The sequence below is a fragment of the Simochromis diagramma genome, unplaced genomic scaffold, assembly GCF_900408965.1.
Source record: "Simochromis diagramma unplaced genomic scaffold, fSimDia1.1 OVJJ01000150.1, whole genome shotgun sequence".
NCBI classification, from domain to species: Eukaryota; Metazoa; Chordata; class Actinopteri; order Cichliformes; family Cichlidae; genus Simochromis; species Simochromis diagramma.
The window spans coordinates 703603-764550 of record NW_024387083.1 but is presented as its reverse complement, the minus strand read 5'-3'; the positions used below and the strand labels follow the sequence as shown (position 1 = coordinate 764550).

General features: G+C 40.8%; 7 protein-coding genes, 1 long non-coding RNA gene and 1 other non-coding gene across 13 annotated transcripts in view; 8 read left to right on the top strand and 1 right to left on the bottom strand.

The window, feature by feature from the left end:
- Nucleotides 1–10132: 10132 nt before the first annotated feature.
- LOC120742567 (matrix Gla protein) lies at nucleotides 10133–12912 on the top strand. 2 transcript variants are annotated; one of them, XM_040045963.1, is made up of 5 exons: nucleotides 10133–10255; nucleotides 11555–11639; nucleotides 11772–11801; nucleotides 11992–12097; nucleotides 12383–12912. In XM_040045963.1, exons 2-5 carry the CDS (start codon nucleotides 11579–11581, stop codon nucleotides 12537–12539), a joined length of 354 nt encoding a protein of 117 aa, XP_039901897.1. In that variant the 5' UTR covers nucleotides 10133–10255; nucleotides 11555–11578; the 3' UTR covers nucleotides 12540–12912. The 2 variants fall into 2 exon arrangements, with proteins under 2 accessions (XP_039901897.1, XP_039901895.1); XM_040045961.1 differs by having other exon boundaries at nucleotides 10134–10255; nucleotides 11552–11639.
- A 1872-nt stretch (nucleotides 12913–14784) lies between these two features.
- LOC120742569 (osteocalcin-like) lies at nucleotides 14785–17524 on the top strand. 2 transcript variants are annotated; one of them, XM_040045964.1, is made up of 8 exons: nucleotides 14785–14812; nucleotides 14884–14981; nucleotides 15240–15433; nucleotides 16028–16088; nucleotides 16399–16541; nucleotides 16650–16698; nucleotides 16953–17039; nucleotides 17188–17524. In XM_040045964.1, the coding sequence occupies exons 5-8, from the start codon at nucleotides 16484–16486 to the stop codon at nucleotides 17288–17290; spliced, it is 297 nt and encodes a 98-aa protein (XP_039901898.1). In that variant the 5' UTR covers nucleotides 14785–14812; nucleotides 14884–14981; nucleotides 15240–15433; nucleotides 16028–16088; nucleotides 16399–16483; the 3' UTR covers nucleotides 17291–17524. The 2 variants fall into 2 exon arrangements, with proteins under 2 accessions (XP_039901898.1, XP_039901899.1); XM_040045965.1 differs by having other exon boundaries at nucleotides 14796–14812; nucleotides 16406–16541; nucleotides 16650–16697; nucleotides 16955–17039.
- Nucleotides 17525–21351: 3827 nt separating this feature from the next.
- Nucleotides 21352–22531, top strand: LOC120742583 (pleckstrin homology domain-containing family F member 2-like). Its single transcript, XM_040045980.1, has 2 exons — nucleotides 21352–21658; nucleotides 21928–22531. Exons 1-2 carry the CDS (start codon nucleotides 21412–21414, stop codon nucleotides 22518–22520), a joined length of 840 nt encoding a protein of 279 aa, XP_039901914.1. The 5' UTR covers nucleotides 21352–21411; the 3' UTR covers nucleotides 22521–22531.
- A 7344-nt stretch (nucleotides 22532–29875) lies between these two features.
- Nucleotides 29876–29977, bottom strand: LOC120742611. The gene has a single exon (XR_005697901.1). It is a non-coding gene; the product is annotated as a U6 spliceosomal RNA (small nuclear RNA).
- A 1081-nt stretch (nucleotides 29978–31058) lies between these two features.
- On the top strand, nucleotides 31059–31288 carry LOC120742539. The gene is made up of 2 exons (XR_005697883.1): nucleotides 31059–31127; nucleotides 31237–31288. It is a non-coding gene; the product is annotated as an uncharacterized LOC120742539 (long non-coding RNA).
- Nucleotides 31289–36976: 5688 nt separating this feature from the next.
- On the top strand, nucleotides 36977–38493 carry LOC120742536 (pleckstrin homology domain-containing family F member 2-like). 2 transcript variants are annotated; one of them, XM_040045904.1, is made up of 3 exons: nucleotides 36977–37294; nucleotides 37563–38177; nucleotides 38279–38493. In XM_040045904.1, the coding sequence occupies exons 1-2, from the start codon at nucleotides 37048–37050 to the stop codon at nucleotides 38153–38155; spliced, it is 840 nt and encodes a 279-aa protein (XP_039901838.1). In that variant the 5' UTR covers nucleotides 36977–37047; the 3' UTR covers nucleotides 38156–38177; nucleotides 38279–38493. The 2 variants fall into 2 exon arrangements, with proteins under 2 accessions (XP_039901838.1, XP_039901837.1); XM_040045903.1 differs by having other exon boundaries at nucleotides 36978–37294; nucleotides 37563–38493.
- Nucleotides 38494–46756: 8263 nt separating this feature from the next.
- Nucleotides 46757–51784, top strand: LOC120742534 (WW domain-binding protein 11). The gene is made up of 12 exons (XM_040045901.1): nucleotides 46757–46993; nucleotides 47527–47613; nucleotides 47724–47755; nucleotides 47861–47954; nucleotides 48215–48411; nucleotides 48721–48854; nucleotides 48964–49121; nucleotides 49217–49450; nucleotides 49582–49707; nucleotides 49813–50094; nucleotides 50245–50430; nucleotides 50525–51784. The coding sequence occupies exons 2-12, from the start codon at nucleotides 47550–47552 to the stop codon at nucleotides 51211–51213; spliced, it is 2196 nt and encodes a 731-aa protein (XP_039901835.1). The 5' UTR covers nucleotides 46757–46993; nucleotides 47527–47549; the 3' UTR covers nucleotides 51214–51784.
- A 116-nt stretch (nucleotides 51785–51900) lies between these two features.
- ddx47 (DEAD (Asp-Glu-Ala-Asp) box polypeptide 47) lies at nucleotides 51901–57434 on the top strand. The gene is made up of 12 exons (XM_040045902.1): nucleotides 51901–52081; nucleotides 52294–52387; nucleotides 53246–53434; nucleotides 53515–53586; nucleotides 53756–53874; nucleotides 54345–54416; nucleotides 54569–54685; nucleotides 54793–54939; nucleotides 55533–55670; nucleotides 55770–55840; nucleotides 56020–56149; nucleotides 57065–57434. The coding sequence occupies exons 1-12, from the start codon at nucleotides 51956–51958 to the stop codon at nucleotides 57239–57241; spliced, it is 1452 nt and encodes a 483-aa protein (XP_039901836.1). The 5' UTR covers nucleotides 51901–51955; the 3' UTR covers nucleotides 57242–57434.
- Nucleotides 57435–57542: 108 nt separating this feature from the next.
- LOC120742538 (myosin-10) overlaps nucleotides 57543–60948 on the top strand; it is a 10771-nt gene continuing 7365 nt past the window's right edge. Inside the window, exons 1-2 of one of the 2 annotated variants that reach the window (XM_040045905.1) lie at nucleotides 57543–58200; nucleotides 59862–60239. In XM_040045905.1, coding sequence (XP_039901839.1) covers nucleotides 59895–60239 — 345 coding nt within the window. In that variant the 5' untranslated portion in view covers nucleotides 57543–58200; nucleotides 59862–59894. The other variant, XM_040045906.1, reaches the window with a different exon arrangement.

Here is a 60948-nt window from a genome sequence, read left to right as displayed (position 1 = left end):
CTGTGACTGTGTTAACAGACTTGTCAGTTGCAGCTCTTTTGTTAGGACATGAAGCAAATGGATCTGCTATGATCTGCATGTTAAATGAACAAGTTATGTTGTTTGATGTGAATAACGTCACTTTTGTCTTATTCTTTCAGCTGCAGCCTCTTAGATGGTGAGAAAGGAAAGAGAAAGATTTGCTGTTTTAACTTAATGTCTCTATTAAAGATTTTTTTTAATTAAAACTTGCTTGCACCAAAGCTCCTCCTACAAATCTCTATTATGGTCCCTCAGTCTTGGATTCAGAGATTTGAGAGTTTATTATACCTTTTGGGGTTTTGGGAAGTAGTTTATGTTCATGGTTTTCCCTTAATGTTGTTTGGATTTCCTTGTGCTCACGATTGGTTGTCTTTCTCTCTTTCCATGTTAAATTTGTCTGTTAAGTCTTTGTTTTGGTGCAGTTGATTAGTAGTTTTATTTTGGCGGTCTCTTGTGGTTTGCATTTTATTTAACTTCCCCTTGTTTTGTTATCCCTGATTTGTTCCTGCTGTGTCTCCCACCTGTTTTCCCCATAGCCTCATTATCTTGTGTATAAACTGTCTCTGTGTCGTGTTGTCCCCCAGTGCTGTGTGCTCACCTGCTCCAGGTTCCCTGGTTTTTGTTTTCAGGTTGTGTTTTGGACTTTGTTTATTTTCTCATCTGACAGCTATAAAGTTGCATTTTGAGTTTATGCTGTGACCCCCACAGCCCTACTTCTACTAACTCAGGGGTGGGCAACTCCAGGCCTCGAGGGCTGGTGTCCTGCAGGTTTTCGATGTGTCCTTGATCCAACACAGCTGATTTAAGACATGTTGAGGAGGTAATTTAGCCATTTAAAGTTCTCCAGAGGCTTTCACTACTTTCATAATGCTGAAAGTTCAGGGTCATACCTGAAGTTACCTTGCCAAGCCCCTATTCTTGCTTCATATTTCAGACCTCTAACCCTGCTTGAAGGTAATTTTCTAATGCTAGACATCCTGACTCCTGATACAACCAAGGCTCTTCCATGGTGAATATTTGTACGTTAAGCTTTGATGGTGGAAGTAAAGCTTTTAGAGGCTTTTTTTGTTAACAGTTTATTAGAACAAATTACTTCCCCCCCCCCTTATCCTATCCCAGACAGAAAAATGACGAGCTTGTGGGTTTGGCACTGCTTGCTAGAACAATCTCTCTCTGGATTACTTTAGATTACTAGCTCATGTTTACCAGATTAGTTCACTGTGATTGTGAGCACACTAACCTTTGCCAGATGGCACCAAACTCAGACATCTGTGGCTCATTGTGATGTCATGATTTTAGAATTTATTTCAATTAAAAATACTAATAATTTTAAAAAAATCCCAAGGCTTTATTTAAGTGCTTCACAGGAAGCTGCCCTCTAACAATGTAAAAGTCCAAAGTACACACTCTGCAATTTGCTTACTTTGGTGAATGAGAACATTTTGAAGCGCAGCAAGTTAAATCGGCAGACGTTTGAAGCTGTACACTTTTCCTCACTGAGCGTGTCCATGTAAAATAAGACAACAGCTAGAGGAATGTACATCTGAAAGAGCTCACAGAGGTTGTTAGGTCCAGCTATGGATCCTCGACCCTTTGTGCCAGTAGCTGCATGCGTGTCACAAGTCCTTTGCAGACGAAGTACCGGTTTACTGCTTGGCCTGTTGTGTTAGTGGCTGCATGCATGTGATTACAGTAACCGAGCCTTGCTGCCACGAAGGGAAAGAGAAAAGATAGAAAGCTGGGGTGAAAAGGACAGATAAAGAGAGCAGACACAAAGTTACTGGCGAGGAGAATGAGAGAGCATGCCTAACAAAATCAGGCGATTAAATGAAGCTGAAATATCAGAGGGTGAATAAAAGAAAAAGTACAGCAACAGAAGGAAGCAAGATAACAAATTGCTATGGTAGTATGGTGCCGTCACATGAACACTGGCAACAGCAATTAATTATAGAGATTAGACCTGCGATCACCTAAAAAGCATGTTAGTCCCAGTAACGCAGGTCTAGAGACCAGTCTGTAACCATTACCTTGGCAAGTGGTTATGGGATGTTGCTTGCCAATTCTATGCAAATTGGTTGCATACATCGTGCTGTACCAAAAACCTAATTGCAACTGCTTTGGTGAGTAGCAGATCGCCACCATCATAATTTACATGGAAGATACCAACATGTCTGCAAACACGAAGCAAAAATTCACTTAGCTGTAGTAAAACTGTGAAGAGCGTGATGTAAACCAGAACCCGAGACGTTTACTTTCAGAGTAAAAGTTGTATGTTTTGAAACAAATTGGTTTCAAGACAAAGAGGATGTAAAAGATGGCTGCAACTACTTTGAAACCATCCACTGGTTTCTGAAGCTCTGTCTGAGCGTTTCTGCAATAGCCAACTTAGTTCGAAAAATACATTAAATAGTCTAGTTCTATGTGGTGCATTAAAATGAATAAATATCTGCAGCGACAAAAGCAACTGCACCTTTTTGTGACTGTTTTCACCCTGAGACAGCGAGCAATCACTCACCAACCAAGTCAGGAATCCCATTTTTCCCTAACAACGGGAGGTTGTCCTGTCACCAATAGGTCTCTAGGCCAACAAACATTCCCAAACATTTCATATGAATGTTTCTGCATAGTTATATACTTTGATTGATGGGGGACAGCTTGAAGGTCATGTGTAAAGTTCTATTTCAGAACCCCCATGTACCAATGTACAGTCCAAGAATTCAGCTTTGGATAATTAGCAGGAACACAGAGCCAAGAGGGGAGGATGCAGAGCAACAGTGGCAACTGGGACCATTTGACATTTTTCTAAAAAAAATGGCAGACAACCTGATAAGAAAAGTGTGTAAGAGAAGTGGAATGTGTGGCCGCAAGAAAGGCAGGTAGAAGCAGGAGGAAAGAGGCAGAAAGATGAGACAAGAGAAGTTGCTTGTTACTTAAGAGATGCCGAGCAGATTGTTGCATTTAGGGCGTTCGTGGTCATGCATAACAATCACTGTCTCATCTTGGTTGAGAAAATTCCTCCATGGGCTTAGGGCAAAATGCTCATGGCATTCTCTCACATTGCTTACAGAGCCACAGTCTGCGATCGCTTTGTGGTGTCTGTCGTTCGGTGGATTTACGTGTGAACTTCTTCGCAGGCTGGGTGGATGCTGGTCACAAACCCCGCAGGTCTGTTTGTTGGACTTGGCTCCACGGCAGAGTGTGTGTCTCTGGTGGAGTGGGATACTAAAGTAAACAGCGCATAAAAGGGAAAAAGCTGGATGGTGCTCTTATGAGAACTAGACCCAGACGATGCACAGTTCTGCAGAAACAGAAACATGCGCTCCCACACAGTTAGATGCACAGAAGCATGCATAAGCAAGTTTCCTTATTTGACCCCCTTTATTAACAAGACATATTTCAACAATTTAGCCTGTGTGCAATAAATGTAACACCAAAGCTAACATATAGCCTTTTTTCCCAAGTGTTTTTTTTTCCAAGGTACACAAATAAAAACCTGTTATGCAACTATCTGTGAAACCGACCCCTCACCAGAGATTAAAGCCCCAAATTATGCAGGACTCAACCTGATGCTATGCTCTGGTATCAAGGTAAACTATTTCCTAATTGGAGTTGTGTGTACTTATGTGATCTCCCTGCAATAAGAGAGATTACAGGAGATGAAGAGCAAGAGCTAAGACACCAGGATTCCCCATGCTGTCTCTCATTTCTCCACCTTTTAGCTTGAAGCAGGAAACATGATTTTTGTTTTGGAGTTCAACTGTGATTCCAGTGTTTGAGAGAAGGACATCCTGATTATGAGAGCATAAATATAATGCCTCATTTGCAGTTTGCAACCCTGAAGCCCACCTTAAATACTGATTTAGACAGAGAAATGCATCATACATCTTCGATTACACTGTCTTCATCATTAGCACTGGTTGGCATCATAGATATAGGCAGGTGCAGGAAAGGAAAGTCAGAACCTATGATTAGCTTTTTAGCTCATGTGTAATTTTTAGAGATACAAAGGTGAAATTCAAAGACATTTAGGGGAATATGCTCATTTGGTTCTTTGTTAAGCATTAATATGAGAAAAACAGCAGTCTACTGTAAATATCCCATGAAGCACGCTGACAGAGGTTCAAGAAAGCAGCTGGTGTATATAGTTTTTCTACTTCAGGTTTCAGGAGCGGAGCAGGGCTGTTGCATGGAGGGTAAGGGCTAATCAGCCAGTCACATGGCAACAACTCAGGGCAGATGAGCTACAGCAGCAGAAGACCACACTGGGTGATGCTCCTGCCACCTAAGAACAGCAAACTGAGGCTATAATTCAAAAAGGCTCACCAAAATTGGACAATAAGCACGTTGTAACCTGCCTGGTATGATGAACATTCGGATGGAGTCATTTTGCACAAACGACATGAAAGCATGGATCCAGCCTGCCTTGTGGTTCAGCCTGAGGAGAATGTTTACTTGTCACACTTTGAACCCCATAGTGCCATCACCACAGCTCCCCTCAGGTTTGTTATGTCCATCCCTTTATAATCACAGCTGTCTGATTGAAGCCAAAGTGGGTCCAAACTCTACCTGCAAAGTGTACCTAATGAAGTGTCCACTGAATATATAGTAATGGAAAGGCAGGAGTAAGTCCTTTAAAACAAACACTTCACACACACCCCACCCCCCCACCCCCTCCATAACCTGCTACTTTCTCCTGCTTCAGATCCATACAGACATTCAGATGCACCAAAACCAGCCAGCACTATGCAGTCCTATGACTTTAAGAAGTCAGCTTTCTCCACCAGTGCCTTATTTTTCAGTATTTTTTTTATTGCTTTGGGATTCCCCTATTTTTTTATGACAGCAATGTACTAAACCTAAATTCAAGTCAGTGCTGCAAGGAAAATATTATATTAATGACTTCTTTTTCTTCTTCTTTTTTTGCTGCATATAGAGGCAGGGCATGCTGGTGGATCAAGATCTCTGAGGCTGGGTCAGGATCCTGAACAGTATATGTGCACTGTACTTTGTAAATATGTTGTGATTCTGATATATATATATCTATATCTATATCTATCTATCTATATATATATATATATATATATATATATATATATATATATATCATCAGTAAAAACTGACACACCTGAAGATGTGTGTGCCCTGCTGGATGTCGGTATTATGCAACATCAATAAATCCGTAGAAAGTTTTGTTGACGTTCACATGGCAAAATTCACAGCCATCAGAGGAGGAGAGCCCTGACTAATGTCTGTCCTTCATCCAGTCTGGCCGGATCCCTCGGCCATCCCACGGGTAGGGCCGGGGAATGAGCTTACATCACATGATGTTTTCATTGACTCAGTGTGAGTCACTCACTCCTTAATGTGTCTACTGTTTTCAAACAGAATGTAAAGTGAATCACAGCAATGCCCGTTAAGGAAGGAAAGGGTAAAAATAGCAGGAACAAAAATATGGAGTGAGTGTTTGCCTGCGCTCTGCCCGCTCTGACCGAGCGAGCCGCAGAGCAGCCTGAGGTTCACCTGCTCGCCCACTGAGGGAAATGCAACCCTGCCCAATTAGGTTACAATATGTGTTTATGCAGACACGACTTGGTTAGCGTACACATTTGTGGCCTTCTCTTAATTATGAACTCCACGCTCATTCTTTCATTTAATCTATTTATTTTTTTCCTTTCAATTTCCTTTGGCCGAGCGTTCATTCTTTCCTCCTTCCTCCCACCAGTTTCCTGCACGCCTTGCACGGACATGTCTCTTGCTATCATATGTTCAGAATCAACTGAGTCTGATGCAGAAATTTTCCTCCCTCAAGCTTGTTCTGTGTCTCCCTCCTACTCGATTTCATTAAAACCACATTTAATTCAAACTATCGCCAGTTCAAGCACAGATGTGCCATACAGGTGAACCGTATTACTCACAGCAGTCATGCACCAGTCCCACCAGTTGACTCCCATCCTGTTTTTCCAGTTTTTGTGCGTCTGGGACTCTGGCACACTTCGCTGCTTACAAAAACATGATTCTGGCTCTCCTAACGTGCAATTTAAATATTTCTCTGGAGATAGATAGTGTGTGTTTTGTTGTTGATGTTGTTGTGCCCTGGTGTGACCAAGGAGGTGACAGGTCAGGACAGGAACTTGCAGAAAAGAGAGTGAGATAAGAAGAGGGAAAAGTACCACAAGATTATCAAAGGATTATCAATTGTCAGAGAGAAAACACTGGGGTAGCATGACTGGAACAAAACAGAGAACATCTGACAGCTTTTTTCCTCTCCGCCTCATCTCAATCACCCATCTGATCCCCTTTTGCCCGTCTCCAAATTTAAGAGCAAATTTAGAGCTGTTAACTAGCAAACCTCCAAAATCTCCAAATCCCCCCCTTAACATGCAAACAACTAAAAATATGGAGACTAAAGACAAATCCCTCTCATTCACTTTTATTCCCCTCGTTTTTGTCGTGTGGAAAGAGATCGGAGCTGCAGCTCAGCGGTTCCACAGTTAACAGCCTAATATGACCACATCACTGAATGTGTCTGCAGACGAAGTGCCAAAAACATCCAACCACAGCAACATGTGCTTTCTCTGTCCCTGCACCATCTGACTCAGTTTCTCTCTTTCTGCTTTTTTGAACCCAAGCACCCCTCTTCTTCTTATCTCTATTGTTATGTCTGTCTTAATGTTTATCTGTCTGTCTGAGCCGCACTGGTTCCTGGCATAGGCTGACCTCCTGTTTGGATTTGTTTATCATTGGTGAAGGCGGATTCTACCTCAGCTATTCACAGAGAGCTCTGGCTGAGTCAAATGTGATGGTGGTGTTACATAACTCTCAGATAGGCACTATAGGGGTATTGTGTAACTGCAATGTTAACTTTAATGTAGGTGCCTTTGGAGAGCTGTCTGATGAAGTGCGACTTATGCACGAATGCTTCGGTAGATATGATCTGTTCTTAATAGATTGGCCAGCCCACTATATATCAATTTAAATCCTGCTCCTGCTTTAAATACACCTGAGGTGAACTTGAGCAGGTGTTAACTATATGATTATAGGATCATACACTATATAAAAGATGCAATGTGATGCCACAGTGAAGTCACCCATTAGCTAGTGGTCTCCATTGGCCCTTGGTGTCTTTTTGGAGCCAGACAAAAAGGCTGGTTAGAAGCGGCACTGCGAGCTGTACAGGTACATCAAATTAACAAAGATACCTACTGATTAGCTTGGTGTGTTCAAACAAACTGCTATAAAATACTTAAATACTAAATTTTCACCCACTGAAACTGAAGCAACAGCTTTTCGGATGGGCTGCTAGTGTAATTATCCTCACAGTAGGCCACATTCTTTACCAGATAATTGCATTAAAAATACTCCAAAAGGTGCCAATACCACAAGCCCAGTGGAGAGGTCCAGTCAAGTGGCTGCCTGTGTGGCTGAAAAATAAAGTAATTGCAGAAGTGCCAAAAAAAGCTTCTGATTCCTAAAATGAGTCAAATCCAATTGACTCCCATGTGAAAATGTCCAACTTTAGAAAATTAATAATCTTGTTTTCAGCCTACAAAAAAGGTTTACCTGTGTGGATAGTTTGCTCCTTCACAACAACTGATTCATCTATTTGGATTCTGGATTTAGGGTCGCGGCTATTTGGACTGACAAGTCTCCCAGTGTTTAAAGATAGAGCTAATCAGTGGTGCTAAGCTGCACCTCAGCTAACAGCTGAACTGAATCTCTTTGTCACGACTGTTAGTATCATGGCTGACTGCATGATGCAGACCATCACAGATGATTGTGTGTTAGTTTTGATGAGTGAAAGTGCTTCATTCATCTGTTACATAGCAACAATTTGTTTACATCTTACATGCAGCATGCTAACCTAGCTTGCTAGCATTAGCTAATACACGAAGGGGATGTCCAAATTCATAGGCTGCATCCTCCTGAGGCCGATTACGTCACAGCAATGCGACAAAGGCTGTCCAAATTCCTAGACTCCTTTAAATGCAGTCAACAAATGCGTCCTCCTTTTCCCCAGATTCAAAGGCTGGGTCGGGTGTATCCTTCGTAGCCCACCATATCCCAGAATTCATAGCGTGGGCCAGCCAATTCCAGTTTCCAACAATGGCAGCAGCTACTTAGTTTTAATATTACTCTTATTACTCTTTCTGGGTCACAAAATAAACTTTTAAGATGTTTCAGGCGAGAATGTAGCTTTGTAAACGTCAAATATCTGCTCGATTTATCAAGACATCACATATTTGCAAAAGTGCTCTGACGTTTTTGGAGATGTCTGTTACCCACCAGCTCAATAGCTAGAACAGCGAACTCCCGGCACACTGTTTTCAGACCTCCCACGGTCTTTTGCTACTCAGGTTAAACATGATATATAAGTCACTTCGATACCTTAACAATGTTATTGTTTGGCTTTTTTTCAGTGTTTTATTTGTTCAAGAGTAAATCGGTTTGGCTGAGATCACAGCTGAATAAATGTCAAACAGAAAACTGATTAAACAGAACTGTGAGATGATCAAATATTACGCCACTTTCCTGTTATATTTTAGATAGCAAGGAGCAGGCAGCTGAGTTTATTAAACTCCAGTGAGACAGCTAGTGACGCAAAACTGAATGCTAGACCGTCCAATTTCACAGCCGCTCACTTCCGGCCAACCCGGCTTTTGGAGGACCTGGCCCACATACACGGCGAAGGCCGGGTCCTCGGGAGGATGCAGCCTACAAATTTTGACACCCCCAAACATTTCAGCTTTCAAATATGGAATTTCTGTCTTCAAAACTCCAACATCGTGATGGGAAGAGCACCTTCAAAATCCAGAGTTCAAAACCAGTGGGTCACAGCACAGTTGTCCATCTTTTATATACAGGTCTGTTTGAGTGACTGCCTATAATGATGTAAAACTTGAGTTTTAACAATATTAAAACAGGCAATATATAAAATAAATTAATGCACACTTGTTAGCAGGGTAAAACTGAATATAGAGACCAAGACATGTTTTCATGAACATGCTTTTTTCTGCAGTAAAGGTTAGCATTTTAACACTGGAGCCACCGTCAAGTGGGCATTTGAGAAACTGCAGTTTTGGCAAATCTGTGTTGGTGTCCTTTTTCAGCAAAATGCTTTGCACCGTTTTCATAACAATGAAAGGGAACATCCATAGCATTCTTAGACAGGGGCTGAAGACAAAAACACAGTTAATTATGTTTTCTTAAAACTCAGGGTCTTTAACTTCTACTAAATTTATGTGTGATACCTTACACTCTCGCACTAACCCAGAGCCCCACATGTTCTCCTTCTGATGGAAAACCCCTTCCACTATTATACAATAGCTTCCTTTCATAAAATTTCCCTTGAAACATCTCCAGTCTGCTCTCGATAACAACCTACTCACTTTATTACTTTAACGATCCAAACCCCACCAAATGGCTCGCACTACAGCAAGCTGATTTAAGGGCATACACATTGATTCATATATGTGGGTTTTTATTTCTTTTTATTCAGACTTCTCTGCAGGGAAACACTGACTATTACTAAAGTTGTGCTTTACTTCAGTGTCACTTATTATCTGTTTACACAGTGGACTCCTTTTATGGTAGCGCAAAAGAAGAGTTACAGTTATTGCTGACCACAATCATAAACGCTTCTCCTTTAAACCATTTATTAAAAATGTGCTTGGCAACGGGAAGATTTAAAGTAAAGACCAGCACTGTTGTATGTGCTATTTCTGTGCTCTCAGAGACATATTTAGATCACAATCTGCAACCATTTCATGTTATGTCTGAACTTTTTTGTTATCTCTCATATCATGCAGGCATGCTGGCAAACAGTGGCAAATATTATCATGTACCTGCTATGAAGCAGCTTAGTTGTCATCGTGCCACCCTTTCCCTCACCCTCTTCTCTGTCTCTCTGTTTACCCCCGGCTTGTTTTTCTCCAGTTCTCCTGCCATCACCAGCAGCTCTGTTTATTTCGGTAAAAGCGTAGGAGTTGGGGAGAGAGTGAGCTAATACCCCGGTCTTATTAACTGGTAGAAAAAACGGTGGGTGGGTGGGTGTGGGGTGATAGTAAGGGAAGGGAGGAGAAATTGCGAGGACTAAAAGGGAGGTGGATGGAGACAGAAAAATGAAGGGGTGGGGGGACAGAGATGAGTATAAAAAGCTTTGCCATGAGGAATTAGGAAATGTTCCTGAGGAGAAAGTATTGAGACAGTTTCCATCACTCCATAATTTTCCTTCAAGGTAAGTAAATTACAGCAAATGATCTCTTAAAACTCTTTGCAGGTGAAAAGTAGGAGAAGTTTTGAGTTTTGGACACAATCAGGCAAACGTAGCTTTTATTTTGTGACTATTTTTATAGTACTTTACTTCTTCTTTTTTTTTCAATTATCTGCAAAATGAAAATAGAAAAGTAGGCCTGTGGCCCTTCTCTTTTTGTTAAAGAGTTTTTAATGTACACCCTCATCTTGGTTCTTTGGCTTTTTCCAATGATGTGTGCACATTCTGTCTGCAGAGAAGGAAGCTGGGACTTCACTAGGACCCCTATTGAGACTCAGACAGGCATTAAACTCTGTAGACACTCTTGTCAGCACCACACAGACACACAGACACACAGACACACACACACACACACACACACACACACACACACACACACACACACACACACACACACACACACACACACACACACACACTCACTTAGCTATCCTTGCCAGTCTTTGGGAGTCGCTTTTTGAACTTTAGGCCCCAGGCTCGCTGTTTCTGTGCCCACTGTGGGTCTGGCTTACACCGCAGACAAATATGCCTGAGGGGATCATGTGTCAGTGTGTGTGTGTGCTTCTGAATGTATAATGAAAGCTGCTATTGATGGTGAAAAAGAGCGCTGCTGAAACAAGCGCTCCATCCAAATCCCACAAACAGAACATGGGGATGAAAGCTTTTCTGCAGACATCTGGCACTGCTGTTTATACAGGTGGCACTTACCCTACCTCAGGTCACTCACACTTACACGTTGAGTGTTTACATGTAGACACGTGCGGTGTGAGCGTACACCCCGAGCCACCCTCAACTTCATAATTCCAGTCTGTTCATTCGCTGGCTGTTAAGCAGCTCCTCTCGGCCACAGCTATTCTCTTACGGTTCTTCCTTGCAACCTGAGGTTTCATTGCGTGGTGCAGATTGGCCTCAACCTAAGGCCAGCACAGTGAAAAGACTTTTTGACTCATATCTGTGGTTTTGTGTTTGTTCCATTAAAAAAAAATCTGCAGCACTGTGCCAGCATGCACAGAGATTTTTTTAAATTGGTTTTTCATATATTGGTTGTTTATCTGCACAAAACCCACAGAAATGTTGTCACTTTTTACCCCAGCTTGAGGTTTTGGTCTGTTTACCCACCCTCAAAATGCAAAAAGTGTTCTACCTCCTTCCCTTTGCCTTATTTTGTCTCATTTTTTCTATTTTTTCCCTACTGCCTATCTAACTCTTACTTCAGCACTACCACGACTTACCAAAAATACTTGTCTGCTTTGTTTTCAGCAGGCAGGCAGATAAACAAACCCCAGGATGAGGAGCCTTCTTCGTCTTCTGGCACTCTGTGCTGCAGTCTCTCTCTGCGTCTGCTATGGTATAGATCCTCCCAGATGCCCTCACTTTGCTATCGCTCAGCAGCCATTATTTATTCATAACCTGCAATATAACAAAATGTAATAAGACATTCATCATTTATGATTAACCCGATTCCATGTTTTTCCCGTAGAGTCTCATGAAAGCACAGAATCCACTGAAGGTGACTGAAATGTTGTTTCTCGGTTCTGGAAAAACATGCATGCCATTATAACAAATGTGATGTATTTAATCCTCATTTAGTCTTTACTAACATGCCCTCAGCCCTTGTTTCACCTGATCTGCTGCATGACCGGCATGCCAGATGCTGATTGAAATCAAATTTTCCCACTAGTAAAGTTTTGTGGTTTCAGATTTGTTTGTGCCTCCAAACCGAGCCAACTCATTCATCCCACCACAGAGAGGCAACATATACATCCCATCCAGAGGGAATGGCTTCGGCAGTTACAACATCAGGAGGTAAAACCTAAAATCATGGGCAGGCATGCAATGCAGAGCACTTTATCTCCTGCATGTTTAAAACCACAAACCCACAGAAAATGCATGCTTGCCATACATATACGGCACTGTGCCTCATTAAGACAAAGCCTAATTGGACCATTAAACATCTACATGTGCTTCAAGAATCCACAGACACAAACACAGAGCCTGGAGTGCAGGATAAAAGAGAATTTTTAAATTCATTTCTGTTTAGAGTTCCTCTACTTTTCTTCATTTTGAAAACCTTCTTGTTTTAATTCCCAGGACATTCAAGTCTCCAGCAGAAAGACGCGCAGAGATCTGCGAGGACTACTCCCCCTGCCGCTTCTATGCCTATCGCCACGGCGCCCAGCAGGCCTACAACAGATACTTTGGCGCTAGAAGTCAACCACGGCGGCCTGCTGTGACTCGCCGATACTAAACTGGACCTCACATGCAAAAGTCTCATTATCATCTGGTCCTTTAGTCCACATATCATCAGTTTTTAGATAATTTATGTAATTGTTTTTGTGGGCTCTTTTGGCAAGAAAACTGTTTTTTATATATAAACACCAGAACTTCCAGTCAATGTGGCTCAAATCACACAGCAGCCCATCATTATATTCATGTAGAAATTTACAGCCTGTTTCTTGTGTAATCTCAGGATGACTTTTATCAAGTATCACTGCATGATCCCAGCATTTATGAGCTTTACGGGATATGCTCGAGTGAAGCGTTTGGCTCACTTTCCGCTAACCATTTCTTACAATCTCCACTTACTTATGCTGTCAATAAACAAATATAATGACTTTTAATGGGTTTGGTCTTAATCCTGTTTTTGCAATTTGCTTGCCACATGAGTTTGTGAGAACTTTGGGGATTCTCAGTGTTTTTCAATATATGCCAGATGTTATATGTAATATAACAATATTTGGGAGTGCTTAAGAAGCATTAGGAAAGTTAAATACGGCCTTGTGCATAAATATGAGACACATTACAAGAATCAGAATACTTTATTAATCCCCAAGGAAATTATATAAATGTAAGAAGCCCACTTTAACACAAACAGTCTATAAATACTGGAAACCACTTGGTTATTCTAGTGTTTATCACATGGTTTAGAATTCAAATGTAAATCTGGTGAGTTCTTCTATAAAACAAAGTACAGTAATGTAGTGCAGCAGAAGTACATAGTGCAGTAAAATGGGAAGAAATCAAGTACAAGTATCTAAAAAGCTCTACAGAACCTGACTGAATGTGTTGTTACACAACTGACTTGTTGAGGAGTTACATTGTGATTTCAGTATGCACTGTCGGTGTCTGGTCTCTTGCAGTCTTGAGAAGAATGTACTGCACATGTGCAGACAGACACAAGGACAGCTCAGCACATGGCAGATGTCAAAATGCTGTAGAAGTAAAATGACAGTTATACTGGATGTTTGTCTGTCTGTGCTACCACATGGCCACGAAAGTGTATAATTATAATTGTCCTGAGGGTAAATCCTTGTAGTCTGTCACTGAAACGAGACAAAAGGCACCAGCATTGACCCAGACTGTGAAATTACAACCCATATGCTCTACTACTGTCCGGACCGGTCCAGCTTCGAAATCTCTAGTTAGAAATGGCAACAAAGGGCATCCATGTCACAAAGTGAACTTAAAAGGCTCAGCTTTGAAAATAAAAATGATATGTTTGTGTTACTGGGACGGTATTCAGTAGAGCATTGACATTATGATTTCTAGTACACCATTAAACTACCATGTGATCGCTAACCTTGGAGGTAATCCAGGGTACCACGACTAGATCTCTTAAAACAGCTGTTACAGCTGGAGGCACGATATGGTCCTTACAAAAATGTGCAAGTGGACACAGACAGCCTACAGAGGGTCAAAGGCAAGAAACAACAGATCAATGTCGTCCTTTCTAAACTTGTGACTGGAAAAATGCGAGTTGACCTGAGGAGGACAGAAAGATCTCTGTGACCTTCCTCTGATTAAACTTGATTCTATGGTCCTGAAGCACAAAAAAATCTTAATAACTGAACTTGAAATGACCTGGGAGGGCGGGTTAGTTATCTCTCGCCACCTGAAGAAAGCCAAATACCAAGATTTGATCAACAAGGCTCTAGTTCACGAATGGAAAACAGCTGCCATTGTTTCCAAGGATGTGAAAAACAACCACATTGCTGATAAGTTACTGAAGTGCAAGCTGCGTTTAATTTTTCAGTTAAATTCAGTCAACTACTATCATTTCTGCAGCAGTCGTGGTGAGACGTATGACTGAGGAGGACATTGAGTGGATGGATGCAAGTCACTCTCCTCTTTCTCTCTACCTCCTAAGACATGTGGTCTACTTTTGTAACTGTGGTCTCTGTGAGTGTACTTTGTGTGCATGTTTGTAATTATGCATTGCAAGTGTTAGTGGAAACACATTTTCTTTTTCAGTTTTATGTAATAGCAAAGTGTCAAAGCTGTTTTCCTATCCACATCACCTGGTCTGGTGCCAACGCAAGTTTTCCAGGTACAACTTCCCTGAAGGTTCTAGGTAGTGAACTGTTTAGCAAGGTACACCAACAGCTGAACACAGTCAGCAGTTAACAAGCCAGCACAGCTGAGACCAGTTAAAGAAGGCTATGTTTGCCTATGTTAAAGCTGGAGGCTAATTTGATGTAGGATTTTTGGTTCTGCACTCGTGTTGCAGAGCACATAATTTTGGTAAGCAAACAATGCCAAGTGCTTGCATGCAATAATCTGACAAAACTAACAGTGCATAACATCTGTGTAAGTTCTCAGTGATTCCAGTCATGGTACCCAGCATGTTCAAATCCCAGCAGTTCCTCAGACGCTAAGCAAACGCTCATTGTGGTTTCACCCTTGACCCCTGGTGAGGACCCATACCTTGTTTTTGGTTTGGTTGCCTTCTTTTTTTCACACCTTAGAACAAAACACAGCCAAGTTGTGATGATGCTATGTGTAGGATGACTATTTATTGAAAGGTTAGTTAAACTGGAGTGGTATATCACCACAAAGAGGAAGACATGCAGAACATTAAAAAAAAAAAAGCAGTGTGAGAAACATAGACGATGCCTACAGCAGACAGATTGATTTTAACACTTTTTCACTTGACTTTCACCTCTTACAGGTTATGCCACATATTTTTCACACTGCCTCCTAGAGGCTCCTACAGAGCTACAGCATGTAGATCTGCTCTGCAAAGCTATGATAGCACCAACCCACAACTATAACCCTGGTATATGAGGATCCCCCAACAGTGTGAATGTTCTGCCCACCCTGCTAATATCGTATGACATCAAGAGAGGAGCTGCCGAACCACAGGTAATCCTGCAGTGTCTGCTTGAAACAAAAGATGTTTGATGTGTACCCCACAAAAGGATTACATTTTAGGAGTGGCATGAGAGTATTAGGCACTTTGCTTGTGGGAAGTTGTGTTTTAATTAAAAATCAAACGACATGTTCCACTCGACATCATGCAGCTTTCCTTTGCTTAACTGTCGAACCACCCACTTGTTGTGGTAAAAATATCTGTGCACATTTAAATGGCCCGTCTACAAAGCTTCAAACAAACATGGTTGTTTCTAAATGTTGCTTTCTCTATGTAGGAAATCACTGTGGTTTGCAATAAAAAGAAAGCCCTCAGATTAAAATAATGCAGCATAATGTGGGACAGTGGTTTTTCCTTTTTAGTGAGTAAGCCATGGTTTTTCTCTGCCTCATGCACTTACTGAACTAAATGTACAAGTGTGTGGGCGCTTTAAAAGTCTGACCTGTCCGAGCTGCTTTCCTGAAAGAGTTCATTAAATTTTATATTACTACGATCATTACTATGATGAGATATCGGTGACAGTGATTTGATTTGATTTCATTCTTTCTGTTTTTTGTCTCCTTTTTGTTTGTTTTTTATTTTAACAGAGATGACTGCAAATTTTGCAAAGATGAGGAAAAGGAAACTGTGATTCTTAACACAAATCTGGTAAGTAGGTCAAATGAAGCTGTAAAATAATGTTGATTGAAAGATCCTTCCAGTGGCATATATTTGTGGCTCCTCACCTATGCTTTAAAACATTGCCCACCTTTTGGACCCCTTATTCTGCAACGCTGTGAGTGTGGATGCCCTTTTCTTTCTTTCTTTTTTTACACATACATATATATATACTTCATTTTTGCAGAGGTGTGTATTTCTGCATCTGTGTGGGTGTGTGATACATGATTCCCTAACCAATCACATATCCATGTCACACAAGGGCTACATCTATAAACAGAGTGTGTTTTTACATATATATGTCTAAGAGAAGGAAAGACGGAGAGAGTGAGTGATACAGCTCGGGCCATTTTCCCTTAAACTGAAGGCTGAAAAAGAAAGAAAAGATGAAGACCGTGGCTATCCTGGCTCTCTGCTTCTTGGTAGTTATGTGTGTCGCTTCGGGTAAGAGCTGTAGCAATATTTGCAATGTAATTTTTTAACCTTAAACCTTTAAACTAAATTAGTTTTTTAAAGTTAGTCTGTTCTTATTTTTCCCCTTCTGTTTGATAGATGCTGCCACCGACCCTCAGCCTGCTGGTGACAACCCTGCTGAGGAGGGTATGATTAATATTAGTTTATTCGTCCAGAGTTTAATGGAGAAGGGGTTCGAACTTTCAGGCACTGCATGAGTGAAATGATATACCAAGAATGATGAATGACTTTTTGCAAAAAATATTCTATACTCTTGTTTTTTGTTGTTTGTTGTTTTTTCTCTATGACTTTTTTGTTTTTATGCTATACTGATCTTTAAAAAAAAAAAAAAAAATTCATAAACAACAGCAGGTTGACAGATGTCTTATGACTGTGATGTGCAGGTTTGTTTGTGGAGAGGGAGCAGGCCTCCACGGTGGTGAGGCAGAAGAGAGCTGCTGGACAGTTATCCTTGGTACAGCTGGAGAGGTATCTCACACCTTATCTACAAACCTTATTGCTGCATGTTTTTAGACATGTTCTTATCTTTAATAGGGTTGGGTTGGATATGGAAAGTTTTCATGAAGGTATGAAACATCATAAGTAACCGTGTGTGTGTCCTCTCTCCTCCATTCAGCCTGAGAGAAGTGTGTGAGGCCAACGTGGCTTGTGAGCACATGATGGACATAAACGGCATCATCGCCGCCTACACTGCCTACTATGGACCAATCCCCTATTAGAGGCTACAGCTGACTGCGCACCAGAGCTGCCTTTTTTCTTGCATTGCCACCTCTGAGCTCGGCTTTTTCTTTGTCTAAAAGTGTGGCAGACGGATCAGACTGGAAGAAACCAAACACCAGCAGGTGGATTTACTTTCTTTCCTAACTGCACCTTCAAGAATATCTCTGTAATTCTGTCATTTTTCTCCGCCTGTAGAGTTGAAACGGAATAAAAATGAATATCATTCTGCTGTGTGTGCTGTTTTCTAAAGCCTTATTTGTTGTATTGGATTAGGAATCATTCACGTAACTCATGAAGCAGATTTGACAAGTTTTAGCCACTAGATGTCCCTATTAGGCTATATTACATGTAAGGCTAATGAACCTTTATCATCTCTATAATATAACATTGCAGTTCTTTTAAGGTATTTAGTTTGCTTTTTTTTTTTTTTTAAAGAATACTTTTAGTGATTACAGTTTGCAGTAACTTTAAAAATCACATTTCTCAGACTAAACTGATCCAGTCCTACTCCTTTATCAAAAGGGTATTCCTACATATCAGTGACCACGGTAAACAGGGCCTGAGAGTGGCTCAGAAATGTGGTTCATGATTTATTTAAACATTTTCACACAAAAGAAAATCGCTGAAACTCTGAAGCTTTTGTGCCGTGTGATTCCCCGTCTGTTTGTTTCCTTTGATAGATCTGTGCATTCCCGACATCATCCCGGCAGCACCGGGGTGTCCAGTCGGACGGGTCTATTGTGCATCATGGTGTAATTTCTTCCTTTGTATTCCGGTAGTTCGCTTGTTTTCTTCTTGGTGTTTATGTTTGGCTGTGCAGAAAGCAATCGATGACAGAGATAGTACAGTTAACATAGCTGAGACGAGGTGCACAGAATGAGTTGTCTATATGCCACAAATCATAAATAAAACTGAGACAAGCAGAAAAACAAATCATAGACAGTGTGTGAATGTGTACGCACGTGAATATGTTTGTGAATGTTCGACTCTGTGGTACTTTCGTTCTGCTTCTGTTTCTTACTTTTTGATCAGTTTCTCTATTAATACAAAGAAAAATCCATCAGGTTGATGCGAGATGAGATGAACCTAAACAGATGTATGGTTAGTGATGCCGTACCGTAGTTTTAAAAGTTTTAAAAACCACCACCATGCTGCTTCTTTCTGTTTTGCATTGTTACATTTAGAGGTGTTTAATTACAGCTGACTTATTATTTAACCTGCACAGAGGAGCATTTAGGTATTTTGTTTTTCGAATCAGGTGGCTGACTAAACAAGTTTCCCAACATGTTTGTCTTTGAAACTTAGATCGTAGATTACATTATTGTGTTGTTAAAGTGTTGTTAAAGTGTTGTGTTGTTAAAGAAAAAAAGTTTTTGCAGTTTGCTGGTCTGGAGCTCTGGAGATCCCAGCAAATTCCCACCAAGGTCAGAAAGTGCAAAAATGGAACAAACCCATGATCTACATTTCAGTCTCTACAGGCCTCATTTAGCACATTAAATGTTTACAGTTGTGACAGTAGAAGAGGAAAAAGGACTGAACAAATATGACTTGTCTGCATTTTGATTTCGTTTTTATTATGTCATATGTCACTGTTACAGTTCTTCTTTTTAAACAGTGTGATATGTAAAGCTTTAGACTCGAAAGAGGACATACTTTCTTCTTTCACATGACAGCATAGATATATTTACCACATTTTCATGGGAGCAGTAAAGAAAAAAAAGCAAAAACAAACGTTTCCAGTCATATAGCTACTTTACCGTTTACTGTTGTAAAATGTTTTATTCATTCGATAATAAATAGGTCATCTTTTACTCCCTGTCAGTCCAGAGCAACTTACTGGCAATGTTACTGGCATTTGTTTTCCCTCATTAAGATATGCACATGGCAACAGGACTTTGCAGCAGTGTGTTTATTTTTAAATGAACCAGCTGAGCTACTCAACAAGTCTCACGCATGTTTGACTTTGAAACTGTCGGCGTTTCCTGCTTCCTACAGAGCATTGCATCATTATTTCCTTTAACCTGTTTTTGCTTTTATCTACATTCATTTTGTGCCTTATACTAAAACACTTTTTTTGACCTTTTTTTTCTGAGGTCCATGAGAAGATCAAACAAAATATCTTCAGTATGAGAACATGTCTCTCTGCACATATAAAATACATTTTTAACACATTTTGGTTGTGATTTTTAAATTAAATGTACAGCAGCATAAGATTTGACAATTCTTCTGGTGTGACAACACAAATAATAAATTCTGCCTCCCTGATACTCAGAAATAAATATCTTAACAACTCTGTAAGCTTCCAAGCAAACATTCATTATGACTTTGTTGATCCCCTTACTTTGCCTTAAATATCCCTTACACTGTTGTGATTGTTATGAGTCGGCACTATATTACTGTTGCCCCTAGAGACAAAGCATGTACAAACTCCAAAACACTTACATAACATTTTTGTCATTCTGAAAACCCAACTTATTGGCAAGCTTTTAAAGCCTGAGCTGAGACTCTTGAGCAGCGCAACTTGTTCATACCAAAGACATGATGGATGAGTTGCGCTTTGAATGAGAGAACCGTAAACTTATCCAGGCCGTGGAGAATTCATTCCAAAGCACAACAGTGCCCTGGTTTAAACCAGGCTGGATCTCATTGGAGAAGGAACTATTCTGATCAAGCGCATCAGAAAATATTCTCACTCTTCAGTGGTAATTTGGTGTACGTCAGCATTGTTGTTAATGGTCACCTGAGATAAGATGCATAGGATGAGATGGGCCGCACTGTTGTCTCACAGCAAGAAGGTCCCGAGTTCGATTCCACCATCAGGCTGGGGTCTTTCTGTGTGGTGGTTAGACCTGGTAGAGCAGAACGCTGATCATTTTATTAAAGATGAAAGACTTTAGACAGTTTTTCAACTCTCAGTAATGCCATAGTGATCGTTTGATATATGGACCTGCAGCGGAGTTTAGGTCCAGACACGGCTAGTGACGTCAGACTGAACAATCGGATTGTTGTGCATTGTTTTTATTTATTCATTAATAAATAGGTTATCTTCTATTTTCAGTCCACAACTGACAATTTTACTGGCAACTGTTTACCCCATTGCGATAACAGAAACATCCAGGAATTCTGCCTTGTGCACACCCCATAGAAGCCTTTAGGCATGAAATAAATACCTCCTGTCAGCCTAATTTGCATAGTTAGTTTCTATATTTAGAACTGAATTAAAGAGGCCAAGGGCTTGGCAGCATAAAGCAGTGCACTGTGTTTGTTTTACATAATGTGGCTGGCTGAGTTTCATAACCTATTTTACTATGAATTTTAACTCTTTGATTGCTTTGTTATTCCATTTTAATCTGTTGTTTCATCAAGAAGCATTTTACAGGTTACCCTGACATAAAGTGTCACATTGCATGAGTTAGAGCTAAAAAAAACCCCACAAAATAAAAAGTTAAAAATGCTTCTTTTTTCTAAGGTCTGTGAGAATATGGAAAAACAAAAAACTTTAAAAATGAAAACATCTCACTCTAGAAGTCTTTTAGCAAGACGATAAGAATCATAAAGTCAGCCTGCCGGGCATCCCACCTCTAACCCAAAGGGTCAAAACTTATGTTCGCATTCTCCATAAAAATGCTCATACTGATTGAGCAATGTTGTGCAAGCATAATTTGTTTTGTTTTTTTCATTAAGGACGGGAAAAGAATTCTGACATTCCTGCACCTCTCTGTGAAGTGACTCTGCAGAGGGAGACAATCATACTGTTGATTTTACCGCACACTCTTCTGCCAAATAAGAATTAAGATTTTGTTTTGGAAATAGCAAGTGAAAGTTGTTGTTGCACAAAAGGGAGCTTTCCTCGTTTAAAGCAACTTATAAATATGTAATACTGTATAATCTTTCCACAATGAGGGACTCCACTTTTTTTTAAATGTTTTTTCTTTCTTGATTGTTTTGTTTGACCAGTTTCTATTTTTCCAGTAAGTACTGCCTCACTACTCCCTTTTCTTGCCTTCCAGTATAACATGTTTGTCACTTGGACCGCCCCGTTACATCACCACCAATAGTTTAAAAAGGCACTCTGGAGTTCAGACACTATCAAGCTGCACAACTTGTTCACACCAAAGAAATGATGGATCACCCAACCTTTGAACGAGAGAACCAAGAGCGTGTGCAGGCGGTGGAGAGTTCATTCCATCAAGCAGGGAAGCCCTTGTCCAAGCCGGGCCGGATTCTAATCGGAGAGGGAACTGTGTTAAAGCAGGGTCGCAAGAAGATACAGCAGAAAATCCTCTTCCTCTTCACTGATATTCTGGTGTACGGCAGCATTGTTGTGCCTGGTCGCTGGTACAAAAAGCAGAAGATCATCCCTTTAGGTGAGACATTCATCTGCATTTCCTGCAGCTAACCTACTGTGAGAAGATTAATGTGAAACTGCCAAAAAACAATTTTATGACTGAAGAGAAAGAAATATAGACAAAAGCTTCAAGAAGAGCCAACACTATTGAATACTGTCCATAATATGACTGGCAAGTAGAAAATAGCAAGTGTGCTGTGCTAATTTAACTTCATATGTTCAGCTTTCTGCTCATACCACTTTATCCATGTAATTTTTATGTTGTTATCAAATTCACTATGATTTTAGAGGACATTGAGCTGGAAGACCTGGAGGACAGTGACATATTCAAGCATCAGTGGCTGATCCGAACACCGAGCAAGTCTTTTTTTGTGTCCGCCCCTTCATACGAGGAGAAGAAGGCCTGGATAGAGCACATCAATGAATGCCGGTCCAGCCTAATGCAGGGCACCAGCCGCAAACCTTCCAAGAAGTTTGCTGTTTCCTGGATTCCTGATCCGGCTGCTTGCAAATGCATGCGGTGCCTCTCTACAAAGTTTGGTGGGGTCAATCGTCGACACCACTGCAGGAATTGCGGCTTCTTGGTCTGCAATTCATGCTCCAAGCAACGTGCCGTTATCGATCACATCCACCCCACTAAAAAGCTGAGGATCTGCAGTTTCTGCTACAAGAATATTAATGAAGAGAAGTTTCGCGACAGAGGAGACAGCGCCGGGAAAAGCAGCTCAGAGGAGGAAGAGTTTTGTCCTTCTGAGGAAAATGAGAAAGTGGAGGAAGGAGAGATAGGGATCTATTCTCCCAGCAACTGGCTGGACACCAAAAACGGGACTTGGGAACGACTGAGCATTTATGATTACCCAAAGTCAATACCATCACAGTAGCCAATAAACTGCAACAAAGACGCTTTTGAATGGATTCAGATTACAGAAAGTTGATTTTCTTACATGAAGTTACGTAAATGTAAAGATAAATGTGACGACGTATTATTTGTTTGTGTCTATTTGTGTTTTAATCTTAGGCTGTACACGCAACAATTTGCACTGTAAATAACAAATCAGGAGTGAGTCGAAAAAATCATTTTAAAAAGACAAGAATATATCATCTTTGTACATATTCAGTGCCATTAACCATGCTTGTTAAATGAATGATGCTCCATCTGCCTGTCACTTTGCTGCTGGAACAGCTGAATTTCACAATAAAGGATATTTCTATTCCAAAATGCACTGTCTTCTCCCTGTGCATGTGACTCTGAATGCACGTTTCTTTGTTTGAATGCATGTAAAGTATTTGCATCCAGTATCTGCTCTTTTGCTGCTCCTTAACCTCAACAATAAAGTGCAGATAATCAATTTGTGAGAGATGTTATTACAACACTGAAATCTCTCATCATTTAGTAATAAGTCCTCTGTTTAGCCCTCAGAGTCTTATTGGAGCATTTTACAGTGTTTTCTTTTACTTCTGTGACTTTTTGGGTTTTTTTATTGTGCAAGTCAAGGTCAGTGAAGTAACCGTATATAGTTCCTCACCCACTTAGGGTATACATTTTTCCAATAAGCATGTATATAAAAACCATTCGGGAAAACACACAGAACCTTTACAGCACCATTGATTTATCATCATTTTTCTTCTCACTGGCATTTTTCATAAATATAACATACAAACATACATATCAAACTGTAGCACGTCCTAGTGTTACAGTACTTGATGACGCTGCTATAATAATGCGGTAATAACAGAATGTGGCTAAACATTTACACTTCTTTTTTTGTTTTGTTTTGTTTTGTTTTGTTTTAGAGATATCATGGCTCCTTAGATCCGTCTGGTCAATGTCTAATACCTGCTGCTAATTTTAAGTAAACAGGTCACCATCTTTATACTACACATTTCACTAATTTCTAAAAATTCAACAATCTTTTGAGTTTTTCTAATGCAAGGGTTTCATTAAGTTACCCCTGTTTGATGTTATGACGATCAGTGTTGGTCAAGTTACTTGAAAAAAAATAATTAGTAACTAATTACTGATTACATTTCCAAAAAAACGTAATCCCGTTACTTTACTGACTGCTTATTTTCAAAAGTAGTTAGTTACTCAGTTACTTAGTTACTTTTTAAAAACATGCAATAGATCTTTCAGCCCAATTCTACTTTTTCTGCATAATACATCATACAAAATGTAATCAAATAAAAAAGTATCTTTTCAAAACTTGTTTTATGTTAGGTGAGGCTGTGTGCAGGCAGGAATAGGACCCAAGGTGCAGACTCCGGAGACAGAACTTAAACCAAAACAGCTTTAATGTTAAACTCAAATATAACATAACTGGAAAAATCAAAATAAACTTACACCGGAGGAATGACAGAACACACAGCTACGAAAACGGTAGATCACGAAACAGAGAAACACAGGGCTTAAATACACAGAGGGAGCAATCAGGGAATGGGTAACAGGAGGGAAACACAGCTGGGGCAAATCAGGCCTAACGAGACAAGGGGAAGCAAAACCAGACACATTAACATCAGACATGGACTTTCAAAGTAAAACAGGAAACACATAACACAAACTGAACAAAGACACAGACTCGCACGCACTGCAACAGAGGGAACAGAGACGTGGGACCAGGGCAGACACAGACACTGACTGGACACGGGGATATAGGAACTAAGGATACACAGAGACGCGAACTAGACAAGGGGATACAGCTGACAGGGGAGACAGAGCAGCTAAAGAAGACAGAGACATAAACCATAAGACAGAACTCAAAGAAACCAAAGACTAAAAAGTATAAATAATATAATAAACTCAAATACCCTGGGTCAACGACCCAGGCATCCTAACATTTTATTAGTTTTAATCTTTTAACTTTGTGCACATTGCATCAAGCAAAAATTAAATTATATGCAACAGTCGTTGACAATTAAACCTATTTTCTGCATATTCCAGAATATAAAATAAGATATATTTTTTTCTGTTTACACTCACTCTTTCAAATAGATGCAAGTAAAACACTCCCTTACTTTACTCATTACTTGAAAAAAGTAATCGGATTACAATGATACATTACTTGTAACGTGTTACTGCCCATCTCTGATGATGACAAGTGTGTGAGTAGCTAAGGCCAAAAACACCCAGTTTCCTGAATTCTTGAAGAACGCTGAAGTTTGAAATACTTCAGGCTGATCGAGCTGATGCGGTGATCTCACTGCATTATCTGCCACATAACCTGATCTTTGCTGATTGACTGGAAGAAATTCACCTGGTTCTACGAAATCACAGTGAGTCATAACGAGGTCAATGTTGATGTCCATTTAAGTTACCAAAAATGGCTCCTTGTGCAGTGAAGGGTTTATTAGACTGAGAGGCAAACTGCTTCTCGCTCAGTCATGTGGAATGGTTTCCACAGAACCCATTTAATACCAGCACTAGTACTGATATACTGATCAGCACAGAGCATGAAGTACAAATAAATACTTGTTGGTTTAAGAAAAAATACATGAATCCCTTTTGAGAAGTTTAATAGAAGTACAGCCACAAAGACTAGAACACCTAGTGTTCAAAAGTAAAATTACCATATTGTCGGGATGCTTGGGGCTTCCCATGCTTTAATTACAATATGATCAGACACATAGAGCTATTTGTCTGTTTGTATATCTGTCAGCGAATTTCCTGAAAGTGGGTGAAGAGGTGGAGCATGAGGAAATGAAGATCTTGGTACAGATTCAGACTGCTTACTTGAAATATGAAAAATAGGCCACTGGCTTTGGCAGATGATGTGCTGCTTTAACTGTTGAAAGTTTATCCCCTCACCTGTCAGTATCTTGGATATATGGCCTGTCTGTCTGTCTGCGAGCCAACAATGATTAAATGATAAATGATAAATGGACTCAAAGCGCTCTGTCATGTCATAACATGTCATCGTTTCAGGTTTCTGCAGTGTATTTGTTCTGTTTGATCCTTGTTACATTGGCTGTGTTTATGGTTTTTCCAGCCTCCGGCCTGAACGTTTGTCTTCATGTGTTAGTTTTTCATGTTTTTGTCATTTCCTGTTTTAGTCTGTAGGTTAGGTTTTTTTCTGTCTTTTTCAAGCCTTTTTCCTGCTTTTGTTCCTCTCATTTTTGACTGAAAGCCCCATCGTCATTACTCTCACCTGTGTTTCATCGTATAATTAGGCCCGCCAATTTAATGCAGTTTCCTTGTATTAAAATATCTCTGGGATTAAATGTTAAGTTAAAGGTGGTAACTTTCTTTAAGCTGACAGAAAGAGTCTGACCCCTTTGAGATCAGGTGCGCTGTATGTGACCCACAGTGTAGTATAAGTTTGACATCCCTGGTTTAGATCCAGTTTGTAGTCTGGATGGGAGGAGTCATTTATGGTGTTGTGAGCCTTCTTCGAGCTGCTATTCCAGGGTATGTTGAGAGTGGAGGAGAGCTGGGCATACAAGATGCCCAGCTCTCTGTGAGTTTTGAAACTCTGCAGCTTTGAGTTGACAGAGCGTTGGTGATTTTTACACACTATAGACTCAGCACTCAGCGAGAACACGTTCTAAAAGTTCATGGCTAAGTTGCTGTGGTTCCACTTTGCAACAATAGCACTAACAGCTGATTGTTGTACATGTAGGACCAAAGAAATTTCACAAACTAACTTGTTGCAACTGTTGCATCCTATCACACTATCACACTCAAATTCAGTGAGCTCTTAAGAACAACCCGTTCATTCACAAACAATATGTTATAAAGGCAGACTGCATGGCTTGGTACTACATTTTACACACCTATGGCCACAGGACTGAAAACATCTAAATTCAAAGATTCAAAGAGTTTGGCCCAATACTTTTGTCAACGTAGTGGATAGTCTTGACTTTCCCCTTTGTTAAGGTGTTCAGCTGTCTTCCTTTTTCTTGTGCTCAGGTGTTGGATTCCTGTTCTGTTTTATTTCCTTGTGCACAGCTCTTTGGGACTTTTTCCTGTTTTTGCATTACGGCAGTAAAGGTGCATATTTGTTATTTACCTTCCTTATGTGCCCTGCACTTCTTACTTCTTACCTTACCGTCTTCTTACCAGGTTTGAAGGTGTGCCAATGAATAGATAGAGTATCTTCTGTTCTTTCACTGATGGATGAACAATTTCTTTGACAGACATTTGTGTGGGTAATCTTTCAAATATGTAACAGCACAGCTTTTTATTGGAACTGCTCCATAGCTTTAATGTTTCTTGACACGGGCCTGAGGCAAAAGCTTCATAATCTCAAAATCAATAAAACTTTAACCTCCTTCCATCATTTTTTGTGCTTTAAATGATTACTTTATTTTTTTTAATGGTTTAAACCCTTGCAGAACTTTTTTTTGACGGTGTACCTTTGTTTTGTTTTTCTAACTAAATGGTGACACCGTCACATCTTCTGTAAACATCCAGCTCTTTCTTAGAATGAAGAGCAACCTGTTTATGACCACATGGAACAAGGAAATGTTGTCTCTTTTATACACTTACCGAAATCCACATTGCACAGTCCAGTCATTGTTTCTCTCTTGTTATGTACAGGGAGTGCAGAATTATTAGGCAAATGAGTATTTTGTCCACATCATCCTCTTCATGCATGTTGTCTTACTCCAAGCTGTATAGGCTCGAAAGCCTACTACCAATTAAGCATATTAGGTGATGTGCATCTCTGTAATGAGAAGGGGTGTGGTCTAATGACATCAACACCCTATATCAGGTGTCCATAATTATTAGGCAACGTCCTTTCCTTTGGCAAAATGGGTCAAAAGAAGGACTTGACAGGCTCAGAAAAGTCAAAAATAGTGAGATATCTTGCAGAGGGATGCAGCAGTCTCAAAATTGCAAAGCTTTTGAAGCGTGATCATCGAACAATCAAGCGTTTCATTCAAAATAGTCAACAGGGTCGCAAGAAGCGTGTGGAAAAACCAAGGCGCCAAATAACTGCCCATGAACTGAGAAAAGTCAAGCGTGCAGCTGCCAAGATGCCACTTGCCACCAGTTTGGCCATATTTCAGAGCTGCAACATCACTGGAGTGCCCAAAAGCACAAGGTGTGCAATACTCAGACACATGGCCAAGGTAAGAAAGGCTGAAAGACGACCACCACTGAACAAGACACACAAGCTGAAACGTCAAGACTGGGCCAAGAAATATCTCAAGACTGGTTTTTCTAAGGTTTTATAGACTGATGAAATGAGAGTGAGTCTTGATGGGCCAGATGGATGGGCCCGTGGCTGGATTGGTAAAGGGCAGAGAGCTCCAGTCCGACTCAGACGCCAGCAAGGTGGAGGTGGAGTACTGGTTTGGGCTGGTATCATCAAAGATGAGCTTGTGGGGCCTTTTCGGGTTGAGGATGGAGTCAAGCTCAACTCCCAGTCCTACTGCCAGTTTCTGGAAGACGCCTTCTTCAAGCAGTGGTACAGGAAGAAGTCTGCATCCTTCAAGAAAAACATGATTTTCATGCAGGACAATGCTCCATCACACGCGTCCAAGTACTCCACAGCGTGGCTGGCAAGAAAGGGTACAAAAGAAGAAAAACTAATGACATGGCCTCCTTGTTCACCTGATCTGAACCCCATTGAGAACCTGTGGTCCATCATCAAATGTGAGATTTACAAGGAGGGAAAACAGTACACCTCTCTGAACAGTGTCTGGGAGGCTGTGGTTGCTGCTGCACGCAATGTTGATGGTGAACAGATCAAAACACTGACAGGATCCATGGATGGCAGGCTTTTGAGTGTCCTTGCAAAGAAAGGTGGCTATATTGGTCGCTGATTTGTTTTTGTTTTGTTTTTGAATGTCAGAAATGTATATTTGTGAATGTGGAGATGTTATATTTGTTTCACTGGTAAAAATAAATAATTGAAATGGGTATATATTTGTTTTTTGTAAAGTTGCCTAATAATTATGCACAGTAATAGTCACCTGCACACACAGATATCCCCCTAAAATAACTAAAACTAAAAACAAACTAAAAACTACTTCCAAAAACATTCAGCTTTGATATTAATGAGTTTTTTGGGTTCATTGAGAACATGGTTGTTGTTCAATAATAAAATTATTCCTCAAAAATACAACTTGCCTAATAATTCTGCACTCCCTGTAATGCCATTCGATTTTTTTTGTTTTTGTTTTTTAAACCATCTGGGTTCATGTTGCTTAAGCAAAAGTTCTTTTAGTGATACAACAACAAAGCAGATACTGTATGCCATAAACAGTATAGAGTGAGAATGCATGTCAATGTTATTTAAAAAACACTATAAAAGGGTATGAATGTGTGTGTGAATGGGTGAATGAGGCATGTTTCATAAAGTGCTCTGAGTGTGCAAGTGGAGCAGAGAAGTGCTGTATAAAAAACAGACAATTTACATTTATGTATTATTATATATTATATAATTGTCCCTTTTTGTTTTATTTAAAATCTTCTTTCAGATGTAACTGTTTTCTGTTTTCAAGACCGCAACAAAACGAATGTCAAAAACTGACCACAGGGTGATATATCAAACTAAAACGTCTTAAATCCATTTCTGAGGCTGGGACAGACAGTGCGTTGCATGTGGATTGATGAGCATGAGCCAACAAAAATGTCACCACAGACTAAGGCACTGCAAACTAACAGAGCATAACAGAGATTTTTATACAGACACCTTTTGGAAAGAAGTTATTACTGCAACAGATCTCTCTAGCGATTGACTTTGGAGCTGTACATAGCTGGTTCCACGGCAAAAGGGGGACACCTATTGGTGAAAGTGGGTAGTGCAGCGGGTTCAGTACAGTGAGTAGAAAGAGAGAATTTGCTACTCTCCGGGCCATTTATAAAATAAGCACAACTTATGAAATCCAGTAGTTTTCAAATACAATGAGCTGCTGTGATATGCTGTGTCAAATAAAACCACTTTTGCTCTGTTTTGACGTATTTTCGTATGATCATTACGCACCACTTTGATGGAGTAATTATGTGGATGCCTAAATATTAAAAAAGCCGCCATAACTGAGGTTGAACTGAGGGAAAAACTCACTAAAAACAATTATTACAGTGATTTTTAACAGTAGGTACATAAATGCGTGATTTAACATGACAGGTTGCGTGGTTGCTATGCGTCTCCAGGTTCTATTTGCATTGCATCTTTTGGTATAGTTCAGACAGATTATGTCCTTATGTCCTCAAAGCTTCTGCTTTTGGGCCTTTTAAACTAAAGTTTTAATCTCCTTCTTCATTGTGGCTTATGCTACAATTATTCACCTGACAAGACAGTCACCTCTGGATAGAGGTCCCTCATTACACAGGGGCCATGCTAATCTTCTCTGTATCGTATCCAATTTAGCGTACGCGCTTGCCAAAGCAAGCACCTCATTACACCACAGCCTAATGTTGATCTTGAACTCATTACCCCCCCCCCCCCCCCACACACACACACACACAAGGCAGGGCTCTCCTATTATTGCAGCTTGCTTTTCTTTATATCCTACACGTAATTTTAAACCATATAAGTGCCACACGTGACCAAGCTTAGCCAGTTACAAAGGTATTTTGTGCATCTGCATTGTTCAAAAATGGCAATAAGCAGCAATGATTATAACAGAAATTAGAGTTTAATACAACATGGACTTTGGTGTTTGCTTAGCTTATGCAAATTATTATTTGACATGTCATTTGGGGGTATGCAGCAGTGAAGCTCTAACACGACGAGCCCATAAGTTGACACGTCTTTTATTACACTGACCTTGATGCATTGTCCTGGTTTTAGTTCTTATGATTTTATGTGAACATGTTGGATATTTTTTGTCGTTACAATCACTGTGGACAAAATATTCAACCATGCAAGTGGTTTAAGTAGTTTATGGACATATGAAAGGGTTTGTTATTTTTTAAATGTTTCATGAACTACTAACTGATGTCTGCATTACTGTCATTTTTGTGTATACCTGCAGCTTACGGTGCCCGATCACCTCAAAGACCATAATTATTGTAAGAGAAACACTGCATGCCAGGCCCGTGATGCAAAGAAACCCAGAGCCAGCAGGAAACAACCGTGCTGCAGCAAGGACCAGGTTGGATGTGTAAAATTTCAGGAACAGAATCATTTGAGGGTTTTGGAGTTTGGACTTCATTGTGGTTCATCAAATTTAGATTTTTGTCTTGTTTGAAAAAAATGAGGTCGCTATTAACTACTGACATTCCCTTGTGTGCTTCTGACCTTTCCCCAGGTTGTTAATTCAACCCAGAGGCCCCGGCGCCATGACAGAACAGTCAGTCAGCCCCGGAAAAGGAAGCGAAGCCCAGCATCCAGTTCTTCCCAACCTCCAAAGACCTCAGTGCCTCCCTCTGCAATCTCACATGATGACCTGCCAGTGGCAAAAAAATTGCCCTCCAGACCCGAGCCATGCAGTACCGACCACCAGCCAACCAGCTCCAGTGACAGCACTTTAAAAATCTACAACCTTTCAGTGGAAGATTATCAGCGAGTCTACCATGAGGTGGTAGATAGCATGCTGACGTACGTTTGTCTCCAAATGTCCTGTCACTTTTTAAAATCGCCAGCTCTAAAATGGTTACAGTATGGTTTTTGACCACATGCATCATTTTGATTGAATTTCTTCTTGCAGGTCCAAGAATGGCCGCAAACATCCTTACAGTTTAGAGCTGGGGAGAAGCATTAAAAAAAAGCTGTGGGAGAGACTGAATCGTCCTATGGTGGAGACATCAGAATCAGAATCAGAATCAGAATCAGAATACTTTATTAATCCCTGGGGGAAATTATTTTTTGTTACAGTGCTCCATTTTAAACCAACATTAAGACAAGACAGACAATACACTAACTAAGAATAGTACAATATATACATATATACACATACATACTTCACTCATAAATAAATAGTTGGAAAAGAAACATGTGTAGTTGTAGCAGCAAACAGTGTGTTAAGTGGATGCGTTGTACAGGGAGATGGCCACAGGCAGGAATGATTTCCTGTGTCGTTCAGTGGTGCTTTTCGGTAATCTCAGTCTCTCACTGAACGTGCTCCTGTGACTGACCAGCATGTCATGGAGTGGGTGGGAGGTGTTATCCAACATTGTCTTTATCTTGGACAGCATCCGCCTCTCCGACACCACCTTGAGGGTGTCAAGCTCCATCCCCACAACATTACTGGCCTTACGGATTAGTTTATTAAGTCTGTTGGCATCTGCGACCCTCAGCCTGCTCCCCCAGCATGCAACAGCATAGAGGATCGCACTGGCCACAACAGACTCATAGAAAATCCTCAGCATTTTCTGGCATATGTTGAAGGACCTCAGTCGCCTCAAAAAATAGAGACGACTCTGGCCCTTCCTGTAAAGTGCTGTGGTGTTTTTAGCCCAGTCCAGTTTATTGTCAATGTGTACTCCAAGGTATTTATAGTCCTCCACGATGTCAACACTGACCCCCTGGATTGAAACAGGGGTCAAGTGTTTCCTGGTCTTCCTGAAGTCCACGATCAGTTCCTTGGTCTTTGCCACGTTGAGCTGCAGATGATTCTGCTCACACCACGTGACAAAGGAGTCGACCACAGCCCGGTACTCTGTCTCATCATCCCTGCTGATGCATCCAACCACCGCAGAGTCATCAGAAAACTTCTGAAGATGGCAGGTCTCTGTGCATCAACCAACGAGAACGGACTTGAAGAAATTGACATTGTGTATGGGCAAAAAGTCAAAATCCCACAATATGATTTTCTGTAAATAGTTCACATGTGACTTTGATTAAAATGTAATTTCTGCACAAGTTTGTGTTTCTGTGTATTATAGATATATTCCACTGTGTGTTTGGACAACTGTTTAAGGTCACTGCTGAGAAAATTCATAAAACCTTCATAGGACTTTTATTTTGAAAAATCACTACTTATATTATTATTTATCTGACTCAAAAGGGCTCATTTGAAGTCCTTCTTGACCATGATATATATTCAGGCACTGTGAACAAAACTTAACATCCAACTTTAATTCACTCGCACCTTTGTCTTTTTAAAGACAACACATTACTTAACTTCCTTGAATAAAGTGCAGAATGCTAGAGATTTATGTCCTTCTGTTTGCATACTAAATATTCAATAATCATTCATGTTCTCTAATGACCGGTGCCCAGTGTTGTGCCAAAAAGTGATCGTTTGCCAAAGTGATTTCTGGTATTTGCCAAAAAAGATTTGACGGTAACAGATGTAAATGACTTGCTGTCATATAATCTGTCAAACGTTTCTCTCATGAATGAGATCAATTCATTTTCATCAAAAAAGAAACTTCCTTTCATCAGATGTGACTTTTATTCAGCTTTCATTTATTCAGGTAAAAAGTGTCGCTGACATTAAAAATGTCGTTTTCAAACGAGGTCTGGCCTGGAGGGCTGCAGAAGTTACAAAAAAATCACAGTCCTTTAAAAAACTGTGATGTTCTTCAAGTGGCCGAAAAGGACTGGATGGATCTTTATAATGTAGGTACAATAAAGCAGATTCATAGAGCTGCTTTAAAATTTGATATAACATATAACCCATTTTTAAACTCTGTTTACTGCAGCCTATTTAACAATATAAGCAACTATATAAAAACATAAAAAGAGATCTAGACATAAAAAAAACACGCAAAAAGTGATTGGCATACGATCACTTTTTGGCACATCAGTGCAGCGAGGTTGTAATTGCTGCTTGTAACCATCAGGGGGCAGTATCGCTAGATTGCAGTCTTGGAACCTGTAACGAGAATCACCCTTCATTATCATTAGAGTTACATTGCGCCACACAATATGAATATGATAAAGTCCTAGTATATGTACAAATGCTATGAAGTGACGTTTTAAATAATACCGTTCGCCCAGTTAGTTTTATTTTTCTTTCTTTTCTTATTATTAAATATTAAACTTTATTAAGAAACAGTATACAGAACATGTATACAATCAGAACAAAATTAACATATGCCAGGGGGTGTAATACAAAGAATTACAAACATTCACATAATTTGTGATTACTACAAATAGTAATAGTTTTCATAGCTTTTTTGTTAAGTGATCCACTAATCAATTTTATGTAACATAAAACATCATTATAGTAATGTTTAAAATGAGGTTTTTTGTTACTGTATTTGCATTTGTGAAAATAAAATTTAGCTAAGATAACTAACAAGTTTATTATAAAGTAAACATCTTCTTTTTTTTGCCTTCGAAAGAAAGAAAATACAACATTTTCCCATTTCACAGTAAAGTCTTTATAGAGATGTCCAGCAATGAATCTACTGAAGTCTTTCCAAAATGTTCTAGCGTATGAACAGATCCAGAAGAGGGAAAAGGGTAACACCACCTGGGTCTGGGTGCGGTTCCCCCCTCCAGGGGCAAGGGTACCTAGACCCGGTTTGTAGAGTATGCTTGGGGAGTGTGATCGTGTGTACAGCGTCTCTTTATGTCTGTCTCCACGTTGGTTGAGTGTGGAATAGTGCATATGAGAGCATGAGGGTGGGAATGGATGTTTGTATCTGTGTGTGCCTGTATGTCTGTGTCTATATGTCAGGTTGGGTGTCAGGCGCCACCTCTCTGGGGACATTTCAGGCCCTCCAAGGTATGGAGGCCTATCTCCCCCCACCACCACTTCCCCTGCCAGTGGCGGACTCCCTCAGACATCGGTGCGTTGGTGGTTCTTTGTGTCCGGGGATGGGCGTCCAGGTACACACCGGCTCACTCCTTGGCGGCCGCTTATCGGGGCCTGGAGCCTGGGGCTCGCTCGGGCCACTTCGGAGGTGGGGTGCCCCCGGCCTCTCGGCCTGGGGCTCGGTCACTCAGGCACGGCTGGCTGCCGGCGGAGCTCACGGGCGCGTCACTGCAACTCCCCCTGGCTTCTGCTCCGCGGCTGCTGAGTGAGCCCTCATCTGGGACTCTCCTCAGCTCTTTCTGGGACAGTGGCGCGGCTGCCCCTCTGTTGGTCTTCTTGTGTTCTGGGGGCCTCTGGATGTCTGGAGTTTTGATCTCCTCCATACCTGCTTCATGCCCTGGAGGACGGGGCTGTGGCCCCCCCACACCCTCTAGCAGATTATTACATGAAGGAACCTTTTAAAAAAAGAAAAACAAGCGCGTCCATGCTCACAGGTGTACACACGGGTGATCACACCCACAAACTACACCCTTTTTGGCTCCTACCTCAAAGCACACTGTGTTCTGTTGATCTTATGTGCTGCACAATAATGTTTAATATTTAGTGTTTACTGTCATATTCCCATATATCATTGTGATGTTGTTTATTCTATTACTCTTGTTCTCTTCTGCTTGTTTTCTTTTTTCTTTCTCAGCAGGTGATCCAGGTGATCGATATATGCATTTTTTATTTTTTTTTCTCTGCCCGTTCTGTTGGTTTTTGTCTTTTGCCCTTCTCCCCCGTCCCTCTTCTCAGCTGTTTCTCTTTCCCTCTTTCTTTCTCCCCTTCTTTCCCCCAGTCAAGTCTGTCCCGTATTCAGTAAGTGAAAATAAAATAAACAATAAAAGGTGAATCAAATGGACCATTACAGCAAGGCTGGGATGGTCAATTTGGTAAAGTAAATCCGTTGGGCATCTTTCTTTGCCTTTAGACAACAATTCTGATGGCAAAAGAGCCAAACGGGACAGGCAAAAAAAAAAAAAAAAAAAAAAAAAAAAAAAACCAGATCCAGAAGAGGTGTTGCACAGTCTCAGGATGGCTTCCACAAAATCCACAGTTCACATTTATGTCCCTTTTGAACTTTGTCATGTAATGATTAGCAGGATAGAATTTATGCAGTATTTTAAATGAGACTTCCTTCACTTTATTCGTTACCAGATACTTGTTAGGAATTGTCCATACTCTTTTCCAGTTAATGCCACTGACAAAGAAATTCCAATAAGAGACCACATGTGGGATAGTTAGAGATTCTGTCTGGAACAAAGCACGAATATTCTTATTACTTTTACTGTGGTTTGCTAGACAGATTCTTCCTATGTGTGAATACAAAGGGTTGGGGAGAGAAACAGATGATATGCAAGGTTGAATACCTTTAAAAAGCATTCTAATACCCGCAGGTATTGCATCAAATAATATGGCATATTCTTTGGGTGTGGCTGGAAATTTATAGGTGTTTAAGAATTCTGAATAGGACATAAGCTGCCCATTAGGATTAAACAGCTGATTCACTAAAACAATCCGTTTCTCAACCCACCTAGAAAAAAATAATGATTTATTTTTATACACTATGTTCCTATTATTCCAAATTGAATACGTATGGGGTGTAAATTTGTGTTTATATATAAGTGACCAAGCTAATAGAACTTGTTTGTGAAACATCGAAAGGTTTTCTGGAAGCTTATCTATATTATAATCACAACCTAAGATAAAACTTAGACCACCAAACTTAGAGAAAATGTAGTGAGGAATAAAATTCCAAATGGATACCGGATTTTTAAGAAAATGTTTAGCCCAATTAATCTTAAATGTATTGTTTAGAGTAGTAAAATCCAAAACATTGAGACCACGTATTCATCATCAATACACTTTTTCTGATGTAATATGTCCGGTTTTTCCAGAGGAAGTTGAAGAGCATTCGGTCAATATCCTTACAAGTTTTGCCGTCCACATGCAGAGAAATTGCTGCATAAGTCAGTCGAGACAGACCTTCTGCTTTTGAGAGCAATACCCTTCCTCTTAAACTTAAATCTCTCTGCAACCATTGATTTAATTTGGTTTGAGATTTTTTAATAATTGGGGGAAAATTTAGTAAAATTCTGTCTTTTGGATCTTTGCAGATAATCAGACCTAAATATGTTGCTTCATTTTTAACTGTTATATTACAAATACTCTGAACATTACACTCTTTAGTTAGTTTTATTTTTCTTTCACTGCTCGCTTGTTTTGATGACGTCAAAATCGCCTTTCCGTTTTCATTCGCGGCACTAAACATGGCGGACAGTTCGCGAAGCCACGGTGTTATATTCAATCCTGGGGGGGTTTGGATTTCTCTTTCAGGACGTACGCAAAACGTGTTGCATTGCTTTTGGCACACGGAGGTGTGCGTGTGTGTAGAGGGAGACAATCATACTGTTGATTTTACCGCACACTCTTCTGCTAAATAAGAATTAAGATTTTGTTTTGGAAATAGCAAGTGAAAGTTGTTGTTGCACAAAAGGGAGCTTCCCTCGTTTAAAACAACTTATAAATATGTAATACTGTATAATCTTTCCACAATGACTCCACTTTTTTTAAATGTTTTTTCTTTCTTGATTGTTTTGTTTGACCAGTTTCTATTTTTCCAGTAAGTACTGCCTCACTACTCCCTTTTCTTGCCTTCCAGTATAACATGTTTGTCACTTGGACCGCCCCGTTACATCACCACCAATAGTTTAAAAAGGCACTCTGGAGTTCAGACACTATCAAGCTGCACAACTTGTTCACACCAAAGAAATGATGGATCACCCAACCTTTGAACGAGAGAACCAAGAGCGTGTGCAGGCGGTGGAGAGTTCATTCCATCAAGCAGGGAAGCCCTTGTCCAAGCCGGGCCGGATTCTAATCGGAGAGGGAACTGTGTTAAAGCAGGGTCGCAAGAAGATACAGCAGAAAATCCTCTTCCTCTTCACTGATATTCTGGTGTACGGCAGCATTGTTGTGCCTGGTCGCTGGTACAAAAAGCAGAAGATCATCCCTTTAGGTGAGACATTCATCTGCATTTCCTGCAGCTAACCTACTGTGAGAAGATTAATGTGAAACTGCCAAAAAACTATTTTATGACTGAAGAGAAAGAAATATAGACAAAAGCTTCAAGAAGAGCCAACGCTATTGAATACTGTCCATAATATGACTGGCAAGTAGAAAATAGCAAGTGTGCTGTGCTAATTTAACTTCATATGTTCAGCTTTCTGCTCATACCACTTTATCCATGTAATTTTTATGTTGTTATCAAATCACTATGATTTTAGAGGACATTGAGCTGGAAGACCTGGAGGACAGTGACATATTCAAGCATCAGTGGCTGATCCGAACACCGAGCAAGTCTTTTTTTGTGTCCGCCCCTTCATACGAGGAGAAGAAGGCCTGGATAGAGCACATCAATGAATGCCGGTCCAGCCTAATGCAGGGCACCAGCCGCAAACCTTCCAAGAAGTTTGCTGTTTCCTGGATTCCTGATCCGGCTGCTTGCAAATGCATGTGGTGCCTCTCTACAAAGTTTGGTGGGGCCAATCGTCGACACCACTGCAGGAATTGCGGCTTCTTAGTCTGCAATTCATGCTCCAAGCAACGTGCCGTTATCGATCACATCCACCCCACTAAAAAGCTGAGGATCTGCAGTTTCTGCTACAAAAATATTAATGAAGAGAAGTTTCGCGACAGAGGAGACAGCGCCGGGAAAAGCAGCTCAGAGGAGGAAGAGTTTTGTCCTTCTGAGGAAAATGAGAAAGTGGAGGAAGGAGAGATAGGGATCTATTCTCCCAGCAACTGGCTGGACACCAAAAACGGGACTTGGGAACGACTGAGCATTTATGATTACCCAAAGTCAATACCATCACAGTAGCCAATAAACTGCAACAAAGACGCTTTTGGATGGATTCAGATTACACAAAGTTGATTTTCTTACATGAAGTTACGTAAATGTAAAGATAAATGTGACGACGTATTATTTGTTTGTGTCTATTTGTGTTTTAATCTTAGGCTGTACACGCAACAATTTGCACTGTAAATAACAAATCAGGAGTGAGTCGAAAAAATCATTTTAAAAAGACAAGAATATATCATCTTTGTACATATTCAGTGCCATTAACCATGCTTGTTAAATGAATAATGCTCCATCTGCCTGTCACTTTGCTGCTGGAACAGCTGAATTTCACAATAAAGGATATTTCTATTCCAAAATGCACTGTCTTCTCCCTGTGCATGTGACTCTGAATGCACGTTTCTTTGTTTGAATGCATGTAAAGTATTTGCATCCAGTATCTGCTCTTTTGCTGCTCCTTAACCTCAACAATAAAGTGCAGATAATCAATTTGTGAGAGATGTTATTACAACACTGAAATCTCTCATCATTTAGTAATAAGTCCTCTGTTTAGCCCTCAGAGTCTTATTGGAGCATTTTACAGTGTTTTCTTTTACTTCTGTGACTTTTTGGGGTTTTTATTGTGCAAGTCAAGGTCAGTGAAGTAACCGTATATAGTTCCTCACCCACTTAGGGTATACATTTTTCCAATAAGCATGTATATAAAAACCATTCGGGAAAACACACAGAACCTTTACAGCACCATTGATTTATCATCATTTTTCTTCTCACTGGCATTTTTCATAAATATAACATACAAACATACATATCAAACTGTAGCACGTCCTAGTGTTACAGTACTTGATGACGCTGCTATAATAATGCGGTAATAACAGAATGTGGCTAAACATTTACACTTCTTTTCAAAGATTTAAGTTCATTCTAGTTAACTCTCTGAGTTGAGCACATCCTAACACAGTAGACAGCTCCAAAACAAAAGCGAGTACATTTTTGAGTCAGTCAGCCAGTTTTGAAAGAACAGTAAATCGACTGAAAGCAAAATACTGATGTAGAAATTGTAACTATGTAACAAGAAGTAGACAAATAGCCTTCTAACTAGTGGTGGTTTCGTCAGAAATTTACAGACGTTACTTTACTGACTGCTTATTTTCAAAAGTAGTTAGTTACTCAGTTACTTAGTTACTTTTTAAAAACATGCAATAGACCTTTCAGCCCAATTCTACTTTTTCTGCATAATCCATCATACAAAATGTAATCAAATAAAAAAGTCTCTTTTCAAAACTTGTTTTATTAGTTTTAATCTTTTAACTTTGTGCACATTGCATCAAGCAAAAATTAAATTATATGCAACAGTCTTTGACAATTAAACCTATTTTCTGCATATTCCAGAGTATAAAATAAGATATATTTTTTTCTGTTTACACTCACTCTTTCAAATAGATGCAAGTAAAACACTCCCTTACTTTACTCATTACTTGAAAAAAGTAATCGGATTACAATGATACATTACTTGTAACGTGTTACTGCCCATCTCTGATGATGACAAGTGTGTGAGTAGCTAAGGCCAAAAACACCCAGTTTCCTGAATTCTTGAAGAACGCTGAAGTTTGAAATACTTCAGGCTGATCGAGCTGATGCAGTGATCTCACTGCATTATCTGCCACATAACCTGATCTTTGCTGATTGACTGGAAGAAATTCACCTGGTTCTACGAAATCACAGTGAGTCATAACGAGGTCAATGTTGATGTCCATTTAAGTTACCAAAAATGGCTCCTTGTGCAGTGAAGGGTTTATTAGACTGAGAGGCAAACTGCTTCTCACTCAGTCATGTGGAATGGTTTCCACAGAACCCATTTAATACCAGCACTAGTACTGATATACTGATCAACACAGAGCATGAAGTACAAATAAATACTTGTTGGTTTAAGAAAAAATACATGAATCCCTTTTGAGAAGTTTAATAGAAGTACAGCCACAAAGACTAGAACACCTAGTGTTCAAAAGTAAAATTACCATATTGTCGGGATGCTTGGGGCTTCCCATGCTTTAATTACAATATGATCAGACACATAGAGCTATTTGTCTGTTTGTATATCTGTCAGCGAATTTCCTGAAAGTGGGTGAAGAGGTGGAGCATGAGGAAATGAAGATCTTGGTACAGATTCAGACTGCTTACATGAAATATGAAAAATAGGCCACTGGCTTTGGCAGATGATGTGCTGCTTTAACTGTTGAAAGTTTATCCCCTCACCTGTCAGTATCTTGGATATATTTGGCATTCTTTTAATTATTATCATTATTATTATTATGTATAGCAGATATGATAATGTTGGGGAGTAATATTAATTGCTCTTTGAGGTTGACTGATTTATGTGACCATCCTGTGAGAGAAGATGTGTTTTTCTACCCTTCTGCTACCAGCCTGAAGGCCTGTCTGTCTGCGAGCCAACAATGATTAAATGATAAATGATAAATGGACTCAAAGCGCTCTGTCATGTCATAACATGTCATCGTTTCAGGTTTCTGCAGTGTATTTGTTCTGTTTGATCCTTGTTACATTGGCTGTGTTTATGGTTTTTCCAGCCTCCGGCCTGAACGTTTGTCTTCATGTGTTAGTTTTTCATGTTTTTGTCATTTCCTGTTTTAGTCTGTAGGTTAGGTTTTTTTCTGTCTTTTTCAAGCCTTTTTCCTGCTTTTGTTCCTCTCATTTTTGACTGAAAGCCCCATCGTCATTACTCTCACCTGTGTTTCATCGTATAATTAGGCCCGCCAATTTAATGCAGTTTCCTTGTATTAAAATATCTCTGGGATTAAATGTTAAGTTAAAGGTGGTAACTTTCTTTAAGCTGACAGAAAGAGTCTGACCCCTTTGAGATCAGGTGCGCTGTATGTGACCCACAGTGTAGTATAAGTTTGACATCCCTGGTTTAGATCCAGTTTGTAGTCTGGATGGGAGGAGTCATTTATGGTGTTGTGAGCCTTCTTCGAGCTGCTATTCCAGGGTATGTTGAGAGTGGAGGAGAGCTGGGCATACAAGATGCCCAGCTCTCTGTGAGCTGATGTCCACAATAAACTGCTTGGTCTTCATGGAGTTAAGGGTGACATTGTTATCTCCACACTAAGCAGCCTAATGTTCCAGCTCCTTGCTGTAAACCACCTCATTTTTCCCAGTGATCAAACCCACCACTGTAATGTCATCTAAAAACTTCACATTATATTTCAGTCATACGTAGGAACTCAGAAAACCTATAAATGAAGCTCCCAGCACACATTTTCTCTGCTGATGTTAATCTCACAGGAGCCTTGATGCCTGCTCAATAATCCAGGTAAGTAAATCCCAAAAGGTTGATTCTGCTCTACTGGACGTAGCGTTTTCAGTGGGAGAAACGTTTCATCACTCATCCAAGGGACTTCTTCAACCTTTTGGGAATCTAACAGAAGGTTTGGAACTCTGCAGCTTTGAGTTGACAGAGCGTTGGTGATTTTTACACACTATAGACTCAGCACTCAGCGAGAACACGTTCTAAAAGTTCATGGCTAAGTTGCTGTGGTTCCACTTTGCAACAATAGCACTAACAGCTGATTGTTGTACATGTAGGACCAAAGAAATTTCACAAACTAACTTGTTGCAACTGTTGCATCCTATCACACTATCACACTCAAATTCAGTGAGCTCTTAAGAACAACCCGTTCATTCACAAACAATATGTTATAAAGGCAGACTGCATGGCTTGGTACTACATTTTACACACCTATGGCCACAGGACTGAAAACATCTAAATTCAAAGATTCAAAGAGTTTGGCCCAATACTTTCTAACTAAATGGTGACACCGTCACATCTTTTGTAAACATCCAGCTCTTTCTTAGAATGAAGAGCAACCTGTTTATGACCACATGGAACAAGGAAATGTTGCCTCTTTTATACACTTACCGAAATCCACATTGCACAGTCCAGTCATTGTTTCTCTCTTGTTATGTAATGCCATTCGATTTTTTTGTTTTTGTTTTTTAAACCATCTGGGTTCATGTTGCTTAAGCAAAAGTTCTTTTAGTGATACAACAACAAAGCAGATACTATATGCCATAAACAGTATAGAGTGAGAATGCATGTCAATGTTGTTTAAAAAACACTATAAAAGGGTATGAATGTGTGTGTGAATGGGTGAATGAGGCATGTTTCATAAAGTGCTCTGAGTGTGCAAGTGGAGCAGAAAAGTGCTGTATAAAAAACAGACAATTTACATTTATGTATTATTATGTATTATATAATTGTCCCTTTTTGTTTTATTTAAAATCTTCTTTCAGATGTAACTGTTTTCTGTTTTCAAGACCGCAACAAAACGAATGTCAAAAACTGACCACAGGGTGATATGTCAAACTAAAACGTCTTAAATCCATTTCTGAGGCTGGGACAGACAGTGCGTTGCATGTGGATTCATGAGCATGAGCCAACAAAAATGTCACCACAGACTAAGGCACTGCAAACTAACAGAGCATAACAGAGATTTTTATACAGACACCTTTTGGAAAGAAGTTATTACTGCAACAGATCTCTCTAGCGATTGACTTTGGAGCTGTACATAGCTGGTTCCACGGCAAAAGGGGGACACCTATTGGTGAAAGTGGGTAGTGCAGCGGGTTCAGTACAGTGAGTAGAAAGAGAGAATTTGCTACTCTCCGGGCCATTTATAAAATAAGCACAATTTATGAAATCCTGTAGTTTTCAAATACAATGTGATATGCTGTGGCAAATAAAACCACTTTTGCTCTGTTTTGACGTATTTTCGTATGATCATTACGCACCACTTTGATGGAGTAATTATGTGGATGCCTAAATATTAAAAAAGCCGCCATAACTGAGGTTGAACTGAGGGAAAAACTCACTAAAAACAATTATTACAGTGATTTTTAACAGTAGGTACAAAAATGCGTGATTTAACATGACAGGTTGCGTGGTTGCTATGCGTCTCCAGGTTCGATTTGCATTGCATCTTTTGGTATAGTTCAGACAGATTTCACTCGGCGTGTTGTGCAAAGCTACAAGGGATTTCTGCAAATTTCTGCAAAAGTAAGACAACTTTCTGCTCAAGACTTCTTGCAGCCTTACAAGTGTCCAACTCCCATGTCACGGAGGAAAGCGACCCAGCAACCATCATCCATCATGGAAAATGTGAGATTTTATGACCGTTTTCAATAAGTTTTGAATATTTACTCGACGGCCAGAAAGAGTTCACTTTGCAACAGGGCAACATGAAAATATAGACGACATAAATGTGGATAAAAAGCATTAAAAACTTAGGCCTGTGCACGTGGGAGTTATACCTGCATGTTAGACTGTTGCACTGTAGCTGTAAACGGGTAAACTGTGCATAAAGTCATTTAAACTAGTATGTTACCTATAATAATGTTTTCTTTTGTGTGTATTAAATGATCTTGTGGCAGACATGTCACCAAAGTTTGCAGCTGGGATAAAAATGTTCAGTTTTTGCTAATAAGTAGAGTATCTTACATCTCCAATTAACTCAAGTGCATAATGATCACCAGGCCTGTTTCTAGCTTTTTTGGGGGGGGGTGGGCTGTGCATGTTCCTGATTGGGGGCCTTTATTTTGTATTTAAAACTAAAATCAGGGAATAAAACAAGTAAACACTGAGACTTTATTCACTGTAGAAAAGCTAATCCCCAAAATGTTTATTTACAAATTTGCAAGCAATGTTCTGCAGCATCATCTGAATTTTCAAATGTACACACACTGTCACATGTTTACAGGAGCCACATGTAACTGTGATCATCTTTAAAATCCTCAAAGCTTCTGCTTTTGGGCTTTTTAAACTAAAGTTTTAATCTCCTTCTTCATTGTGGCTTATGCTACAATTATTCACCTGATAAGACAGTCACCTCTGGGTAGAGGTCCCTCATTACACCACAGCCTAATGATGATCTTGAACTCATTACCCCCCCCCCCCCCACACAAGGCAGGGCTCTCCTATTATTGCAGCTTGCTTTTCTTTATATCCTACACGTAATTTTAAACCATATAAGTGCCACACGTGACCAAGCTTAGCCAGTTACAAAGGTATTTTGTGCATCTGCATTGTTCAAAAACGGCAAAAAGCAGCAATGATTATAACAGAAATTAGAGTTTAATACAACATGGACTTTGGTGTTTGTTTAGCTTATGCAAATTATTATTTGACATGTCATTTGGGGGTATGCAGCAGTGAAGCTCTAACACGACGAGCCCATAAGTTGACACGTCTTTTATTACACTGACCTTGATGCATTGTCCTGGTTTTAGTTCTTATGATTTTATGTGAACATGTTGGATATTTTTTGTCGTTACAATCACTGTGGACAAGTTATTCAACCATGCGAGTGGTTTAAGTAGTTTATGGACATATGAAAGGGTTTGTTATTTTTTAAATGTTTCATGAACTACTAACTGATGTCTGCATTACTGTCATTTTTGTGTATACCTGCAGCTTACGGTGCCCAATCACCTCAAAGACCATAATTATTGTAAGAGAAACACTGCATGCCAGGCCCGTGATGCAAAGGAACCCAGAGCCAGCAGGAAACAACTGTGCTTGCAGCAAGGACCAGGTTGGATGTGTAAAATTTCAGGAACAGAATCATTTGAGGGTTTTGGAGTTTGGACTTCATTGTGGTTCATCAAATTTAGATTTTTGTCTTGTTTGAATAAAATGAGGTCGCTATTAACTACTGACATTCCCTTGTGTGCTTCTGACCTTTCCCCAGGTTGTTAATTCAACCCAGAGGCCCCGGCGCCGTGACAGAACAGTCAGTCAGCCCCGGAAAAGGAAGCGAAGCCCAGCATCCAGTTCTTCCCGACCTCCAAAGACTCCCTCTGCAGTCTCACATGATGACCTGCCAGTGGCAAAAAAATTGCCCCCCAGACCCGAGCCATGCAGTACTGACCACCAGCCAACCAGCTCCAGTGACAGCACTTTAAAAATCTACAACCTTTCAGTGGAAGATTATCAGCGAGTCTACCATGAGGTGGTAGATAGCATGCTGACGTACGTTTGTCTCCAAATGTCCTGTCACTTTTTAAAATCACCAGCTCTAAAATGGTTACAGTATGGTTTTTGACCACATGCATCATTTTGATTGAATTTCTTCTTGCAGGTCCAAGAATGGCCGCAAACGTCCCTGCAGTTTAGAGCTGGGGAGAAGTATTAAAAAAAAGCTGTGGGAGAGACTGAATCGTCCTATGGTGGAGACATCAACAAACGAGGACGGACTTGAAGAAATTGACGTTGTGTATGGGCAAAAAGTCAAAATCCCACAATATGATTTTGACATTTCGAGTTAGCCAAATCCTCAACATCCACCGAGCAAAAGAGCAAAGGAGAGGTGAATGTAGAGCAGCAGGAGCACTGCTACAAAACATACAATCAAAAACTGTGAAACACACAAATCAACTGTAGATAAAAGCACTGTAAATATATGACAAATGTTTCTGTAAATAGTTCACATGTGACTTTGATGATTAAAATGTAATTTCTGCACAAGTTTGTGTTTCTGTGTATTATAGATATATTCCACTGTGTGTTTTGACAACTGTTTAAGGTCACTGCTGAGAAAATTCATAAAACCTTCATAGGACTTTTATTTTGAAAAATCACTACTTATATTATTATTTATCTGACTCAAAAGGGCTCATTTGAAGTCCTTCTTGACCATGATATATATTCAGGCACTGTGAACAAAACATAACATCCAACTTTAATTCACTCGCACCTTTGTCCTTTTTAAAGACAACACATTACTTAACTTCCTTGAATAAAGTGCAGAATGCTAGAGATTTATGTCCTTCTGTTTGCATACTAAATATTCAATAATCATTCATGTTCTCTAATGACCGGTGCCCAGTGTTGTGCCAAAAAGTGATCGTTTGCCAAAGTGATTTCTGGTATTTGCCAAAAGATAATTGATGGTAACAGATGTAAATGACTTGCTGTCATATAATCTGTCAAACGTTTCTCTCATGAATGAGATCAATTCATTTTGATCCAAAAAGAAACTTCCTTTCATCAGATGTGACTTTTATTCAGCTTTCATTTATTCAGGTAAAAAGTGTCGCTGACATTAAAAATGTCGTTTTCAAACGAGGTCTGGCCTGGAGGGCTGCAGAAGTTACAAAAAAATCACAGTCCTTTAAAAAACTGTGATGTTCTTCAAGTGGCCGAAAAGGACTGGATGGATCTTTATAATGTAGGTACAATAAAGCAGATTCATAGAGCTGCTTTAAAATTTGATATAACATATAACCCATTTTTAAACTCTGTTTACTGCAGCCTATTTAACAATATAAGCAACTATATAAAAACATAAAAAGAGATCTAGACATAAAAAAAACACGCAAAAAGTAATTGGCATACGATCACTTTTTGGCACATCAGTGCAGCGAGGTTGTAATTGCTGCTTGTAACCATCAGGGGGCAGTATCGCTAGATTGCAGTCTTGGAACCTGTAACGAGAATCACCCTTCATTATCATTAGAGTTACATTGCGCCACACAATATGAATAAGATAAAGTCCTAGTATATGTACAAATGCTATGAAGTGACGTTTTAAATAATACCGTTCGCCCAGTTAGTTTTATTTTTCTTTCACTGCTCGCTTGTTTTGATGACGTCAAAATCGCCTTTCCGCTTTCATTCGCGGCAGTAAACATGGCGGACAGTTAGCGAAGCCACGGTGTGATATTCAATCCTGGGGGGTTTGGATTTCTCTTTCAGGACGTACGCAAAACGTGTTGCATTGCTTTTGGCACACGGAGGTGTGCGTGTGTGTAGGGCGTTGTGCCCTGTGAGTTTTTACTGAACAAAAGGTACAGTGAATTTTTCCCTCCTGTGCTGCTTTCGTTGCTAACGCGGGCCTAGCTATAAGTGCAAGCTAACGTTAGCCGCTAACCTGCCAGGCAAATGCTTTTGACCGGCATGATTTAACATATGTATTTATGTATGTGTGTTACAAATGTTTGATTGGCTCTGTGGTGTTTATCAGCTCATTCAATAGTTTAATTGTGCAAAGAGCTTAGATAGTTTGACTCGTGCGTTGATTGTCAACTTTCTTATCTTCTTTGCTAATAATAGCTAACAGTAAAATTCTTTAAGGCGTGTATTGTAGATAGTTTGGTTAAACTGCCTTGATATCGAAGTTAGAATTAACAAAAAGGAGGCTGCAATTTGTCAAAAATGAATTCAAACATTGTTTAAAGTCTCAGTGATTCATAAATATGAGCTAAAAGTGTTATTTTAGGTTGTGACAAAATCCGACTTATTCTTGAACGTACCACAAAATAACAACGTAAGGTTTCCTTTACAATTTACTTCTCTTCTGTTTTGCTGTATTACATGGCAGCGTGAAGGAGACCTACCGTCACAATGGGGCGACGTTCAACCTCCTCCACCAAGAGTGGGAAGTTTATGAATCCCACCGACCAGGCCAGTAAGTGCTGATAACAAACTGGCGCTAATTCAATCATGAATTGATCTGCTGGATATTGCTCAGTTGCTGATTAGATATAAAAATGGTCATTTCTTCCCCCCCTTCTACAGGAAAGGAGGCCAGAAAAAGGGAGTTAAAAAAGGTTAGAACCATTCACTTAAAAAAAAAGATATTTCTAAATATGCAATACAGGATAACAATACTGTGATAATATGATGGTAACATCGTTTTCATTTGGAAATATTAGAACAAGAAGCAGAGGATGATGGTGAGAGCAGCAGTCCTGAAGATGAAGGATCCCAGACAAATCATCAGAGACATGGAGAAGCTGGATGAGATGGGTGAGATGACAGGGCAGAGTTTATGCAATTTAGATGTTAGAGATATATTTAGTTGTAACTATTTAGTTGTATGTTTGCCACTTGTAGAGGACCTGAGCTTGTGGAACACATGTATCAGTAGATTAATGCTATATATAATTAGTGTGTGTATTTAAGTATTTCAGGCCTTTAGGTAACAGCAGAAAATCACAGTCAAAATCTGAATTCTACAATTAATTTGCTGCTTTTCTAATGAAAATAATTACTTTGTTTCTGAACAGAGTTCAACCCAGTTCAGCAGCCGTTGCTGAATGAGAAGGTGTTGCGGGACAAGAGGAAGAAGTTGCGTGAGACATTTGAGCGCATTGTTCGTCTGTACGAAAGAGAGAATCCTGAAACCTACAAAGAGCTACGCAAACTTGAACTGGACTATGAGACTAAAAGAGGGCAGCTGTCTCTTTATTTTGACTCAGTCAAGGTGTGTTGGAAACTACATGACAGTTTTGGGGGGCGGGGTTCCTCAGTTTATAATAATTCTTGCATAAATTGATGCAGGAATGAGAGGTATATTGTATGCACATTGTCCTACAGGCTTGTGTACGCCTTGTTGGGCTACAAAAAAATCTTAAAAGTCAGGATTATGAATATTTTGGGGCAGACACCAAAACCCATTACTCGTCTTTTATTTGTCTTGAGCTTGATTGCTTCAGATGTGTGCTCCATTACCTTATTTATCCTTTGTTGTGCTCTCTGTTTACTCTGTTGTGTGACGTTTCCTCTTTTTCAGAATGCAGAGTTGGTGGAGGTTGACAGTATCCCTCTACCAGACATGCCTCATGCCCCATCCAGTATCCACATCCAGGACATCCCACTACCAGGGGCTCAGCCTCCCTCCATATTGAAGAAGAGCTCCACTTTTGGGTAAGACTCATTCAATGAGTAGTAAAAGTTTCAGCAGTTAAACTCCGTATGTGACATTTTAGAATTTTAATGGGCAGTTGAGTTAATTCTGTTTTTATGCATGTCTTAGTAAAGGACCATCGTCCTCCGGACCAGCATTGGCAACAGTGCCAGGTGTCCCACGCTTACCTCCAGGGAAGAAGCCCCCTGGGCCTCCACCTGGCCCCCCACCTCCTCAGGTCCTGGCACTGTATGGACCTGCTCGACGCGGTTACGGCACAGATGCAGGTGAGATACAGCCAGTTTCCCTCTGATAATCAAATGATTTTTTTCCACCTATAATTTAACATTTCTTCTTGTTACACTATTTCTCCTTTGAACAGAGCCTTCCATTCCTGGATTTGAAAAGGACTCTGCAATGGATTTGGGGAGAGATCGGGACAGCGGGAGTGAGAGCGACAGAGATCCGGACGATATTGATGACGACAGCGACTCTGAAGACATCAGTGAAGAAGAGAGAGATGAAGGGGGAGATGGCGAACAGAGAATGCGCTTGGACAGGCAGGACGATGAGAGAGAACGAGAAGAAGATAGAGACAGAAGTGAAAGACATGGTGGTGAGTGTTTCTGACTGCTTCAACACATTTAAGCCTCAACTCACGTCTTTGTTGCCTTTATTTATCTCTTGATCTTATAACTGTTTGTATTCTGTTGTATTCCTGAATTTGTTATTATTTGACTACTGCAGGTCGTAGCGTACGTTTTGCAGATATGCCTGCAGAGGCACCCCGTGAAGGAAAAAGGAAGAAGAAGAGGGTTGTGAAGAAGACCAAGGCCATTACACCTCTGCAAGCCATGATGTTAAGGATGGCAGGTACTGTTAGTGCTAAGCACTTACTAAGCTAGTGCTCCTCACAGTTTCTTTTCTTTGTATGATGATATGCTATGCCATTTTTATTTGTTCATTTTTTGTCTTCAGGTCAGTCAGTTCCTGACGAGGAGGAAGAAGAAGAGGTAGAGGAAGAATACACAGATGAATCAGACAGCTCTGACATCGAGGACAGAGGCCCTCCAGGGGACAACCAGTCCCATCTCATGGCCAATCAGCGACTACCCCCTCCAGCTGGGACCACGGGACAGCAAGGGCCTCCACACATGCAAGGGCCACCGATGACAGGACCTCCACCACTTGGTCCACCTCCGGCACCACCAATGAGGCCTCCTGGTCCACCATCTGGCCCACCTCCTGGCCCCCCACCAGGTTCGCATTCTGATTAGCTAAAAGATTGATTACTTCGACTCTGAAGTCATACTAGAATAATTTCCTGTGCCTGTTCTGTGGGGGTCTTCTACTTCTCTAAGTGTGAGTGCTCTGCATCATTTTTTCAAAGAGATCTTCTGTTATCTTCAGGTGCTCCTCCGTTCTTGAGGCCTCCTGGCATGCCTGCAGGAATGAGGGCTCCAATGCCTCGGCTTCTGCCTCCTGGGCCTCCACCAGGTCGACCACCTGGTCCTCCACCAGGCCCCCCTCCTGGCCTTCCACCAGGCCCTCCACCACGTGGTCCACCTCCCAGATTACCACCCCCAGCACCACCAGGTAGGCACATGTGTGTGGAGGCAATCTAAAGATATAAAATAGTGAGAACTTCTGTTGAATGCATTTCTCATTTATGTTTTTTTTCTCCTTGTAGGTATCCCGCCTCCTCCCCCAAGAGCTGGAGGGCCTCCACGTCCTCTTGCACCACCTCTGTCTCTCTTCCCTCCACCTCTCAATTCCAATGTGCTGAGTGCTCCTCCAAACATTGTTCAGCGACAAAAAGGCTCAGGATCCAGCCAGGACGGTTTACAGACCAACCTGCAACCCCCTGCCATGCCCATGCGACCTGGTGTCATGCAGATGCCCCCTCCGCCTGGGACAGCTGCTGCCTCCACAGGCACCAATCCGGGCAGCAATCCCCCCAGCCATCACCACCCTCCCACCATCGAAAAACGCGCAAACATCACCTCTGTCGCAGCTGCAGGAGGCAACCTGGCAGCAGGTGCCGGTGCAGGCGGGGCTACCATCTCTGCCAAACCTCAAATTATCAATCCCAAGGCAGAGGTGACCCGCTTTGTGCCCACAGCGCTGAGGGTGCGTAGGGACAAGGTTGGAACAATGCCAGGAGCAGCACCTGGGCCCATGGAGAAAGCAGGAGGTTCTGTTGGAGGAAGGAGGGGAGATGAAGGTGTGGGAGGAGGCCAGTGGCAGAAACAGCACACCGCAACAGCTCCTATGGGCGTGGCCAATCCATCACAGATGGGTGCTGTGTCTCAGCCCAACATGAAGACTAAAGACCAGGTGTATGAAGCCTTTATGAGGGAGATGGAGGGACTCCTCTAAGACTCGGGAGCGTACTGCCAATAATGATGATCAGTGTGGCAAGCTGAACAACAGCAGTGTGTTTGTTTTGTGTTTTCTGTGCAGAGTTATAGAGGTAGCCGTCTTCAAACTTTCAGCTAGAATCAGTTTGTCTGTCACCTACCAGTGAAAGGCCACTACACCCTCAGCTTTGTTCTCTACAGCCTCATATTCATTTGATCTGGGTTAGATTTTTGTTGCATCAACAAGAATGTGCATTTCAAAAAGAGTAAGAAATCCGTTTATTTTACTGGGTAACTTGCATAGTCAATTCAAGAGAAGAACACTATGCTCTGCACAGAAGTGCTTTTTCACATCCAGCATATTGTTTTGTTTTTTTGTCTTGTTTTTTAACTCTGAAATTGTTTTTCCTCCAACCACCTGTTTGCAACTTGACCTTAGAAGCAATCTTGTATTACTTTTTTCTGTTTTTTTTATTGCAGATCTCCTAACATAAAAATAAAGTTATAGAATGTTTTCCAACCACTGACAACAGTAAAAGTGTAAAACTGTTTGATCTTCAGCCAAATAAAAACTCAAAAAACTGGTTTAATCTTGTTTCAGTGTGAATCAATCCGCGACAGAAATTCCCATGTCGTATTTTTAGCCAATCACTGGCGTTTTCGGTCGTAAACACAAATTTCCATCATCCACTGCGGCTTAAGCTCGAACTCGTTTCCGCATCTGCGCAGTGCGGAACTGACGACACGTTGGGGCGAAAAGCATGGCGGACGAGGAGAGCGTGAAGCCAAACACAGACGAAACACTCGAAATTTCGAGCAGCGATGAAGGAAGCGATCACGGTGATGGCGGAGAAAACGACGAGACGGTGAAGAGCTTCAAGGATCTGGTAGGTTTGCTTCAGCGAGCGAAGGAAAAGAGTCAGGCACATTAACACGGAGAGACCACTGCTGTTCGAGTTAGCTACAACTCCGCTGTGTTATGTAAACCTCATTTTATCCTTTTAAATATGAATGGGATATGTCTGTGAGACATATACGGCGCTAGTACACAATTACGATCGTGTTACAAAGATTTCTGCCTTTTGTCTGCTTCCGACAGGGTGTTACTGATGTCCTATGCGAGGCTTGTGATCAGCTGGGATGGAAGAGCCCCACGAAGATCCAGATAGAAGCTATACCGGTGGCTCTGCAAGGTGAGAAATCACGCTTACCTCTTTCTGTCAGTTTTACTCAAGTAACAGTACATGATCACACGGAACAACCATACGCACATTTTTGGACATCAGGAAAAATACAACCCTTCTGGAATAAAATTCTTTTCGCTCTGCGGTAAATATTTAGTTATGTAATTCCAACGATTGTTTCAGATCCTCTACTTGGATCATCTTAGAGGCCATTTGCGTCCATGCTGTTTAAGTCCCCTAAGGTTTTAAACAATGAGCTGTAGACAATGGGTTGTTGAGGAGATCCTTGTGATGGACAAACTCACATACAGACAGAAAAAGAAAGAAGAAAACTTTCTACAAGACTGGGACAAATGTTTATTATACAAAGTGAAGAAAGGACATGAGTAAATTGAATTATTAAAAGAGGCAGATTTACTCCGACACTACCAGCCCCTGAATGTTCAAATATTCATGAACTTGTTTTTATATGTTTGTGTATGGCTACTTTTCAGCTTTGTTTTGGCATTAGCATAGCCACCATTTGTGCATCATTGTACTAGACCATCAAAGAAAACAAGTTGAAGTAACAATGACAGCAAATATCCTGTTAATCAGAGATGATGGGCTAAATGCATGGCCCAGGGATTTGAAATCTGAAATCTCAGCAGAGGATTGGAAATCAGTTTGTGCTCAAATTCATACCGTGATTACACACCTCATATCTGTACGTGTAACATATGAAACTTCTCCATATTTCTCTGTGAATCATTATGATTGAACATGGACTGAAGCTAAAGGAGCAGCGCTTCAGTCTGAATCTCAGGACTTGTTTAAATCTCTAAAGGTTAAAGTGCGTAACATTTCTTGTCTCCTCGTGACCTGCAGGGAAGGATGTTATTGGCCTGGCGGAGACTGGTTCAGGAAAGACCGGTGCCTTCGCTCTGCCTATCCTCCAGTCGCTGCTGGCCTCCCCCCAGAGGCTTCACACACTTGTTCTCACCCCCACTAGAGAGTTGGCATTTCAGATCTCTGAGCAGTTTGAGGCCCTGGGCTCCAGTATCGGCGTTAAGTGCGGTACGTGTCCTTGAAAGGTGAGGCGGCTTGCAGTGGTGCGGGAGGCTCTGTGCTCTAAATCCATCTCTCTTCCGTTGCAGCCGTGATAGTCGGTGGAATCGACATGATGTCCCAGTCCCTGGTGTTAGCGAAAAAGCCGCACATCGTTATTGGTAAGACTTTACCTTTAAGAACGTTGCATATTTTTACACAGATGTTATGACAGTTGCAGTCACTTCACACGTCTGCTTATGTTCACCCACTGTTGTAATGTTTGTATCCTTTATAAACTGATTTTGATGATACACTTTTAAGTAAAAAAATCGTTTTGTTTTTTTCCAGCCACGCCCGGTCGTTTGATCGATCACCTCGAGAACACAAAGGGCTTCTCTCTACGAGCGCTGAAGTTCCTGGTCATGGATGAAGCAGACAGAATCCTCAACATGGACTTCGAAACTGAGGTCAGTAGCTTCCTATTGGTAGGCGACTCACTGTAGCACCTCAGCCACATCCTCCTCAGTGTGCTGTTAAATGGCAGGCTCAAAGGTTATTGATGAAAGCATTTTAAAGTGAATGTGACAACCTTTATGGCAGTTTAAATCCAAAAAGTGAAATTTACCTAAACTTCGCATTACTAGCCATAAGCTGGTAAAAACCCGAGTTGACGTTTTGTTTTTTTTTTGACAGTGGAGCATTTTGAAAGATTACAAATAGCCAATAGGCTGAGCTTTAAATTAAAAACCTGCTGGCTACGGGCTCCACACCTCCAACGCCTCAGGCTAGATTTGCGCCTGTGACGTGTCCATTTGTGAAGCTCTTTGCCTATAAACAGAGAAGGTTTTCGAGAATTTAACCTGTACAAATTTCAAGAGGCATGTAGCCCATGTAGACTGTCGTTTTTATATCTATTATTATTTATTTTTTTTACCAGGTGGATAAAATCTTGAAGGTGATTCCAAGAGAAAGACGCACTTTCTTGTTCTCGGCTACCATGACCAAAAAGGTATCTTTGCGTTCTTCCCTCTTTGTCAACTCTAGATGACGGAGAACGTTAGTCGCGTTTCTTTTAGCCGTCCTTGTCCTGCACATTATGGGGGACAGTAATAAGCAGCTGCCAGAGTAGCCTTTGCCTGACCTTCTGTCATATGTTTACAGGTCCAGAAACTAGAGAGAGCAGCTTTGAAAGATCCTGTGAAGTGCGCGGTGTCTACGAAATACTCCACAGTAGACAAACTGCAGCAGTACTACATCTTTATACCATCTAAGTACAAGGTAGGGTGCACACGTGTACATGTGCTGACCATGTGCTGACAGTTGTGTTTGTGACTTGCTGAAGCTGTTTTATATTCAGTAAGTTTAGCTCTTGGTTTTGCCAACAGGACTGCTACCTGGTTTCCATCCTGAACGAGCTGGCCGGGAACTCCTTTATTATTTTCTGCAGCACGTGTAACACAGCCCAGCGGGTGGCGCTGTTGTTGAGGAACCTCGGCATCACTGCTATCCCTCTACATGGGCAGATGAGTCAGGTAAAGCTTCAGAGACTCGGTTGAGTATAAGGATTTAACCTGAGATGTTAGCATTCATTATAGTGCCTGCTGCTCTGTCAGCATTACCTACGCATACTATAAAACCCTGTAAACAGTTTGGTTTATGATCACACTTGCAACACATGCTAAAGTCATGCTTAATTAACTTTACGTGCAAGTTAGTGTACTTTTTGTACCATTTGGAAACATCTGGAAGTCATTGTCATGGTCTGCAGTTTACCATAAGCAGTCTACAATCAAATCTACATTCAAATCAGGCTGCAGTTCACTTAAATGTTTGAATAGAGCTCTTTGCACCATCTAAGATGCTGTTTTTGTAGACCAAGAAAAATTTCTTTCACTCATGAATGAAAGTGAATGTTGACCAGCTTTGGTCCCGTTTGGCTGGATGTCAGCCCTCTTTCTGGTTTTGTGGCATTACAGCAAATGTGACCTAATGTATGATATGAGTTGTGTGTAAATATGCACACAGACATTTATCAAATGGAGTTTTTAAGGAAGTGAAAGTTTTCCCTTTTTCTTTCTGGTGGATACTGTGATGTGATCTGGATCTTCCTTCCTTCGCCGTGCAGAATAAACGTCTTGGAGCTCTGAACAAGTTCAAGTCCAAGTCTCGGTCGGTGCTGCTGGCGACTGACGTGGCATCCAGAGGACTGGATATTCCTCATGTCGACTGCGTCATCAACTATGACATTCCCACTCACTCTAAGGTCAGTGGGATGATACGCTGATAATCATGTTGGTGGTGCGTTTGATGATTTATTTCACTTCACCGATGAGCTGATCTGTGGATGTGTTTGATCCTACAGGACTATATTCACAGGGTTGGCCGAACAGCCAGAGCAGGACGATCTGGAAAATCCATCACTTTCGTCACTCAGTAAGAAGGGCCTTTTTATCGTCACCAGTCATTCCATATACAATAACATCTCTGCTTTGTTTCCACTTATTGCCATTTTTATACCATTTTGACATGGTTGAGTAAGTTGTGCAATACTGTGGTTTGGAGAGGAAGGTCACTGCAGCAAGTAAATGTGTCTGGTGTCCATATAACCATAGGTATGATATGGAGCTTTTCCAGCGAATTGAAAGCTTGATTGGGAAGAAACTTCCAGCCTTTCCAACCCAAGAGGAGGAAGTGATGATGCTGGTGGAGAGGGTGAGCGAGGCCCAGAGATTTGCCAAAATAGTAAGTCATCATGTCTTTATTGTGTCTTTTCTCTGTATTTGTCAGGTATAGCCTAAAATTTGAAGAAGAAAAAACATGCTGTGTGAAAACAATGGTGCATAAACCCGTCTGAGCCTGCCTGGCCAATGCATCAGTATTTAGTGGTATGTTTCTACATGAGGTGATTTGAGCTTTGTGACACAGTGTGTTATCCTCTTGAAATCAGCCATCAGAAGATGGATACAGCGTGGTCATAAACAGATGGACATGATCAGACAGGCTGTGGTGTATGAACAGTAAACAGTTGGTGCTAAGGATCCCAAAGTGTGCTGGAAAAATATCCCCAAAACCATTACACCACCAGCAACCTGAGCTGTTGATAAAATGTCGTTTATGCCAACTGTTACCATCCTATCCAATTGTGGCAGCAGAAATCAACACTCATCACACAAGGCAACATTTTTCCAATCTTCTGTTGTCCTTCTGTTTCATGAGACCGTGCAGCTTCTAGCCTCAGTTCCTTGTTTTTAGCTGACAGGAGCAGCAGTCTGTGTGGTCTTCTGCTGCCGCAGGTCATCTGCTTCAAGTTTCGAAGCAGATGACCAGAGAACTGACCACACTGGATATTTGCATTAACAGGCAGGTGTAGGTGGTAAAGTTGTTGGGGAGTGTAATGATTTAAATGTAACCATATATTTACCATATATTATATGTAACCATATATAAAAGAGCAATGACTGCAAGCATAAACTAAAAGTTACGAACAAATGTTTGAAACTTGGCTAAACCTTGGCTAATTTCTTCAAAAATACATATTTAGAAATGTTTGATTTTTTTTAAATTAAACTTGTTCTGTCTTGACCTAAAATGCCTGTATATAGAATATAGTCAGCTATTAGTGTAGATGAACATTAAGAAAACGTTTGTGTTCCCCAGGAAATGAAGGAGCAAGGCGACAAAAGGAAAAGGCCAAAAAGAGGGGACGGAGACAATGATGACACGGAACAGGCGACCGGCGTGAGGAAGAAGGTTAAAGGAGGAGGAGGAGCAGCAGCAGGAGGAGGAGGAGGAGGGAAGAAGCGTGGCGGAGGAGCCTGGAGGGGCGGACGCTGAAGAGCCCCAACATTAACAGACTGTACAGAACTATGACATACAACGCCTTTACCGTCTTTTGAAACCTTCATTCTTATGACACGTTTTCCACTGCTTCGTTAGTAAAGTGAATGACTATTTAATTACAGAAAACACATGTTTTTCTCGCCCCTGGTGACATGTTTCCATTTGTAATAAAACTCAAGAAGTCGCACGATTGTGTGAGCTGGTGCTGCTGCTGATGTTGCTTTCAGACACAAGAGGGAGCTGTTTCAGTCAAAAGCCACATTATGTTTTATTAAGAAGTACTTAACCCTTCTTGTTTTCTAGCTTTTTTGTTTAGAAAACATGTGAGGTATTAGACAACAATAACAATGCGGGGCAAATTGAGGAGTTTTTATAATGCATGCAAGCAGCAGTTGCAATAGTTATTATGTTTTGGTTTTTTTATGCTTGTCAGTGGTTTGCAGCAAATTGGGGGGTTGGTTTGTTCCAGCCAATAGTGGAGAAGGGCAGAGAAAGACCGCAAAGTGAGAGCCCAATCGCTTCTAGGCTGCATGTAGTGGGTGTGCAGTGCCTAGATATTTGTGGGATAGATCTTAAAAGGTATCCACCGCAGCATAATGCCCGACAGTGTGTTCATTATTGCTGCCTTCATTAATGCCATTGAGGGGATTCTGACAGGCGTGAAGGCACGCACATAAAAATTTATTAGCGGCTGAATCCTGACAAGAGTGCGACAGTGTGGCGTATTGATCTGCGCGATCACTTTCTAGTGCGCACAGTCCACCGTAGGCGGGAGCAGCGGTGGTCAAGCCTGCTCTCTTTAGGAGGGGCCCCAGTGTGGAGGCAGCACTGTGCACTGTGGTGCATACCGAAACCCAGATACATGCCTGCATTTCACTTGTGGCTAGCAGCTGTATAGTTGCGTTCAGGGTCGAATCAGGGGGAGCTTTGTGAACAGGTTCTGACTGCTGCAGGTAAGTTTGCGAGGGCGAAGAACGATGGGGCGCGTGGTGATTATTACGGCGTCAGTGAGTGAGCAGCCTCCGGGATAGGGGATGGAGGTCGCTCTGGAAACTTACTTTGGCTGTAGTCTTTATTTGAGTAGCGGGGTTCAAAATCCACCGCTCGGCGTCATAAGCGCTCTGGTTGACCTCGAGGACTCTTTCTCTCTCTTTTTTCTCTCACCATAGAAACGTGTTAATTGGTAACACCTGAACTCTTAATACGTAACAGAAAAAGTGCAGACTGACTGTGGTAAGCTAGCTTTATGACTCTACTTTCTTTTGGCTCATGACAATAATTTTCTCCGACAGTAACCTTATTTTTGTTTATCCTAATGGTTGTTCTCCAGACAATAACTTTTAGCTGCTGTTACTCGTTCTTTTAAATTAACCGTGTCGTGACTTATTCCCGTTACCCACTTATGTAGCTAGCTCCGTCAGTTGCGCAGGTTTATTACGCAGTTATTAGCCTAATATTTGGAAGGGCGACTTCAGCTGCATGTTTCAGGCGTTTATAGTTTCCAGAGCTACCTGGATAGGTGTTAAAATTCGGGTTATTTTGTATACAGCGAGCTCCCTGGAGAACGAGAGCGACTTATTGTATGTGACACTCACAGTACGTCGTCCATCTGTCCCGTTTGGTTTTCTGGCAGAGCGGTGTAGTCTGCGCAGTACGCGCATTATTGTTGTGCAGTGCCAGGCTGCCAAACCTACACTGAAGTCTGACTCGCAACTTTTATTTGATTGTCTGACATATGAGTTCCCTTCTTCACTGTATTATTTTGTTATACCAGCTATGAATCAAGAGACATACTTAAATTAATGCATATCTATGTGATGTATAATGATCAGTGAATTCTACTAAATTCATAAGTATTAGTGTCACTGGACGTTTCTGCCATTATTGGATCTATAGTGATGACTACAAGTGGGAATCACCAGACACTAAGTTCATAATGCGATGTTATTTTAACAGAACTACTTTGCCATCTGCTGAGAATTGCAGTAGTATATATCACATTCTTTCAACTGCAAATCATGCCCTCAAAGTTGAAGTTTTTATCTCACTTCAGTTATTTATTTATTCATTTATTCACTAAAACCTAACATACAACAGATTCAGTCTGCTATTGAATGGGGTGAAATTGGCATCTACATGCAGTCCTTTTCTGATAATACACCAGTTAATTGTAATATATCTTCAAAAATCACTGTTGCTGTCTACATAGACAGAAATTCACATTTAACAGAAATGTATATTTAACTGTTGCACTAAGCAGTGTTCCTGTTTTATAGGAATATAACTAGAATATAACCAGCTGGCAGCCAGTTGCGTGGAGTACCTTTGAGTTGTGCTCGCTGACAATGACTCATTCAGACTGATGGCAGCATGTTGGCAATCCGTCTGTATTTATAAATTAGCTAGTTATCTGCAAACCTCCATCACTCACTCTGAGAGTGACTGCAGTCAGAGTGCAGCTGTTTGCAGAAAGGTTACTTCCTATGAAGTGACCAGTGCAATCCCATTGCGATCAAACACACACACACACTCCTGTTGATCACATAGGGTGAGATGTAAAATTTGACTAAATTTCACGTTTTGCTACTTATCGCTGCACCCCCTTTTCTTCTAGGTGGCCATATTGTGGTGATCATTCCCAGTTAAAATGTCTCATCGGAGTGGGCAAGAGGACCCAGAGCGCTACCTGTTTGTGGACCGGGCTGTGGTTTACAACCCAGCCACACAGGCTGACTGGACAGCCAAGAAGCTAGTGTGGGTCCCCTCCGAGCGCCATGGCTTTGAGGCAGCGGGTATCCGAGAAGAGCGTGGCGAGGAAGTGCTAGTGGAGTTGGCAGAGAATGGTAAAAAGGTGGTGATCAACAAGGATGACATCCAGAAGATGAACCCACCCAAATTTAGCAAGGTGGAAGACATGGCTGAACTCACCTGCCTGAATGAGGCGTCTGTGCTGCACAACCTGAAGGACCGCTACTACTCTGGACTCATATATGTGAGTGACTTAGACCTGGAGCCTTCAAAAGGTTCTTTTTTTTTTCTAACAGTTTACTGTAAACTCAACACACTGGTGGATGGTTGACCTCAAAATTATTTCTCTGGCTGTTCTGCTCATTGCAGGCAGTTGTTTCGTGTTTAGTCACCTGTCTTACAGTCTTGGTTAAAAGTGAGATCTGATATTTATCCATCTTTGTTTAGGGAAAAAAAAGCAGCTCATCTGAGTGACTCATGACCACACAAACACACTCAGATATTTGCACACAGAATGACTGACAGAGCTCTATGGTCTTAAATGCCATAACTTCTCTCTCACCTTGGCTAAAGACAGACCTTTGCCATAAACCTTGCTGGTGTCACCCTAACCCCCACATTCCTTTATTTTAGCTGTTTCTCAGATCACAAAACAACCCTATCAGTTCAGTTTTTCTCATCCACATGGCCATTTTTTAAATATATTACACATGTAGACCAGTCAGGAAAATCTCTGGTGTCTGTATATCTAAATGTTTTGTAGTAGTGAATTTTTACGCAGAGTCTGGAGTGGTCTCTATCACTGCATCGCTTCTGTCCCCATAATCCAGTTTCACCACAGATGAAGCAGCTCTGTGACGCGATCTTGACCCATTTAGTGACATGTTTACCAGGAATAGAATGTGGGTTAGTTTTTACCTGAGAGACTGTGGTTCGGGCGCTGCTGGGTGACT

Bases quoted from the DNA above. Each gene is read 5' to 3' on its own strand.
- LOC120742567 (XM_040045963.1), top strand. From the start codon at position 11,579: ATGAGGAGCCTTCTTCGTCTTCTGGCACTCTGTGCTGCAGTCTCTCTC. The intron at 11,640-11,771 runs GTATAGATCCTC...TTTTTCCCGTAG, and splicing joins CTCTCTCTGCGTCTGCTATG to AGTCTCATGAAAGCACAGAA. The intron at 12,098-12,382 runs GTAAAACCTAAA...TTTAATTCCCAG, and splicing joins GGCAGTTACAACATCAGGAG to GACATTCAAGTCTCCAGCAG.
- ddx47 (XM_040045902.1), top strand. From the start codon at position 51,956: ATGGCGGACGAGGAGAGCGTGAAGCCAAACACAGACGAAACACTCGAA. The intron at 53,875-54,344 runs GTCAGTAGCTTC...TTTTTTTACCAG, and splicing joins ACATGGACTTCGAAACTGAG to GTGGATAAAATCTTGAAGGT. The intron at 54,417-54,568 runs GTATCTTTGCGT...ATATGTTTACAG, and splicing joins CGGCTACCATGACCAAAAAG to GTCCAGAAACTAGAGAGAGC.
- LOC120742569 (XM_040045964.1), top strand. From the start codon at position 16,484: ATGAAGACCGTGGCTATCCTGGCTCTCTGCTTCTTGGTAGTTATGTGT. The intron at 16,542-16,649 runs GTAAGAGCTGTA...TCTGTTTGATAG, and splicing joins AGTTATGTGTGTCGCTTCGG to ATGCTGCCACCGACCCTCAG. The intron at 16,699-16,952 runs TATGATTAATAT...ACTGTGATGTGC, and splicing joins GACAACCCTGCTGAGGAGGG to AGGTTTGTTTGTGGAGAGGG.
- LOC120742534 (XM_040045901.1), top strand. From the start codon at position 47,550: ATGGGGCGACGTTCAACCTCCTCCACCAAGAGTGGGAAGTTTATGAAT. The intron at 47,955-48,214 runs GTGAGATGACAG...GTTTCTGAACAG, and splicing joins GGAGAAGCTGGATGAGATGG to AGTTCAACCCAGTTCAGCAG. The intron at 49,708-49,812 runs GTACTGTTAGTG...TTTTGTCTTCAG, and splicing joins CATGATGTTAAGGATGGCAG to GTCAGTCAGTTCCTGACGAG.
- LOC120742536 (XM_040045904.1), top strand. From the start codon at position 37,048: ATGATGGATCACCCAACCTTTGAACGAGAGAACCAAGAGCGTGTGCAG. The intron at 37,295-37,562 runs GTGAGACATTCA...CTATGATTTTAG, and splicing joins GCAGAAGATCATCCCTTTAG to AGGACATTGAGCTGGAAGAC.
- LOC120742583 (XM_040045980.1), top strand. From the start codon at position 21,412: ATGATGGATCACCCAACCTTTGAACGAGAGAACCAAGAGCGTGTGCAG. The intron at 21,659-21,927 runs GTGAGACATTCA...CTATGATTTTAG, and splicing joins GCAGAAGATCATCCCTTTAG to AGGACATTGAGCTGGAAGAC.